This window comes from Mytilus californianus, unplaced genomic scaffold (genome assembly GCF_021869535.1).
Source record: "Mytilus californianus isolate M0D057914Y unplaced genomic scaffold, xbMytCali1.0.p SCAF_11, whole genome shotgun sequence".
Classification (NCBI taxonomy): domain Eukaryota; kingdom Metazoa; phylum Mollusca; class Bivalvia; order Mytilida; family Mytilidae; genus Mytilus; species Mytilus californianus.
Genome location: NW_026262593.1, coordinates 72,126,260 through 72,198,348, shown reverse-complemented (window position 1 = coordinate 72,198,348; position 72,089 = coordinate 72,126,260). Strand labels below are relative to the sequence as shown.

Genomic DNA, 72,089 nt, shown 5'->3' with positions numbered 1-72,089 from the left:
ATTTCCAGCAAGCAGAAACAGACGTTTTCAGTGCTCAGTTTTCTCAAATACCTCTCCCTTATCTTCCGTGTTGCAGGTTTTGAGGCTTCATAAGCAAGTTTCAGGATAAATACCACTTTTAACGATATATTTACGTATGACTTATATAGACATGATTTTTATTATGTAATTTAACCGAATGCCAGCTTCTTAGTAAAACATTATTGGTTTTAGAAATAATTTTTCATCAAAATATAGTACGTCGCTCGGGATGTCATATTTTGCGTCTAAGGGGGTAGGGCATATATTAAAAATAGAATAGATTTGCATATAATTCGGCCTTTATCTGATACTTTGTGATTCAAACATATCTACACTGTTATGATGACAACTTACCAACTGAAGTATCCGCCAAAATATTTAATAAGGAAATAAGAATCCGCTTAAATAAAATCCACCAAGTTTGTTCGTATTCACGAAATTCAACGCCCGCTAAAGAATCATGCAATACGGAAATAAAAAAGTTTTTCAAATGAGACATATATTTTACAAATGTTTTATCCGTTACATCTAGTATGTCATAGTTGCAGATAATAAACAAATGCATTTTTCGCTGAAGAATTTTACAGGGTATCATTTACGCTTCGTCATGGAAGTGCTTATTTAAAAAGATAACACAATGTCACTTATAAAAAAATTGGTATTCATAACAAATCTGTTTTCATTTCTAAGTTTGAAAATATCTAATGTTTTTTTTCATATTTCAAAAAGAGTCAATTTGAAGCACAACTTCTTAAGATTTTTTTTTTGGCATAAATTCCCAGTGAAAACTTTACTATTTATGGTAAATAAAATAGACGGCAAAAGAGATGATTTCAGCTTCCCAATAGTGAACTTTCCATTTCTATGAAGCAACATTCAAGCAGAGTCTGCATACGAAGTATGTATCTCCCAATTGATCCGATATTCCCGGGCTTGTATTTCCCACCATGATTTCCTTGATAAAGGGTTATATATTCCTAATGTCGTAACTACAATCCCGTTACCTTTCCACGAATTGAAACCTACCGAATTAGACTATTGACCGGGTTTGTAATAACATGAGTAACACGGCGGGTGCCACATGTGGAGCAGGATCTGCGTACCCTTCCGGAGCACCTGAGATCACCCCCAGTTTTTGGTGGGGTTCTGTTCCTTAGTCTTTAGTTTTCTATGTTGTGTCTTGTGTACTATTGTGTTTCTGTTTGTCTTTTTCTTTTTTAGCCATGGCGTTGTCAGTTTATTTTAATCTATGAGTTTGAATGTCCCTTTTGTGTCTTTCGTCCCTCTTTTGATGCTGTCAAGGAAACTACTAAACCTGGAGTTCCAAATGGTGAAGCTGAAATTATCCCTTCGTTAATTTTACGGACACCATCACGAGTTGGTTGACAGTTATGCATGTCCGTTTCACAGATGATAGCGGATATGTTCCTTATGTCGTAACTACAATCCCATCCCCTTTTCATAAATATGACCTACCGAATTAGACTTGTTACTTGGTTTGTGCTAACATGAACAATACGACAGGTGCCACACGTAGAGCAGGATCTGCTTACCCTTTTAAATTGAGTTGACCGAAAACAGGCACATGAACTCTATGTAGGTCAGGAACATCTGAATAAAAATAGTTTTCATGATTTTGATTTCTATTGATAATAAAAGATTGTAATACTACTCTATCAAATTTTGTATTCAAACCAAGTTAACTTAATCCTCGTACGCACATGTTATATCTTATATATCCTCTTTTATTTTTCTTTGCATCATTTAATAGTAAATTCTATTAAAAATTACCTTTTTTCTCTAATCTTGTTTTTTTCCATGTTTGAGTATTTTCGTCTTTTCCGATATCAGTATATTAATCTCGTCTATAATGAGTTTTATGTATTCTGTTCAAATGAAAGAAAGAAAAAAATGGAATGCATTTATAAAAATAATTTAGTTATACATTTCGATACAACAAACAAACATGTAGTGGTTTTTTTACAAGTCAAATACAAAGTAATAGTTATTAGTGTACACATATCACAATTCTATTATGTTTTCATTTCAAAACGTTGCCAATGTCAGTGAAAGATGGGATCATAATCAGGATCAAGAAATCAGTACTTAAAATGTTACAACAAAGTTTGTTATATGATTAAACAGTCTAAAACCCTCTAAACATTATTGGCTGAATGCTCTTCTTATATTGACTCCGACAATTGAGATATGTTTGTCAGTATTACTACAAAGTTAGTGGTAACCTATTGTATGTTTTAGAATGACAAGAACTCCATAGCTGCAAAAAATATGGCTTTAACTGATTTTAACTCCGTGCATATGTCAGTGAAGTTATTTAATCTGTAAAGGCATTTCGTAACTTTTTCCATTGACTTTGATTTGGAGTTAGTTTAGTGTCTACAACGTTAGTAATATATGATCCTGTTAATGTTTAAATTATACTCCATTTACACCCTCTCCCCAAAAATATTTTTTAAACAATATAAATATAAATTTATGTAGTCCAAATTGTGGTCGACTCTAATAAAAATGATGGTTCCAAGTTTAACAAAAGAATTTGAAATGCTTTTTCTATCTCAAACTATTGGTCATATGTCAAAACATGACCTGTGGGGATTAAAATGAATTCAAGATTAATTTATTCAATTGTTTCTAACTCTAACTCATAGATGTGTAAAGTTGGTAATAGACAGGAATCTACTTCATTACCCAATTAGTTAATGGTGTATGCAACACGTCTTCTGATTGGCTGAAAGTGGTTTGTCTATCAGCTCATAGACATAATTTTGTCATATGACTGTGACGTCATCAACCTTGTTTTCATGATTTACTCCTTAAAAATGGAATAGAGAATTTAGTTATAAGGAATGACTGTAATATTTTTTTTCTGTCTATTCGAAATAACATAAAAAATGTGGTGCACCCTTTTAAAAAACACTCTTCGCGTGTTATTCAGTGTTATTCAGTGTGCGTCACATTTTTTATGTTATTTCCTCATAGACAGAAAAAAAGTATCACAGTCATTTCTTAAATATGCTACTACGATAAAACATATCATGCTATAAAATCAACCAACATAATGTTGTAATGTAATCAATTGTATGAATGGCGAATTGCCATATGAGTAATTGCAACCGTTCTTTAAGATATAAGAAACTTTCTGAATTACACAAACTCTTAATCAAATAATTCTCCATATTTACTTATTTCTTTTATGGTTTTCTGACAAGTCTCTTGCATTGATTTACTGTAGAATTGAGAAAAATGCTTTGTAAAGAGTCTTTGTTTTCAATTCGATTTCTCTAATCTGTGCTCTCTTCGTAAAATATGAATAACATAGACTACATTTTACTTTTCATAATAAGTATTTAAATACCGTATATGAATGCGTGCGCAATTAACTAAATAAGTTCAAATGACTTGCTGTTTACAAGTATCATCAGATTTATATTTATATCTATCATGTCTATTCTCACATTTAACAAGTTTATAGATTGATATGAGCCTCAACCGTTTCTTATAACAGTGACAATAATGTTAACAAGTAAATGGGAAATTTTGTTGAATGAAGTAAGAATTCTAGATGTTTTTTGGGTTTTTTTTTTTTAAGGTGGACGTTTTTTTTGGTTTTTTTTGTTGAATGCTGTTTTCATATTTTTAAAAAAATATTGGGGCTTGAACACGTTCACAACTCGTTTATTTCAAATATTTATAAATAAAAGTGTTAGTCACGCAAACATTTTACTCTTTGTAATAGAAACTTGTATGTTTGCTATATGTACTACTTTTTGACCTAACCAAAAAAGAGTTCTTTACCATAACCATTCATATTCTGTCACAACGAAAGCAGAACGGTTTAGATTTATATGACACGTTGCCATATTTTGTTATTGTTTAAACTTTTATCAATAAAATGATGGACCATGATTTCAACATGTTCGATGGTATGTAATGTATCCAGCTGACTGATTAAGAAGGCTTATTGATCATATTTTATGAAATTAGAGTTAGGACAAAATACAACTATTTGCCCAATCGAGTTTCTTATTTTGCTTAAACTATATTTAATGTATCTACTCGGGAATATGTGTTCTTCTAAGATATACCGGTAAACCATTACGCTTTACATTAATTGTCTTGTGGGAATTAGAATGGAGACGTAACAGCTGTCAAACGAACGGAGTTTAAGGCTAAAAGGCATTGATTCAAAGACATACAGATCTCATTGCTGAATATCTGCCTCGGATATGTTGCATGTTTATTGTACATTTTTTTTATTTCATTTTAGCAGAACCAATATAGCTTCTCCCGCAGAACAATGTATACGAAATTGAAACATCTTTGTACATAAGTACATAATATGATTATTTTTGTTGTCTTATTATTCCCGAATATTCTATTGTTCAGTACAAAAAGGCATTTAAAAGTTCATGCAAATTGCATTTGCAAAAAATGCGAGATCAATATGTCGATTTAAATTGTATCTCCTTAAATGTTTTCCTTAAAAGAGTGCCGAAAGATACCAGCGTGACATTCAAACTCATAGATCGAAAACAAACTGACAACGCCATGGCTAAAAAAGAAAAAAGACAAACAGACAAATAATACTACACAAGACACAACATATAAAACTAAAGACTAAGCAACACGAACCCCACCAAAACCTGGGGGTGATCTCAGGTGCTCTGGAAGGGTACGCAGATCCTGCTCCACATGTGGCAACCGTCGTGTTGCTCATGTAATTACAAACCCGGTAAATAGTCTAATTCGGTAGGTCATATTAACAATTTGGCAAATTCGTTTCTAAGTTTTATACTGTAGTTAAATTGAACAATAAAGATAAATTAATCATTACATTGTTTCGCATCACCGACATATGAAAATTGTCGTCTTACCTCAAATTCAGCGCATTTAGGTCTCCAATAGTCACGGCACAGTACTTCATACGTTAACCTGTAATAAGGAATTAATGCACGTTTGTTTTGTCTGCAAGATTTTCACTCGGTTTCCACAACATATGCACTATCTATCAATTCAACTTATCCTAAAATTGATTCTTGTAGTTGTATCAATTTTCTGTTGCATTTGTCATCTGTTATTTCTTTTGTGTCTAAAAAATTGAATATTTCATTTTGCACGTCTTTAATTTTAGTCATCCAATTATCTAATCCTAATTCGTGTTTTCCACACGTTTGAATGATATAATTAGCAATTGTGATATCAATGACATTGACATCTATGTTTGATCTTGCAGAATATTTACAAATACAAATCTTGGTCAATTTTCTGCTGATGTGTTTTGTGTGACCACGAATGATGTTATTATCATAAGTTCATATAATATGAGTAACTGCTTTTTTTTAAATAAGTTTCTGTCCACTTATCTTGCCAATATTACATTCACAGCATTCGAATGTTTCCAACATATGCACCAACTTATGTTTTTCTTTTTTTAGGAATGTTCCAAAACTATCAGGTCCTTGAACCTTTTCTCTTATGTACTTCCATATGAACTGGCAAGCTACATTAACAATGAGGGCCACTAATTTAAAGTAATTGTTTCTATCTAATGGTGCCATATTTGCAGTACTCTAAAAACAGTTACAAAACATTTCCAATTGATGTTTGTAATTTTAAGTATGTTTGATTGAAGTATTATTTCTTTCTGCCCGTCGTAAATATATTCTGTCTATTTATCTATCCTACATCGATTAGAATAGAAGCTGATAATGATTAAGTCTCATTCGTGAAAAGTTTAATGGGAAGTAACGTAGCCTTCAGTTTGAAGAATGTTGACTAAAAATTAGTTTAATAAAGCAATTAAATCCATAAAAGTTGGAACTATCTTGGTAATATCTTCAATGTCTGAAATGAAATGAAATATTTAATTATTTTTGGAAATGAAGCAAAACAACACAAGGGAAGGAAAGAAGAAAAATGTATGTACATCACAAAGATTTAAGCGTCTAACAAAACAAATGTTGGTTTTAATGTGGTATTAGATTAAACAATATATGCCGTGCATCGACGTGAAGCCGACATAACTATACGGTTAAACCAATTGTGCCCTCTTCTTTCCGACTTGTTTCCTTATTATTATGAGGCTGACTTCATACAGGAACTGCTTAGTAAGAAAGATAGGAAGTTAGCAATATCCTTTAACTTTACGTTCCGCTATATAGATGATGTTCTCTCACTAAATAATACAAAATTTGGTGACTATGTTGAACGAATCTATCCCATCGAACTAGAGATAAAGGATACTACAGATACAGTTAAGTCTGCCTCATATTTTGACTTACATCTAGAAATTGACAATGAGGGTCAGTTGAAAACAAAACTTTACGACAAAAGAGATGATTTCAGCTTTCCAATTGTGAACTTTCCATTTCTATGTAGCAACATTCCAGCAGCGCCTGCATACGGAGTATATATCTCCCAATTGATACGATATTCCATGGCTTGTATTTCCTATCATGATTTTCTTGATAGAGGATTGCTGCTCACAAGGAAGCTATTAAATCAAGAGTTCCAAATGGTGAAGTTGAAATCAACCCTTCGTAAATTTTACGGACGCCATCACGAGTTGGTTGACCGTTATGGAATAACCGTTTCACAGATGATATCGGATATTTTCCTTATGTCGTAACTACAATACCCTTCCCTTTTATGTGACCTATCGAATTAGACTATTTACCGGATTTGTAATAACATAAGCAACACGACGGGTGCCACATGTGGAGCAGGATCTGCCTACCTTTCCGAAGCACCTGAGATCACCCCAGTGTTTGGTGGGGTTCGTGTTGCTTAGTCTTCAGTTTTCTATGTTGTGTCATCTGTTCTATTATTTGTTTGTTTGTCTTTTTATTTCGGCCATGGCGTTGTCAGTTTGTTTTCGATCTATGAGTTTGAATGTCCCTCTGGTATCTTTCGTCCCTCTTTTAAACATCGCATCTATGTTTTACTTCAGCTTTTTAAAATAAAATATATTAACAGATTGCCTTCAACCCATCTATTCAATAGATTCAGTACTTAAAAAGATCACTGACAAAACCAAGATGAAGTTGGCTATTAAGGTAAGTATATAAAAACAAACGTGTTGAACGAACAAAATGTATAAAGTGTTATTGTTATCCACTGGTTCTGAATCTATAAAACTGCTGCATGTGCTGGTTGAATATTATTACCGAGGGTATCATCATCTCGTACAATACCAATGTTGTAAGTCCCAGATGATATAATCAGCTCAGTAGTCAGTGCTTCCATAGTGCAATGAATTGTAACACATTTTATTAACGTTTCTACTTATCAATACATTTTTGGTGTTCACATGTTTACGTTTGAACATTCTCGATAAAAGTAAATCCATAAACTTAGGTGGTTCGAAATTTATACTGTTTTTTTTTTTTTTTTCATTGAACAACTCATTTTGCGATAAATATTACGATGCCTTTTTCCCGTGTTTCTATAATATAATATCATATTTAAGGTCTGGGGTGACCTTAATTTTAATGGGAAAAATCCAGTTAGACGGTCATTTGCCACATATACTATAACAGGGACACTAAACATGGACAAGGACCATTATTCGGCATAAGTGCATCAACCACGTAATTACCTACGCATATTAAGTACATCTGATATAAAATAGGCTATTCAGAATCATTAATAATGATAACGTGATGCTATAAAGTCTTGTCAATTTACTGATGAGGATAATGTGTCAAATCAGTAGCTTTTTCAGTTATTCAATTCTATGAGGTTATACAATTAATATTGGTAATAAAGTAAAAAGGAAAAACAATCGTCGTATTCAATGTTTCTTTGTATACATGTATCCTATCATAGACACTTTATAGTGGAAATCATGTTGCTTATTCTTTGGATTTCAATGTTGTGTTATGTTCTCTATACCGTAGTTTGTCTTTTGGTCATTTTTTTGTTTTTTTGTCATGACGTTGTCAGCTTTTTTTCTTTCGACTTTTGAATTTGAACGTCTCTTTTATATCATTCGCCTCTTTGTCTTATTAACCTAGTTTGTCTGTTTGGTATGCTGACTTAATTTTGTAGGTATAACGGAACTATAAACAATTGTTATAAAACTTGGAGGTTGAGCTAGCTATAAAACCAGGTTTAATCCACAATTTTTTGCGGAAAATGCCTGTACCAAGACAGGGATATGGCAGTTGTTTTGCAATTGTTTCGTATGTTGATAGCGTCTGATTTCGTCAGTTTTCCCCTTGGACTTCCCCTTTTTGAATTTGCCGTTGAGTTCTGTATTTATGTTATATTGTTTTCATGTAGTCATGGCGTTTCTTCATTTAAGAACGATATAAATGTTCATAAAGAAGATCAGAGTCTATTCGTGTGGAATGTAATGTATTAAGTCGACAGTAGTTTATCGATGCTTAAATATCGTAAATCGATTAGTAAGAGACATATCAAGGTGACAAGGAAACCCTAAGGGAATCGAAGAAACTTCAAGAAGTAGCGAGACTGGATGCGTCGAAATGACAAATACAGTAGAAGGTTGCATTTTCAATTTTCTATTCTTTACTAGTGAACATCATATTTAACGAGTTCCTTTTCTTTATTCCTCTGAAAACTGTTATGTACGTACGGTACCTTTCTATCCAAAATTCATGTATCTAGTTTTGATGTTATATTTGTTATTCTCATCGGATTTTGTCAAATGTCTTATCGTTTGTAGTTGTAAATCTTTTTTTTTTATTTTGTTGTATTCGTGTGTTATGGTAAAGATTATGAATCACCCTGTTCGTTAATTAGATTTTAGTTTGGGTCAACTAAATTTATACGATACATTTGGTTTACAGTTTGATTTAGAAGAAACACCGACATAGCTAGATAATACTATTAGTTATCTTATTACTACCACTTTTCATATTCATTAGTATTGTAATTTTCATTGTTATTGATAAATGTTATATGAGTATTATAAACCAAATCTTGAACTCCCTCCTAATTCTATCCTATGTTGGGGAAATTTCAGAAATTCAAATGTGACGTCACCCCCTTTTTTAGCGTTGATCTCTTTGGCTAACTCGGCTGTGAATTTTTATGTGCTGGTTTATGTTGTTTTATGTATCCGTTTTTATTCTGTAGTTAGTCACCACTTCGGTGTTTTCATGTATATCTATTATATAGTCATTTTTATAAATTTACTGTTTACAAAAATATGAATTATTCTAAATACTAAGGATTTTCTTATCCCAGACATATAACCTTAGCCGTATTTGGCACAACTTTTTGAAACTGTTGGTCCTCAATGCTTTTCAACTTTGTACTTGTTTTGGCTTTCGTACTTTTCTGATCTGAGCGTCACTAGTTTGTTTTGTGTGGACGAAACGCGCGTCTTGCGTATTATATTTTAAACCTGGTACCTTTTGTGAGCTATTATTCGTATGTTTCTCTGTCCTATATGTTCTCCCATTTATTTGTATTGTAGTCCTGTCATGTAATGTTGTCATTTTAATGTTATATCTAACATTGCCATAAAAGCGGGAGGTGTGGCTAGCCACAAAACCAGGTTCAACCCACCATTTTTTTCTTAAAATGTCCTGTACCAAGTCAGGAAAATGGCCATTGTTATATTATATTTCGTTTCTGTGTGTGTTACATTTTAATGTTGTGTTTCTGTTGTGTCGTAGTTCTCCTCTTATATTTGATGTGTTTCCCTCAGTTTTAGTTTGTAACCCAGATTTGTTATTTTCTCAATCGATTTATGAATTTCGAACAGCGGTATACTACTGTTGCCTTTATTTATGTCATTCATTCAACTTTTCATTAGCAATAAAAGATAATTTTGTTCCGAAGCGCTTACAGCTTAATTCTATATTTTTCAACAATGTATGGATAGTATTTGTCTTGTATCCTGTACTTAACAGTGACGTTGAATTGTTTTCAAATTTCTCATGTGATTAACAAATCGACATTTTTTTAATTGGGAATGCAAAGAGGACACCGACGAGATCCGCTACGTAACCAGTGATTTGCATATTACCGTTCGCTCACAACGGAAGGAAGAACACATGAGACTGTACATATTTACCGTATGTCACTCCGTTTTATCTGAAAATGTGAAGTATGTGTATCAGTTTAATGGTCAACAGCATGATCAAATACATAAAAATTACGATCGCGTAAAAAAATATATATTAGAAATAATATGATGTTTCAGTACTAATGTTAGCGAAAGTTTTACTTTTTTCTCTGTACAATTGTTTTTTTTTTTTTTTTTTTCTTAATGTAGCGTCTCTTTCTGACACGGTCCTTTGTTGATTAATTTACAATTTGATCATAGTCTTTAAACCAACACAGACAAAAATGGTCTGAATGTTATTTGCTTTAACCTTGGTCAAATACATTGTAAAGAGGGATGATTGGATGTGAACCAATCCCACCGTGAGATATTGTCTGTCATGCGTGTAACAATTAATAAAATTTCCAGTACTCGGGCATTTAGTGTTCTCCAATTGTTTCCCATGTTTTTATCCATAACCTTTTGTAGCTTACTACACTATGCTTGATTTTCTACCGATGGCAAAGATAACCTTAGCCGTATTTGGCAAATAGTTTTGGAATATTGGGTTCACAATGCTTTTGTACTTCCTACTTGCTTTGTTCATTAACCTATTTTGATTTGAGCGGCACTGACGAGTCTTGTGAAGGCAATGGTATATCATTCGTACAATATTATGAGCCCGTTATCTTTGATTTGTTTGTCCTGACTTTCTTTTATATCCTTATGTCGTAACTACAATACCCTCCCTTTTCAGGAATGTGACCTACAGAATTAAACTATTTTACCGGATTTGTAATAACATAAGCAACACGACGGGTGCCACATGTGGAGCAGGATCTGCTTACCCTTCCGAAGCACCTGAGATCACCCCCAGTTTTTTTGTGGGGTTCGTGTTGCTTAGTCTTTAGTTTTCTATGTTGTGTCATCTGTACTTTTATTTGTCTGTTGGTCTTTTTATTTTTGGCCATGGCGTTGTCAGTTTGTTTTCGATCTATGAGTTTGACTTTCCCTCTGGTATCTTTCGTCCCTCTTTTACATCTATGTAATTTGCAATAATACGGCATATTCTTATTTTGAAATAAATTAGTTTGATGTTCGAACATGGCCTTGTTGAATGCGTTTTGGACTTAAGCATAAAATTGTCAGGCTCTGCAGAAAAATTAAATAAAATCCATTTTTCGTTTAAGTTTCGAACGTTATTAAAAGTGTTGGTATAATGTACATTGTTATATAATAAATTGAATTACATGTTTTGGAAAAGTATATTCGTAACTGATATACAAATGTGGTCTTCCTATTCTCTCCAGCATTGTTCTTGCCTATTTCCGCCAACCGTTAATAAAGACAACAGTAGTATACCGCTGTTCAAATGTCATAAATCGATTGAGAGAAAACAAATCCGGGTTACAAACTAAAACCGAGGGAAACACATCAACTATAAGAGGAAAACAACGAAACAACAGAACACTGAAGTGCAACAAAAAACAAACGAAAACGCAACATACATAGAAACAAACTATTAGATCATCACATTTTAAAACACAAATGTTGATGCCTCTACTGTACGTGAATAATGTCTTTATGATAAAGGATAAAAACGATCCTGTTCTTGTGGTGAGTAATATTACATCTAAACTAAATGTTCGATGGAGCATGTATTGCTTACCTTTCTAAAGCGGAAAAAGGGGGTGATACGCGCCATTAGTTGGCCCCTGATAATTCAAAATAGGTAAATTAATTTTTGAATGTATTGAGTGTATAAAAAACAAAGTAATGTTATCTGGAAACTTAAGTACAAAAGAGTCACTTGTAATGTCACAAACATCACTGTCAAATTATTTTTAGTCAAAACATCTTATTAAGCTTGCTCGTACCTTAATTTTAATGATAAGATATAAAACTAAACTAATGCCTCCGCTCAATCTTTGCATTTTTTAAGTTAAAATGTGCATAACTCGAGAACGGTAAATAACTCACAACCCAAATACAAACTCTGTCTGTGTTGTGTTGTGTTTTTAAGCATTGTGTATGAATTCCATAAAATTTGGATGAGAAAAACTTAAGTTAACGTGCGGAAATTTTCAAAGTTATAAAGGGTCCTAACTGTAGAACGGTTAGTCACTGACTGCCCACATTTGCACTCTGTCTGCCAGTTTTGGTTCATAGCATTGTTTATGAGTTTCATGAACATTTTGGATGAGGCAAACTGAGGTAGGAATACAGAAACTAAAATGGGACGGATTGAAGGACGAACGGAAGGACGGTCAAGGGTAACACTTAATGAGCCCGTTGCGTTAAAAAATGTAATTTGACACTTGTTGATGTTATGTAATATCTAAAGGATTCTGTACATGGTCGTAAATTCAAAATAAAAATAATCTCAGTTATGGACTTGGTATATCTTTACCTATATATGCATATAAAATTGATATGCAACAAAACATATATACTTACGGCAACACATTCCTTCTGTAATGCCCGTCAATGAAAAATGAATATTGCGATTTAATGTAACCAGTCAGAGGTTTTTTCTTTATTATTTTTGAAAAATCAAATCAAAAATGGATATTATTTTATAAGAAATAGGAGTATACTTATTATTACAGTACAATTTTCTTACCATTCAGATACTTCTATTCTCGTTGGACGTGTTGTCAAATAGGTTGTAAGTATTCGGACAGTCTACTTTTTGACGATTTTGATAAAAGATAAAGTATAACCATGTAGTGTAATGGGATATCATTTATACTACATGATAATCAAAGATTAACTGTACGCTATATATACAATAAATGATAAAACTATCTGGTAATTCATCTATAATTGTCCTGTTATGTATTTTATCTTTTTGATACAGATGTACGTTTTGCACTTAATATATTCACCGTTAATTATGATGTTCTTTTGAATTTAATATTTGAACCGGAGTGTTCCGGACGACGTAAGATATTGGTGTGTGTTCATATGACAAGTGGTTCTGCATTTATTTTATTTTATGCAAATAGTAAAATTACAAAAATACAGGAAATTTAAACGGAAAGGCCCTACGCAAAAGGCAAAATCAAAAGCTCAAACACATCAAACGAATGGATACCAACTGTCATATTCCTGACTTGGTACAAGCACTTTCCTATGTAGAGAATGGTGGATTAAAACTGGTTTTATAGCTAGCTTAACCTCTCACTTGTATAACAGTCGCATAAAATTCCATTATATTGACAACGATGTGTGAACAAAACAAACAGACATAATAGGTAAAAATGTCAAAAATAGGGGTACAGCAGTCAACATTGTGTTATAATCTTAATAACTATAAAAACACACAAATATGTCGACAAAGAAAAACAAAAAGGCATATAGACAAAGCACCTTAGCAATACGAAAGACAAGAATACAAAAAGCACAATAACACAATGACGGGATGTATAATTACCGAACCACGTCAAATGTATATCACCAAAAATAGACTAAACAGTAAAAGAAATAGTTTACAAAGACAAATGTAGGAATACTATAACACGTTATTAAGATGATTAACAATGTCAGTACCTAGAATTTATATTTCAAGATTATCGTGTATTATTTGTAATGTTGATACGGAATATTTATCAATAAGGTCTTGGTTTCTTCCGATGAACTTTTTTAGAAAAAGGGCGAGACGTTCTTTGACATACCCCTGGTTCATCAAATTTCAACTCACACACTGGTGACGTTTTACAAAGTATGGTGTATCAGCTACTAGCTCTTGAATACCGAATGAGTTGGGTAATGTATATCTTATATGCAGAGGAATATTTATACTAAGGTAGGGGAAATTTTTAATTTCAAAATTAAAATCGTCTCGTTTGTCATACATTCTGGTACTGAGATGACCGCTGGTGTCAAATTCAAGGTATAAGTCTAAAAATGAGGCAGAGGAAGCCGTATTTGTTGTTTCTTTAATTTCTAGTTCTGGAGGATATATTAATATTTCTATTTCGTTCACTATTAACAAATTATGCCGTATTGTTTCTCAAAGTAATAAATTTATAGCGTATGATACCATTTTTATGTTGAAAGCATTGTAGATTATTTCTTTTAGACGATTTTTTAATTTCACATGGGGAATGGTGGTATACAGGGCTGAAAAATCTAAGTTTTGATAGAACTAATTTCAGAGAAAGATCGAGATTTAAAATTATCCAGAAGTTCTTAAGGGTTTTTAAGAATCCACATATGGTTAATACCACTACGCGAGTAAACAGTTTCACAGTATTGCTGAAAATCCTCTTTCACTGCGGACAGAATCTTCGTCAATCTAATGGACAATTGTTTCGTCGAACATGCAGATGAGCCGGCAATGTACGGTATTTTGTTAAGCTTAGATATCCAATAAAAACAATGTAAGTCCTCCGATTTGTTGTTCAATGTAATGTTCATTGAAGCCATAAAGGACTTATGATTCGCCAAAATCTCATCACTGTCAAATGATATAGTTTTGTATGTGGGATTACTTGGGTGCTCATTTATTCCTAATTCTTTTACAAGACACTCGTAGTTGTAAGATTTATATACAAAGACAATATTATTTGAAACTTTGTCCGCCGGAACAACAACATACTTTTCGTGAAGAGATGATAAACATTTCACAGCCTTTTTGTCTCTGAAAACGGACTTTGGTCGATCATTCACACAGTTTGTCAACTTACATGTATGAATGCGACGTTTAATCACAAACCTGATTGTTTTGATCCATTTAAAAGTGTCCAGTTCAACTTCTTCTCGTTTAGCCCATGCTTTAGCGTAGTCCTCAATGGAATCGATAATTATTTTTGAAGTTATGGTTCCAATTGATGTGTTGGGGTTCTCTTACTTAGGACCATGAGATGTCACCTTTCAAAGATGTTCATGTTGAATAATGTTTAGATCCCCAGTAATAACATCGCCAGAGGGGTTGTAAATACAAGGCGAGTGGGAACAGTCACATGTCAGAGGGTTTTTTATCTATTGTTCTAAATCAAGGTCCTGCAATGCTTGCTTATAGTTAAATACTTTAGGTGCAATGGTTTTGGTATAACTGTAGGATACAATAGGAACAGACTGATTTTGAAAAAAAAGGGGAATTTAAGATGTTACCTCCTTGTGATGTAGAGCGTTGCTGATGTTGATTGCATCAATTCCTTTATTGGTTAACTGAACAGGAAGGAATTTCATCTTTTCCTTATGTAAAGGTTCCAATCTTACAGGTTTAAAAAGACGGAAAAGAGCAAATTATTCTGACCAGTCTATATATTGGAGAAAATGTATGTATGCATTCTTTGTCAAGTGCATTATCTCTCAAACATTTCAGAAAATTAACAGGCATTGAAAAAAGAATAGTTCTAATGTAATGTGACCCAAGCGGATGATGAAGATGTGAAAGAAGGTCATCAAAGCTCCTAGAGGGCGATCTAGATATAGAAGACTTTTCTACAGTAGACCGATAGTAATGTGTTTGCCCATGACTACGTTTGTGTCTTAAAGTAGTATTGAATAATCTCGTTACAATATGAGCTTATCAACAGAAACAGCTTAACATCAATTTTGACGGAGATAATACCAACCGTAGTTAAACAAAAACACTTGGAATATGTATAAACTAATAAAAGGGGAATTAGTATCCATTATCAGCAGCACCGACAGAAGGGTCATATTTTAAAAGTGTTTTTTAAAGTTTCTGCGAAAAGACCTCATCATATTAACTTTCGGTGAAAACTTAAGTACACAATTCTTGGTGCAAATCAGAATGCAAAACAATTTGACATTAACGTGTACGCTCGAAGAGGTAAACATGAATTATCAAAATCACTTGACAAACAAAAACTTTCTCCCGAATTCCATGAAATAGAGGTTAAAAGACAAACGACTATAATGAACTCATGGCCATAAATAAATTGGACAAATAACTCATTAAGGATACCATGATTATCATTCTGTACGACAGACGCTCGTTTCGTCTTCACAAATCTCATCGTTCACGCTCATATCACAAACTTTAAAAGACCAAACAAATGCATGGTTTAAGACTAACCACAGCACATTGTTTATAAAGCTAAAAAATCAAAAACAGGAAATTATGAAAAAAATATTATAAAATAAGAACATCTTATTTGAAAAAAAAAATTTTTTTTGTAGGAATAATATAAAAGGAAACATTCAACTGCTTCAATGTAAAACGACATATATTATCTTAATAATATTATACAGGTGTAATACCACCAAATCATAGTACGTCACATCCGGTTGCATACGAAAAAGGGTCGAAAAAAGTTTTCCCTCGAATTTGTCAGTTGTAGAAAATTAATCCTACATTTCATTGCAGTACAAAATTTCTGGGTCATAAACATATATCTTGGGTGTTTCAAAGCACCTTTATTTTTTATTTGGTGTTTCTATAGAAAATTTCGGAAACGTAAGGTTACATGTTTACTAAAGCTTGTACACAGGTAAAAAAAGAGGTGAAATTTGATTGGTTAACCTCCAGTGATGGTTATTTTCTTATATGCAATGAAATGTTATGTGAAATTTTGTCTATGGTATAGGACAGGATAAAACTTTACTCATGCCAAGTATTTCTTTATTTGAAACAAAGATAGATTCTGCACATTTTTTTAAAAGTGCAAATTTAACAAAGACTAATAGGGTAAAACCAATGGTGGTATTACATTCTTGTTCAAATAAGGTATAAATATTTATGACATACACAATTTGAAGATAATATAACACATTAAATATTCAATGGAAGCAATGTACATTGCCTTTCAATATTGTAACAGTGCAGACTTAATACACTTCATTGCCCTTTGGGAGAATGTTTTATATCATATAGAAATGCATTAATACTCAATATTGTAAACAGTGCAGACTTAACAAACTTTATTGTCATTTGATATAATGCTTTATATCATGAATAAATGCATTACTATTCTATATTGTAACACGCAGACTTTACAGACTTGGTTGACCTGGTTGACCTTTCGTATAGAAAAGAAGATGTAGTATGATTGCCAAAGAGACAACTCTCAACAAGAGACCAAATGACACAGAAATTAACAACTATAGATCATCGTACGGCCTTCAACAATGAGCAAAGCCCATACCGCATAGTCAGCTTTAAAAGGCCCCGAAATCACAAATGTATAACAATTCAAACAAGAAAAATAACAGCCTAATTAATGTACAGAAAAATGAACGACAAACAAATATGTAACACAGCAAAAAACCACTGAATTACAGGCACATACATACATAAAATGGCTGGGATAAACATGTTAGTGAGATTCCAACCCTCATCTAACCTGGAACAGTGGTGTAACAGTACAACGAACTATTAAAATCAGTTGGAAAAAGGCTTGACTCATCCGATGGATACAAATAATAAAAAACACAAATAGCAAAAACACAGTGTGGACGTAGAATGTTTCTTTAATTTTACTTTCCGATATATTGATGATGTTCTATCATTGAATAACCCATATTTCAGCCAATACTTACATCTCATATATCCCAATGAACTTGAAATTAAGGATACTACTGATACTAGAAAGACTGCTTCATACCTTGATCTTTTCCTCAATATTGACACAGATGGACGACTTCACACGAAAATCTATGATAAACGGGACGATTTCAACTTCCCAATTATCAATTTCCCATTTCTCAGCAGTAACATACCCTCTGCCCCTTCGTATGGTGTTTACATATCTCAATTGATACGTTATTCTCGTGCTTGTTCACACTATACGGACTTCATATACAGGAGTGTGCTCCTTACGCAGAAACTGCTCCAACAAAGTTATGAGGAGGACAGATTAAAAATGACACTCCGTAAATTTTACGGACACCATCACCAATTGGTTGATCCATACGATGTGTCTTTGTCAAAACTAACTAAGGACATTTTTACCACGTGTTAGATTGTGGTTTGTCATTACGTCGTCTGATCTTTTAATTACCGAACGTGACTTATTCCCGATTGTGACTGTTTTGCTGAGTGTGAAACCGCATTGCTATAAGACGTGTCACGGTACCTTTCTATCCCAAATTCATATATTTAATTTTGATGTTATATTTGTTGTTCTCGTCGGATTTTGTCAAATGTCTCAACGTATTTTCTGTTATATTCGTGTGTTATGGTATAGATAATTAACCACCCCCTTCATTTATTAGATTTTAGTTTGGTTCAACGATATTTGTACGATATATTTGGTTTACAGTTTGATTCAGAAGAAACACCGACATAGCTAGATAATACAATTAATTATCTAATTACTACCACAATTTGATATTAATAAGTATTGTAATTTTCATTGTTATTAATAAATGTAATGGCAGTATTATAATTCTATCTTGAATCAATCCTAATCCTATCTTATTTTTGGGAAATATTTTTACAAATTCATATGTGACGTCACTTTGTGTGTTTTTTTTAGAACTTCAAATGTGACGTCACTTTGTGCGTTGAGGCTTTATCTAACTCGGCTGTGTATTTTTATATGTTGGATTAAGTTGTTTTATGTAATATATCCGTTTTTATTCTGTAGTTAGTCCCCACTTTGGTTTTATCATGTATATCTATTATATAGTCATTTTATAATATTTACTGTTTGCAAAATTATAAATTATTCTAAATAATAAGGATGTTCTTGTCCCAGGCAGAAAATCCTGGCCGTGTTAGGCGAAACTTTTTGGAAGTTTTGGTCCTCGGTGCTCTTCAACTTTGTACTTGTTTTGGCTTTCAAACTTTTTTTATCTGAACGTCACTGGTTAGTCTTGTGTGGACGAGACGCACGTCTGGCGTATTGAATTTTAAGCCTAGTACCTTCTGCTAGCTATTATTCGTGTGTTTCTTTGTCCTATATGTTCTCCTATTTATTTGTATTGTGGTCCTGTCATGTGATGTTGTCGTTTTGGTGTTGTGTTTGACGTTGCCATTAAAGCGGGAGGTTTGGCATGCCACAAAACCAGGTTCAACCCACCATTTTTTTCTTAAAATGTCCTGTACCAAGTCAGGAAAATGGCCATTGTTATATTATAGTTCGTTTCTGTGTGTGTTACATTCTAATGTTGTGTTTTTGTTGTGTCGTTGTTCTCCTCTTATATTTGATGCGTTTCCCTCAGTGTTAGTTTGTAACCCGGATTTGTTTTTATCTCTATCGATTAATGAGTTTCGAACAGCGGTATACTACTGTTGCCTTTATTTATTCATATCGTAAATAAATGCATTACTATTCTATATTGTAAACAGTGCAGACTTGACAAATTATATTGTCCTTTGGTAGAATGTTTTATACCATAAAGAAATGCATTACTTTTCTATATTGTAACAAGCAGACTTTACAAACTTGATTGTCCTTTGTTAGAATGCTTTATATCATAAATAAATGTATTACTATTCTATATTGTAAACAGTGCAGACTTAACAAATGTTATTGTCTTTTGATAGAATGTTTTATATCATAAAGAAATGCATAACTTTTCTATATTGTAACAAGCAGACTTTACAAACTTAATTGTCCTTTGTTAGAATGTTTTATATCATAAATAAATGCATTACTATTCTATATTGTAAACAGTGCAGACTTAACAAATGTTATTGTCTTTTGATAGAATGTTTTATATCATAAAGAAATGCATTACTTTTCTATATTGTAACAAGCAGACTTTACAAACTTAATTGTCCTTTGTTAGAATGTTTTATATCATGAATAAATGCATTACTATTCTATATTGTAAACAGTGCAGACTTAACAAATGTTATTGTCCTTTTGGCACAATGGTTTATATCATAAAGACATGCATTACTTTTCTATATTGTTACAAGCAAGATTTACAAACTTGATTAACCTTTCATAGAATGTTTTATATCATAAAGAAATGCATTATTATTTACCCCATTACTAACTAACAGGCAGTCGTTTAATTTGTCGTAATAAATGCCTTTAGCGTACCCAAACATATTTTCATTTTTCCACGAAAGTAGTTCTATATGATGAATACCATCAGGTAATACAACTATAACATTGCTTGAAAGTTGACAAGTCACATACACATTACCGTTACCATCAGTTGTAATTCCTCTCGGCAATTGCATTTGATCATTTGTAAACGTCCATATGAATTGTCCATACAAGTCACAGCAGTATAGTTCATTTTTAGAGGGATTAGTAAGAAATAGTCTGTCTTTAACAGTTGCAATGCACCATACGTACTCTGATGGACAAGGAAATGATCGGATTAGTTCGCCTGCAAGATTAATTACATCAACCTTCTTCTTTTCAATAACAACGAACAATAATCCGTCTTGATATGACATTCCAGTGGTGTCCCCACTGATTTCAAATCTATTCTTAACTTGACCTGTTTTGATATTGATTATCTCTATATTATCTCTATATTGTGGGATATTGACAGCAATAGCAAATTCGGTGTCGTTTATTACTGATATACCCCATGAATTTTTAGGGAGTTTGAGTTCTTTTTTGTACTTTCCTTCTTTGTTGTGGACGATTAACTTTTCTCTGTGTTCTTCAAGAAAAACAATCAGTTTACCTATGATAGCACAATGAAAGATTATAAAGCCTCCACTTGTCCTCATACGCCTTCTAATAAAATTTCCGTAAATTTCTATTGTACGAAGGAAAGTAGCTGTAATTTGAAGAGGCTCGCCATCTAATACTAGGCCTTGCGACAATGTCAGCGGAGCTGAAAATAACTGACGAATATATTCGAATGTTTATGAAAGAGTTACCATTTGATAATACTGCCGTATATACGTGATTAAATAAAGATACATGACACAATTATTAAGTATCGATCATAATTATAAGGCAAATTTGATATTGCATGCATTTGATAATTAAGAAGACAGGACATGAGCCTTTGTTAGCAAAACATTAAGCATTCAAATTATTTTGTAAGAAAAAAAAATGGAAAACTAGTTTTGCATAGAAAAAACCTAATACGCATAAACGTTTAAAGTGTTAATCTGTTACAAAAATAAATTAGCATTGCATTTTTTTTGTTACTTTGCTTTTCTGAAAAAAGCGATACCTAGGTTAATAACTACTCATTTGCTATTCAAGATTAATGACAAAGTTACTTGTTTATGTATATGAAGATATAGAGATTGCTCTTGTCAAATGTTTGATTGTTCTTTTTTGAGTGTGTTTTGTTTTGACTTACCATCGAATTCAGTATTTGTCACATGGTCATCAGCTATTTTATTACGCATCAAACTATACGGTTCTGAAAATATAAAAAAAAGACTTTTGTGAGCTTGAAGTACGTAGGAATTACTTTCAAGGAAAATAAAAATATTTTCTAAACTTGCAATGGTTAACTTATAAGATTTGAGTGAAAAAAAAGCTTGAAATTATTTTTTCCAGATTTTCTAAAAAATATTTGCCGTTTGATGTTTGGAAGGTGGGTATATATTTGAAAATGTTTGTAAGTTTTAGACGTTTTGAGACATACAATTTATGGTGTTGAGGATATTTGTATATGCATAATTTTCTTTGTTGTGTCTGGTTTTGCTTACCTTTAAATTCAGTAAAAGGCATCATCTGGTCATCACCTATTGCTGAGAGATATGTTTGCTCTCTTTCACTTTCAATACTCTTCGAACAATAATTTTCTGAAGCATTAAAAAAAAATACTTACATACGCTTGATTTGAGAAAGAGGGCAATACTATATAGCCTAGCCTTGCAATGATGAAAGTGTTTTTTTCATGAATCTGTGCTTGACACGATAAGTAACTTAGTTGCTTAACAATTTTCTCTGAATGTATATTGTCTAATGGTTTTAGTTGGAGGTGTGAACTACCGAATTAGATTTATCAGCGCTTATGGACTTAAACGAGGAACACGACAGATGTCACATGTGAAGCAGAATATGATTACCCTCCCGGAGCAACTGATACCTCTCCCCGGTTTTCGTGTTGCTAAATTTTTATATGTAGTGTTTTGTTTACTGGTGTTTGTCTTGTGGTCTTTTTTCTTCATCTTGTGTTGTTGCATCGCCAGTTTACTTTCGATTTATGAGTTTGAATGCCCCGTTGGTATCTTTTGCATCTCTTTCAGGATATACAATTGATTGGTTGTATATGTTAATTATATTTTTTTATTATTCTTACCATGAATCCCAGTATTTGATGTCTTCCTGTCGTTAGCTTTTTCTGTAAGATGTGTTTGCTCTTTTTCCTCTTCATTACTCTTTGAACTATGTTTTTCTGAAAGAAAAAAATAGGAACTGATAAACGCTTGTAATAGAAATCAGGCATAAATATAATTATTTCCCAATTTCCTAACTATGCAAACAGATCCACTTAATGAGTAAATATTATGTTCTTCTCTTCAGGATTTACCGTCACAGGGTCTTCAGCATAAACTCTATGATTTGTTAGCTCTTTTTCACTTTTGAGTGGGAGACACACAGTTTAATTTTTTCGATCATGTTTTTATATATTTGTCTTTTTTTAACAATCAAATTCATTATTTGTCATCATCTGGTCATCGGCTATCGCTAAGCGACGTGTTTTTCTTTCTCAATTTAAATACTCATGGAAGTACAGTTTTCCGAAATTATCAAAGAACTCTATAAGCTTATTATTGAATTAAAGGGAAATATAAATATGTCCTTACTTTGCAGTGATGTAATCTATCTGAGATGTTTGTATGAATCCGTGCCAAAAGATGTTTAGTGGGAATATTATTTTGGAAGAAGGTCCAATCATATATATTTCAATATTTTTAGGCGTCATGGGACATACCATTGTTCCGTTGTATGATGTTTTATATTTTTATTTAATGTTTCTATATTATTTACCCAAAAATTCAGTATTTGTCATCGTCCGATCATCACATTCTGCTAAACAATGTGCTTGTTTTCGCTTTCACTATTTACCGATGTAGGTTTTATTGAAAATTAAATAAAATATGACACTTCGCTTTAATTTGTTTAAAAGGCAAATATGAATTCATAAACAAGCAATGATGCAATTTATACATTTTGTTGTTATGTCCAATAACGCCTCAAACGTAACCAACCGTAAAAGCATACTTTTCCTGTAAATATTTTATACTCATAAAAAACAACACACACTTTGAGAAAAATCTTTAGATCAATCAAGTTACGAATCGAGTCGACCTTTTTGTACACTTTTGAATTCTGCGATAAGCTAAATCATTGCTAGTCTATCTTTTTTGTTCTGTTCTTTGTTTTCCCTTACCATTAAATTCAGTATCTGTCCGTATCTTGCTATCAGCAAAAGTTGAACTATAAGTTTGGTATTCCTCACTTTTCCTATTCTTCGAACTATAATTTACTGAAAAATGAAAGAAAAAATTACCTCTGTTACCTATAATTTATTAAATGGCAAATATATGTTTATAAAAAAAGCAATACATTTTTCTATAATTTTACGTGGGTACGCCCATTTTCATTGTTTCGGTTAATTCCCCTTTCAAATAGATATTACAATGTATTATTTACTATTTCGACAACTTTGTCCCCAATCATGTTCCAAAATTTTAAATAGAATGTTTTACCTAAGCCATCTTTACCTGGAGATTTATTGTTTACGAAATCTTTAATATTATCTAGACATTCTTTTTTTGCTATAATAAATTGGCTTAACATTTATTTATTATTTTTTGTATTTTAGATAACCTTTTGCTAAACTATGTCTCAAATCTAGCACAATATAGTACTAAAAATAAATATATATTAATTAGCAAAATATCATAGAATAACCTTTGTTCCTCTCTCAAACCCAATTGTGGTGCATAAAGGTCTAGAATGTTTATGACAATAGCATTATTTACGTAACTATTGTGCATGAGTCTACCTTTTAGAGGTGTTGGAACCCAATGTGATTAAAAAAGTTTTATAACACCTGTAGATCTACTCTCACCATTTGTCTTTTTTTTTTATTAAATTTCGGTGTTATATTATGTGTAATATCTGGTGAAATATAACCCGTTTCTTGTAAACAGATAATGTCTATGTTTCTATAATCATCCAATATCTCGTACACTTTATTGTCAAAGCAATTCCTAATGTTCAATGTCAAGAAAAACATGTAATTAAATCTCTAAAAATAGATTAAACAAACTATCAATATATCATGTGTATATGGAGATGATTGTTACAGTTAGACATTTTGATAATTATAAAGGAGGTGGTTAAGGGTTAGCTGGACTAATATTACTGCTTTTAATGGTCTGAATATTTGCAAATTTTTGTTCTTTCCCGTTTTGTGCCGAACTTTCAGTACTAAATATATTTCGGTTTCTCTTTTTCTTCCTGGTCCCTCTCTATCTTTGGTTTGTCAGAATTTTTTGCTTTAAAAAAGTACTACACTTATAGTTTATATTAGATTATCAAATTATGTAAACATGTTGACTTACTCGGTAACATTTTTGCTCTATGAAATGTATGTCATTTAGGGCTCGGAGTTTGATGGATTTCAATTTGTCCAAAATGCGAAGAAAAATATTGCTATCGTTTTTGTTGTTATCTTAGTTGTTTTTATTAATCTATGCAAAAAGGTCGACATTGTAAGTAACTTAGATACTTTACAATTGTCTCTGAAATGTGTGCATCTCATGTTTTGATGAAAGACATTAATTGCAAGACAGGTCCTATCATATATGTTTCAATATGTGTTATAGGTTGGGGACATAACATTGAACTTTTGAATGATGTTTTATATGTTTGTTTTTTTTTAATTATTTACTATCAAATTTAGAAGTTGTCGTCATCTGGTCATCATTTAAAGTTGAAAGATGTGTTTGCTCTTCATCACTTTTAAATTTCATAGAATGTTATTGTTTATAATTGATGTGTGTTAAAGTAATTGTTTAATGTTTGTTGATCGAAATACGTTTGCTTGATTTGATTTAGAATGAACAAAGACATTATTTAAGAATTGTGCAGGTTACTATTATTTATTAATACAACAAACAACAACAACTTGATTAGTTTTTGGCTGCTTTTTTGTCATAGCAATTTAATGTTCTAACATTTTTTTTACAATAAATTGTCAACAATTCACAACAAGCTGACCACCAGACACTGACGGATGTACAGTCATTGTATAACCATTATCACTGTAGAGTCATACAAGGCAGGTAATTTCGATGAATGCGCCATCACAATAATCAATCAAATTCATGAACATTCTGCCATGACTATTTTTTATTATCTTCTTATAATGTATATGGATGGAATGTCCAAAATCGTAATGAAAACTGTAACCTGTAAGATAATAGCAGAAACAGAAGAAATATGTTTCAAGGGAGGGATTGATTTTTTTTTTTTTGCTTAGGGTGTAGCCATATACAGCCGTCTACTAAAAACTCTTCTTGGTGGCATTGCTCTAGTGGAAAAGGCAAAACAACCTGCATAATGACTGCAATTATTTTAAAGTTACCTTTTTATTTTGAAAATACAATTGCTTTATTTGCAATAATAACTCTTTTAACTTATTTTCAGGAATCTGAGTAGTCATTTCTATTGTATAAATTATCAAGCCAAAGGACTTCAATATACAACTGTAACATTCAGTCGTTTCAAATTTTAAATAGGCCTGTAATCAAATGGTCCAGCTATTTTCCATCTATTATTTTGTCTTCAACTTTTTCACTAGATGTCCTAAGATTTACAATAACCGATTTTATTTCTTTGGTTTCGAAAGGAAGTCTGACTTTCAAATTGCAGCTTATAATTTTAATTCAGCAGTGCATATAGGCGAGTAACCAAGCATTTAAACGTCATATCTATGAATGTTATTGTCTGAAGATATTAGTAACATATATGGTGAAGATACGAAGCATTGGCCTAAATTGTACTCTTGGCTGTCGGAAAAATGATTTTAATTGATTTAGTATGGTTAGCCTATAAGTGCCCTGCCGTCTTATTCTTTGACCTCTAGGCATCTTATATGATTTTTTTTTTTTTTATGATTTCCCAACAAAAAACAATATGGTACATTTAAACTACTTTTTTTATGTCTGTTCGAATTAAAAAGCACGAAACTCGTTTGAAATTAAGAGCAAAACTTAACGGCATAGTGTAAATTTGTTTGTATAATTTCTACCTGAATATAATCAATGATAGCAATGTATAAAACATAGACTGGCTGAGTTTTGACAAGTTATACAATAAATGATTAAAATGCATTATTTTTCTGAAAATTGAAATAATACTGTTGTCAGCTTTAATTTGTTTAATGGCAAATATTTGTTCCTTAAACAGTAATACAGTTATTCATTATAGATTTTTAAATTATGCAAACTTGTCGACTCAATTAGTAACTGTGGATCTATGAAATGAATGCCGGTTAAGATTCTGAGTTTGATGGATTTCTTAGAATTCTGTTTTTAATTCTTTTTGATACGTTTAAAAATGTTTTAATGATATTTTATATGTCAACTTTTGTTTTGTATCCACGTTTTGTTTTTTTATTTATCACCATGAAATTCAGTATTTGTCATCGACTGGTCATTATCTCATTTTTTTCAATTTTTACACTCATTCAAATAGTTTTTTTTCTGAAATAATAAAAAAAAAAATTACATAGGCTTGATTTGAAATCAAGATAAATGTATAAATTTCATAACACTGGAAATAGTATAATTTATCTATATTTTTTTCATTAATCTATGCCAAAAAGATGACATTAGATATTACTTAGATACTTTATAATTTGTTACCCTCTGAAATGGATGCGTCTCATGTTTTGAGTGGAAGGCATTCATTGGAAGAGAAGTCCGATCATAAATGTTTCAATATGTTTTTAGGTGTTTTGGACATAACTTTTGTGTGATGTTTTTATATTATTCTTTTGGTTATTTACCATCAAATTCAGTATTGTTCGTCATCTGGTCATCAGTTAAGGATGAAAGATGTGTTTGCTCTTCTTCAGTTTTACTATTCATCGAACTGTAACTTTCTTCAAAAAAGAAAAAAAAAACTGTTGTTAGCGTGTCTTTGTTAAACGGAATACGTTTGTTCCTAAAAAATGTAATATTGTAATTTAAAACAGAGTTCTAAAATATGCAAATATGTCGACTAATCTAGCAACTTTGTTGCTCTATGAAATGGTTGTTGTTCATGGTTCTGAGTTTGGTTTGGTTTGGTGAAAAAATGTAATTATTTATATGTTCGTTTGAAACAAAAATGAGGGTGTGGGGAGAGATTTTTCAATGATAGTTTGCAGTTTTATCTTAGTAGACCTGTTAATTTTAGAAATTAACCATGAATAAGCAAGTACCGTTTACATGCACATAACTTGAACATTGAAACTAGAAAAACTCCTAAGACAATTCAAAACGGAAAGTCCCTAATCAAATGGCAAAATCAAAAGCTCAAACACATCAAACGAATGTATAACAACTGTCATATTCCTGACTTGGTACAGGCATTTTCTTATGTAGAAAATGGTGGATTAAACCTGCTTTTATAGCTAGATAAACCTCTCACTTGTATGACAGTCGCATAAAATTCCGTTATTTTGATAACGATGTGTGAACAGAACAAACAGACATAATAGGTAAAAATGTCAAAATAGGGGTACAAAAGTCAACATTGTTTATACTCTTAATCACTATAAAACATACAAACAAACATTTTAACAAAGAAAAACAAAATAGCATATATACAAAACACATGATCAAAAATGAAAAGAAAGAATACAAAAAAAGACCACAGCACAATAACAAAATGGCGGGATGTATAAGTACCGTACAATGCCAAAGGGATATATCAAAAATGGACTCAACAGTAAATGTAAATAATTTCTAAAGACAAACAAAAAAACACTAAAACAAGTAATTAAGATGACAAACAACGCTATTTCATAGATCTATACTCCGAAATGGATATACGTATCCCGGATCTTTTCAATATAAATGGTATGTTCAGAAGAATATGTGCCACATTTGTAAAACACTAACTACGTTAGAATTATCAGCTATTAAAAATAGCTATTTGAACATAATGTATTGGTGATATACAAACATTTTCAAGAACAGCAAAATATATAGTCCTTAATCATTCATTAGATGTAAAACATTTGTCATAAATTGCTTTAACATGAATGATAGCGTTTAGTGCATTTTTAAAATGTAATTTCTAATAGATTAAAAATGATTCTGCTTTAATAGATCAGTTTTTCTGTTTTACTTACCAACAAATTCAGTTTTGGTTCTTGTTTTGCTATCATGAATAGCTGAACGACTCTCTGGCTTTTCTGCTTCATCTTCACTATCAATCTCACTGTTTTCTCCTAAAACTATTACAGAAATTACCGTAATAATGTATGGTATCCAATGCAGATACTGTTATTTACACAGACCCTTATATGTATAAAAATCCCTACCATTCGATTATTTATGAGTTACCGTGCAACGTGAAATGGATATCAACAAACATAGACTAAGCAGTAACAGTGATATTCAAACAGACACATAAAAGGATACTATAACACGTTATTAAGATGATAAACAACGTCAGTACCCAGAATCTAAACATCAAGACCATCGTGTATTATTTGTGAAGATGATCCGGAATATTTATCAACAAGGTCTTGTTACCTTCTGATGAACCTTTTTAAGAAAAAGAACGAGACGTTCTTTGACATACACCTGGTTCATCAACATTTTACTCAGACACTGGTGACGTTTTACAAAGTCTGAGTAGCAGCTGCAAGCTCTTGAATACCGAATAAGTTGGGAAATGTTTATCCCATATGCAGGTGAAGTTGGTATATTGCTACTAAGGTGGAGGGGGGACTGAAAGATAAGAACAAGTATCGATAATTCAGAATTTAGACCGCAGATGTATTTTATTTCAATTAACCTGGTTCATGTTGTGGCTAGTTTTTAGGTTATTCAAATCTAATAATACTTAAATGCAGGAATAATTTACATCGAACCATCACGAAAAGCTAAAGAATGTCAACCTATTCTATGCTATCTTCATAAGTAGTCTGACAACACGCTTTTGGATAATAAATAAACAAAAACATAAATGAAATTTTAGTTTGATCTCCTTCTTTAAACAAATTGAAAATGATGTATTCGTTTCTAAGCGGTTCCATTTGACTCATATGATCGTGTTAATGTATGATGACAATGACATGTTCCTTGGAAAGACTTAACTTGACCTGATTCCTAATGTCATGCATGTTGGGTTTTTTCTTTTGTTCAGAATCAATATGTTAACAATATGAATCGTTACACTGACCTGTCTTTGTAAACATTTTATATTTGCTTAGAACGTTGAACATCACATTACACGAAAATTTCTATTTTCAATTTAGAAAAAAAAAATCATCCAATAACTTATGCATGCTCTGATTACCTCTAAATAAAAAACCCAGTAGAAAAACGATTAACAATTTAGTTCGGAAAAATATAAATGAGTATCTTAAAGATATTTTGAATAACAATTATTACCGTCAGGTTTAGGTTAAATACAAATATATGCTTTTCTTTTTTTAAACATAGTTTTAGGTTAATTGACATGATATTTTCCTTATATATTTCTTTCTCTTTCTCTCTCCAGACTTTTGGTCGTTTTTCACTTTGTGTAATGTCGTTGTCACTTTGTCTTTGATTTTGATGTCCAGTCATGGTCAGAATTTTGTCTAGTCATTGCTAACTAAGCTTACTATGTTTTATAACCTGAATTACACGTATGTTAATTTAAACACGCCAGTACATTTCGCTGACAATTAGATTGTAATTCGTAAAAAATAACACTCAGCCACAGCCTTTGCGTGTCTTTAAACATAGGTTCTTGGATATAAAAAAGATACGGGAAATGTGCCTGACATTGCTCTGATATAAATACCAGTATAATCCTATAGTTTATACATGACCAACTGAAATACTGATTGCAATAGTTCGAAGTATTGTGTGCAATTCATTCAAAATTATTCTGTTACAAACTAACTCTTTGTTCGTTTTACTTACCATCGAATTTAGTTTTTGGTCTGATCTGGTCATCATGAATAGATAAAGGATTGTGTACCGTTTTTTCTACTTCCTCGCTCTTCATCGCACTATTCACTTCTAAAAACACTTAAATAAACTTGCATATTTATGCATACTTTTAAGACAAATATTTATAACATAATGTATTTATCTTAATTTATCTGAACACGTTGTATGGCATTAGCTACAATGAAGTAGTTTCCTTGTTGAGATACAAGCAACGTTTCCTGTTTATATTAATTATCACTTGAGGATTCAAATTGAGTAATTATTACACATAAAGGTTGAGAATAATAAATATATGGAGAAAAATAAAATCACAACTATACCGAACTCCGCGGAAAATTCAAAACGGAGAGTCCCTAATCAAATGGCAAAACCAAAGTTCAAACACATCAAACGAATGGATTACAACTGTTATATTCCTACTTGATACATGCATTTTCTTATGTGCAAAATGGTGGCTTAACCCTGGTTTTATAGCTAGCTTAACCTCTCATTTGTATGACAGTCGCATCAAAAATTACATTTGTTTTATTGACATTTTTTTTTTTTTAATTTAGAGCTATCATTAGTAAAAACTATAACAGATTTAATGCGCTTGAAGGATTTTGCAGTTCCGTTTAAAAACTCAATATATGAATGAATGTATAAGTAGAATATTTAATCTATATCCCTTTTAATTTAGAAATAAATTGATCAATTAACTTCCGTGTGCCTCTATTACCAGATAATCGAAATGCAGTGATAAACTATTTACAATTAAGATTGAAAATTACAAAAAAGAAGTATCATAGAGATAAATGGAAAAATAAATATTACCGTCAGGTGCACGTCGTGAAATACTCGACTGACCGCCACTTATGTTTTCTCGTTTGTTCCATTTCTTAACTATCTCTTTTACTGGAGATGTAGGTAACACTTCTGTAATGATAAGAAGTTCAATTTCGTTCTTAAATTATGACACAGAAATATAAATATGCTGATATTTATTAATCGTTTAAGCTTAGTCATTATGATTAACATAAAATGCTTCTTTTTTATGTATTTCTCTCTCTCTCTCTCTCTCTCTTATTACCATTATTAGAAAATGTCTGCAATATACAATTATTAGTGTTAGTCTAAAACTGACAAAAATATATTAAAAAAAAATAATACTCCTACAAAACAAACATAAAAACGATCAGGATAGGTATAGACTTATACTCTCGTCTGGTCATCTCAGGTATAAATTTAAATTGTCTGTCATGTGGTTATTTCTAAACACTACAAACCAGTAAAAGTCTGAAATGGCCCATATCTGTACTCGACTGTACTGATTTTTACTCGACCAGTCTGAATTGGTCTGAAATTTACTTGATAATACTCGACTGTAGTTTGAACCATACTAAACAGCCTGAACTTGTACTCGACCCTTACTCGACCAGTACTTAACCATTGTATATGCGTCTGAACCATGCTCGACCTAGTCTGAACCATGCTCGACCTAGTCTGAACCATACTCGACCTAGTCTGAACTATACTCGACCAAGTCTTAACCAACCTAGACCTATTTTTTGTATCTATCTATTGTATTTCATCAATTTAGGAACTGTTTTTAACAACAGCTATTTCCCTTGGCTAGAAATTTGAACAACAATTTGAAATTAAAAATGTATTCAATATAGCAATGAAACCAAAATTTCACAATAAACATAATATAACTTCATCACCATATTCATCAACACTTATAAACATACATATATATCACCTTTAAAATAAAAATAAAATAAGCTGATCAAATAATCTCAAAACTGAATTGTGACTAATATGTTCAATGTTATTCAAAATTTTTTGAATGTTTCAGATATATTTTATGGTTACTGGACAATTTTCACCATTAACTTAAGCCTCGTATAGATTTATGGTGTCAGTTGAGTTTAGTTAATAATGCAGTGAACATTTTTTTTTTATTAAAATATATATAAAATAGCATATAAAGCAACTTAATAAATTTAAAAAATGACACCTTGAAACCAAGAATTTAAATTTAATCATGATAATAGAACTTTCATAGTAATCCTGTGATAAACTTTTAAAAAAGGAAATGTGTTCCAAAGTTACAGTAAAAATTTATTTCAATTAAATTTAAATAATTTTTGTCAAAATTAAAGACATGGCATACAAGATGCACTTTAATAAGGTTTAATTACCTCAGTACATGTGTATTTTACAGGTAAAAAGAAAGCCCTATTTTTCTTAAACTCGTGTATTACTTATCTAGTGAATTCAAAAGGCCTTGCGATTTAATTTTCACAGGATGTTGCAATTTTGAATGAATGTTATTTAGAATTTAATACTCTCTGACCAGGTGTGATCTTTTTCATGAGTTTGCCCCAAGCAGGAGGTATTACTTTATACTTCACCACTAATCAGAAGAACAATTTTATCAATTTCTTTAATTTTTATCCCTTTTTGATATATATTGTATATAATATATCCCAAATTATAATAATCAAGGATTTGTATAGTGAAATCCTTGTAATAATAGATATATTTCTAAAATAAGGTTAAACAATTTCAGTGATTTTGTTGGCTGTTGTTACCTCATTAAAAAGATAATTATATAACTATTGTACATTTTTTGTACGTAACAATGAAACCTATGTTGTTTTTATTTAGGAATTTAGAAAAATTAATTTTAAAAAAAAACACATGCCAAACAAGAAGCACCTTAATAAGGTTTAATTACCCTCAGTATAGGTGTGGTTTTTAGGTAAAAGAAAATCTTTTTTTAACAAAACTCTAAAACTTTAAAATGCATGAATATAATTAAATTATTATCTAAGATAATTTGATTTAACTATCTCTATTCGATAAATCTGACAATCATGTAAGAATGTAAAAATTTGTTTTTATAATATATCTTTATTTTATTGTGGCTGTTAAAAAGACATTTATTTTAACAGTTAAAATTTAGAAAAAGTAGAGGTTATTTGGTCAAGTATGGTTCAGACTGGTCGAGTATTGTTCAGACCTTTGGTCGAGTATGGTTTAGACTGAAAAAAATAGGTCGAGTACAGGTCGGGAATGGGTTAAGACTGTTTCAGACTGGTCGAGTAATAGTTCAGACTATTTTCAATGGCAAAGATAAGAGTCAAGTACAAATCAGTACAGTCGAGTATGGTTAAGACTGGGGTCGAGTAATGTCGAGTAAAATTCAGACCAATTCAGACTGGTCGAGTAAAAATCAGTACAGTCGAGTACAGATATAGGCCATTTCAGACTTTTACTGGTTTGTAGTGAAAGCAATTAATAATGTTTGGTAAAAATATTAAAGCAAAAATTGAAAAGGTCATTGATTTATTTTTTAATGTAAAATGACGAGTTTTACAATTCCATATAATTCAGAGTTTAGTAGTTATCTACATCTGTACAGGTGAATACACGAAGCATGATATAGCTAACACACGAATTGAAATCAAAGCAAATTGCCAGTTAACTGGATAAGGGAACCAAAAATGTCACACATAAAATACCAATAAAACTTAAAGTACCTAATAACTATGCGCATGAACAATTAGGTAAAACACAATTGTCATATTTGTATTATCTATTTATAGACATAAGAAGACGTTGTATGATTGCATATGAGGCATCTCTTTATCCAAGACCCCCAAGGGTGACTGGGGAATAGAAGTATGGTCACCATTGGTCTTCCCCCGACCGGCAGTAAAACCCGTGCTAAAGTGGGGCGTCCGTTTGGCTGTGCGGGATGTACAAATTTGCAGCCACGTCCGGTCAGAATGGGGACGTTAAATCCGATGCCTCGTGTAAAGAGAGTGCCACGCTCTTTGCACGTTAAGAACCCTTGCAACAACTCTTTGAGGGGTCCGTAGGTGACCTGTTGCCAGGCTAAATTTCTGTCCCTATCTAATATACCCTCATTTCCCGTGGCAGTCTAAATTTCTCCATCCATAATCCCTTAATCTATTACAGAACCTACCTATTGTATTTATTGTGAACTTGTTCTCGTCCTGAATATGCACGAAATATTTGCCACTGGACGATAAGCAACCAACAATCAATCAATCAATCTTTATCCAAGTCTTTTTTTGTAAAATGTCAACAATTATAGGTCAACACGGAGCAGTGGCTTACACCGAACAGCAAGCTATACTGTATGTATACTGTTGGTCGTTTTTAGTTTTGAGTCATGTCGTTGTCACTTTGTCGTTGACTTGGATGTCTACTCATGCTTGTTAAGTAGCTTTAGTAGTTTCGTCATCATTATTTGAAATATTGTCTTTCAGTAAACTTGTTCTGTATCATAGCTGCAGAAAAAACTATAAAAAATACATACAGAAAACTTTAGTCATTGCTAACTTGTCTTACTACCTATTGTACCTTGAATTTCAAGTCTGTATTTATACATACAAGTACATTTCGTATATAGCTAGATTGTATTTGGTAATAAACTACACTTAGACACAGCTGTCGGATATCTTTAAATAAACAGTGCTGTATTATAAATAAATACAGGAAATGTCGGTGATATTGCTCTGATATAAATACCAGTATAACCCTACAGAAGTAGTTTATACATACAATTATCATATGAAGGACTGAGTGTTAAGTTTTGAAAATATTGTGTTCAATTGGTGTAGGATTCTGTTACGAATCAGCTGTGTGTGTGTTTTACTTACCATCGAGTTCAGTGTTTGATCTCGTCTGGTCATCAACAATAGATAAAGGATTGTCAGACGTTTCGTCTGCATCCTTACTCTTCATCGCACTATTTTTTTCTAAAAACAAAATATAACTATCGTACTAAGGTAAAGCTTTTTAGGCAAATACCTATTATATTATATATATGTCCTACTTTATCTTCGAGCATTGTATAGGATTAGCTGCCATGAAGTAGTTGATTGTTAAAATAAGAGCAACGTTTCATGCTTATTTTAATTTTTACTTAAGGATTGATGCACATAAAATTTGGGCATTATTTATACATACAGATTATCTATTTTTTTAGTTTGGAGCTTTCATTAGTACAAACTATTAAAGAATTAATGCGTTTGAAGACAAATGCAGCTCTGTTTATAATCTCAATTTATAGATAAATTCATCAATAGCTTATACGTGTTCCGTTTACCACTAAATCAAATCCATTAGTGACACGATTCACAGTTTTATTGTGAAAAAGAATAACTACCCTCAGATTCATTTCGATTGATCGACATACATACATTATGAAAAAAAATATAAAGCTAAGGAACGTTTGTTTAATTCACGGAGAAGTTGGTTCAATACTTCTGCTATGATAAAAGTTCAAAATCGTTCTCAAAATGTAACAAACGGATATTTTGAATTAATCTAGCTTTATCTAAATGTTTGATTCGTTCATCTCCCTCTCTCTATGCTCATATTTAGTGTACTCATAAATACTCTCTTTTGGTGATCTCAGATATGAAATAAACTTGTCTTATGTGTTAATTTCTAATGCCACTAAATTCATTTTTGATTAAAAATCGAAAGCAAAATGGAAAAAAAAGTTATAAATATTTTTTTTTAAGAAAAGCTAGTATAAGTTTTGCGTTAATTTTACAGATGTAATTGATTACATTGCGATCAGAAATTCTTCAAAAAGTTGCAATAAAATTTAAACACCTTATTGAAGGAAAACAATCAATACATTGGCCATACAGAAATCGTTATAGTAACAGAAGTCATGAATAGTGAAAAAGAAATGCAGTCATTAAAGGCCTTTTTGTTATGTTTTATCGAATATATTTGACCCTTCCATAAGGAACCCATTTCAAATGTTTGTAAAAAGACATCAATAGTAAAAAGACTATTGGGTCTTTTGCAATGACTTCGTGGATTGAAATGTTGTAATAAGCGTAGGATTGTTGTCAGTAGATGATGTCATTATAATTGTATGGCCAGATTTTTTAAATAAAGGACTATATTTCGTACCGGCCTAGGTGTATTTCGAAACTCAATTGTGTATTGCAGTGCAAAAAGGGGCATAGTGCACTGCCTTTGTAAATAACTTTATAGACATGTATTGTGCTATCTTTCAAATCACCGTGTTCATAATATATTGTAACGTTTATGAGTCATGTACATTCCCTTTTTCTTTATTTAGATTTTCTTAACGAAGGTTGGTGGTTTTCTCCGGCTTTCTCCACCAATAGAAACTGACCGCCACAAGATAGCACAATAGTATTGAAAGTGGCGTTAAACACCAATCAATAAGTCAATCAATATTTATCTAGCTGTAATATTAAACGTCCTTAAAGTTTTCTCGACGATCGTTTTTTTCGTGCTATATTCCAGACCAGGATAAGATTTTTAAACCTATTCTGATCAATATTTCTTTAGACGGGGGACCTTTGTACTGGTAAGTTGGAAGATAATGTTCAATGTTTGACTTTAACTGTAATTTTTAAAATCTATATGTGTTTGGTTTTCAGATTCAAACATCAACCGTTTATGATTCCGTTTAAAAAAAAAATAAAAAATGGAATGTACACTAGCAGGTCATTTTATGATTATCGGGATAAAACGGGCTGGTGTACATTTGGATAGCGATTTCGGAATATAATTAACCCGATAGAGATATTTTAGAAACATGGTCGTCAATCTTCGGGATTTTGCGAGCCATATTTTGGAAATAAAACATTGCATTATCGCTTGGTTTTTAAGGTCTTGAAGTAGTCAATGAGTGTGAACGATAAGTTTCAGACATTTCTCTGACAAGACGATGATACGCAGGAATTTATAGAACTAAAATCAAGCGGAAAGAAAATAACCACCTGTAGTATCTGGTACTGTTAAACTAACAACAACTTCAGCACTTTGTTTTGTGTCAATAGACGCTCTTGAAAGCATTCCAGACATGATCATTTGGACTTCGTCTTGCAGTAAATCAATTTGTCTAAGAACTGTCTTTGCGATCTTTGAATAAATGTTTAGGTCATCAGGTGAAATTGCCATAATTTTTATATTCATATCTGACTTTCTGTTCAACCTCAATTCGTCGAGATATTCTAAAATGTTTGTTCTGTTCCATAAAGCCGGTACGTCAAGTTGTAAGAAAACAGGTACATGAACTCTCTGGCAGTCTGGAAAATCAGAATACACTGTGGTTTGATATGATTTATACTACCATTCATTAATTTTAGTTTTGAAAAATACAGTTTTTCAAAATATATGGATTATACACCGATGAGACATCAAAACATTAAACTGAATGCAAGCTCAAAGTATTTTCCTTCGCTTCACATTTTTAAATTAAGATAAAAGCAATCAATTTTCAGTGAAATACTATACCTTCTACCACTGATCCTGTATTGTTCGACGTTTTCATATACTCATCCTCTCCAAAAACTTTGATCAGTATATCTATATTGTCAATCCTAGTTTTAAGATTTTCTGTCCAAATATAAGGAAAGACAGATGTAATAATCATACCTTGAAATTCATTGCAAGACAGACATAGACGTTGTAATGAAACAGTCGAATTCACAAAAAGGATGTTTTTATAGCTCAAATTGGGCAAAAGACAAATGAGCTTTTCTCGTTAATAAAATCAAGAAAATTCCCTTCTTGTATCTCTCTTTCTATTTAGTATCTTGTTTTTTTACGATTTTTCGTTATTCTTAATAGCAATTATACTTCGGCCACGCACCCGAATATCAATCTGAAATGGCCGAAAAATTTCACAGTAGACAATGTTTATTTGTCCACGAACAGAAGGCAAAAATACGTACAATTCATCTATATATATGCCAACAAATTGATTCGAGTTAGGAATTGGCATATTTGCATTTTTTGTTTCAGGGGCATGTATTATCCTATTGTAACGGCTGACGTCATGATAAGGCAATATGGCCGCTATGTAAATTAATAAAGTATACCAACTTTTGCCCTATGCTTAAATTTTATGTATAATTTTAATTGTTTTTTGTTGATATTTTTTCATTATCCTCTTTGTGTCTTCTTTTCTATCGTTTGTGGCTGAGTAGTTTAAGTAGTTGAACTACTGTATCACTGCATATTTACGTATTTGCTTCGTGTGTTTTTGGCAATCACTTCCCATGGATTCTCTGCAATCTTCAGAAAATTGTAAGTTAAAAGCCATTGCTTTCTTTTCGAATTCTTCAACTTGAGCTCTCTTCAAAATATATAACATATTAATCAAAACTGTATATAAATAAACTCATCATAGATACCAGGATTGAAATTTTGTATTAACACATTGCATTACAGTTGGACATCGTTTTAAAATGAGAATATAATTCAAGTCATTCAAAGAGTGGCAACAAATTCTTTAAAAAAACAAATGTAGTGATGCTTTAACGTATTATAAAAACAAAAGAGGTAAATTTGAATTAAACATAACCTTTTATATAAAATATAAAATATAGAAGCTACTAATACATTTTTTTTTAAATGCAGGCAATCTCTTTTGAATATTTGCATATTGCAATAAATATCAAGCTTGAACATGTAAAATACTCTTAAAATTATTAGTAAATTAGTATTAGTAATTAAAGTTTTTACTACAGCTTATTACTCTAGATTTATCTTTTTATCTAACTAAGAAAGGACACATGAAATCTTACCTCAAACTCAGCACATTTGTTCTTCCAGTAGTCACGACACATTTTTTCATATTTATCCATATAAGCAGGAATAACTGTAAGCTTTTTAGTTTGAAGAATTTGTTTCTCAGTTTCCTCAGCAAATGTACGGTTTATGAGATTAGCTATTCCCATGATGGATCCATTTATTTTTTCCCATTTCCTTTTAAATATGTCATCTGTCATTTTTTGTGTATCTGATATATGGAATATTTTGTTTCGCTCTTCTCTTATCTGCGACGTCCAGTTATCTACTCCTAATTCCTGTTTTCCACATTTATTTATTATATAGTATGCAAGTGTTATATCAAGGATTTTGACATCGATGTTTTCTATTGCAGTATATTTACAGATACAGATTTGGGCCACTTTGTTACCGGCAAATTTTCTATGATTTCGATTTTTTTTAGTTTCGTCTGATTTATACAATAGGAGTAGCTGCTTTCTTGATATTAATGTTTCTCCTTTTATCGGTTCTGATATACATTCACAACATTTAGCTGTTTCATACAGGTGAATTAGTTTGTGCTTTTCCTTTTTCAGATTCAGAAATAACTCAAAACAAGGCGACGAATCAAGTATAATTTCTCTTATATATGTGTAGAGAACATGGCATGCAATATCGAATAGCAGTGCCACTAGCTTGAAGTAATTCGTTCTTTCCCGTGGTTCCATATCTATAAAGAAATTCAACGTATATTTTAACATATACTGACCGACGGTAGAAACGCAACACTAAATTATTCTTTGAAATTCCCATTTTCAAATATGCAATTTTGTTAAACTAATATATGAACATCCATTTCATTCTTCATTGTCAAAAAAAGTTTAGTTTGAAATTTGAATGTTCAAATCACGTGGTATGCACTGAAACCCTGGTTTTCTACTTATCAATGGATGTGTTACCGTAGAAGGCAATGACTCCCTGTAATAAAAGCAAAAAAAGATTAGCAGAAAGGTTAACCAATTCTGTTGGGCATATTTTGATTTCTGTTTTGTACCTTCTGATTTTGCCTTTGTCCCACCCATTACAGTCTGTTTTGGCATTTATCTTACTACCATCGCATTCGGCGATTTGGTTAGCAGTGGACGTTTTCGTCGATAAAAATGTCTCACAAATGACATTGCGTAATTCAATTCTATTGACGTGGCGATGTCACTACCTATTGATCTGGTCATTGATGGTCATCAACAAATCCCGTCTTCCTGTATCGTTGTTTGAAAACAAGGTGTTGATGTACAATTCCAAAATATTAACCAAATACAAAATCTAAAGTTGAAAAGTCAAGGAAATCAAGGAAGATAGATAAAGGAGTATTTTTCAGCCGATCAACAATTAAATCGGAGCTGCGCAAGAGGGAGAATCAAACTCGAAGTGTCGAAGTTTTGTGCTTGAAATACCACATGGCACCTACCTCAATGAGCAAAGGTACTAAATAAGTGGTATACATAACAATATAGTATCTTTTATGGTGCACCTTATGGACATTTCGACAAGTAATATCTCCTCAGTTATTATTGATGTCAAAATATTTTAAAATCCAAACATTATAAAGATGTTGAAAGCTTTTAAAAAACAAAACAGAACAATGTATTCCTAGATCTGAATAAGAACAACTATTTTAATAAAGAGAACAAATCCTTTAGTAACAAAAACATGGTTCTGATCTTCCTTTCGTTAAACTTTTCAATTGTAGTAAATATATCTTCTGACCTTTAATTTTTGAAATATGAAACTATTTTAAATTGAGTTAAAATTCACTTACAGTATGGAGACCACAATTTCATATTACAGTATTATTTCGGAAATTAACGACAGATTTTTTACTCTTAAGTTTCTGAAGTGTCCATTCAGAAAAGATTATATTACATTGATAAATTCATTTTTCAAAAATTGTAATTCAATTATTAAATTGCAAGTACTGTCATTTAAAAGAAAAAGACAAATATATTATAGTTTTATATTTATTTCCTGAAGTGCACCTAAGTTATATGTTTAGATCCCTTTTAATCATATATCTCTTCACGTGTTTTAAAACTTTATATATTTGGCTTTCAAATGTTTGACTTTGTGTGAGTTCATAATGAAGCTAACAAGGAAACTGCTTCGGACTGACACATAAAAAAATGTTGTTTTTTTTTATTTTTGTCCCGAAACAGTATATAAGTCATTATTTTTGTAAAGAAAATCGTTGTATATGTAATAAAAATAGTTATGTCTTCAAATCAAGATATTAGTTATAGAAGATAAACAGGTAAAAGGAACGGGTTCCATAAGGCCCTTTTTTATAGCTTAAATTTCAAATAAGTATGGGTTGACCATTATAATGACAAATCAATGGTTACATAATGACTAGGTAGGAAATCAGTACCTTTGTTGTAATGTTTAAGCGGCGTTTGTTCCATGACGCTATGAAAAACACAAGTTTACATTTTCCTTGAAATTAATTAATTATGGCATATATAATAGATGTGATGTTGGCCAATATAGTAAAAATCTTTATGTAGATTCTGTATACAACAGCAAAAAATAACATAACGTTAATCTTACATTTGATAACATTTGCGAAGCTGGTTGTGCAATGATATCGTTAGTCATACGTATTGCCGTAATAAAATTTGAGCTGCGTCGGATAGAAATCGACCTTATGCAAGTGCACGTATACATCACTACAAACCAGTAAAAGTCTGAAATGGCCTATATCTGTACTCGACTGTACTGATTTTTACTCGACCAGTCTGAATTGGTCTGAATTTTACTTGACATAACTAGACCCAGTCTTAACCATACTCGACTGTACTGATTTGTACTTGACCCTTATCTTTGCCATTGAAAATAGTCTGAACCATACTCAACCAGTCTGAAACAGTCTTAACTCATTCTCGACCTGTACTCGACCTATTTTTTTCAGTCTAAACCATACTCGACCAAAGGTCTGAACAATACTCGACCAGTCTGAACCATACTTGACCAAATAACCTCTACTTTTTCTAAATTTTAACTGTAAAAATAAATTTCTTTTTAACTGACATGACAACTGCCACAATAAAATAAAGATATATTATAAAAACAGTTTTTTTACATTCTTACATGATTCTCAGATTTATCGAAGAGATAGTTAAATCAAATTATCTTATATAATAATTTAATTATATTAATTTTAAAGTTTTAGAGTTTTTTTAAAAAAAGATTTTCTTTTACCTAAAAACCACACCTATACTGAGGGTAATTAAACCTTATTAAGGTGCTTCTTGTTTGGCATGTGTTTTTTTTAAATTAATTTTCCTAAATTCTTAAATAAAAACTACATAGGTTTCATGGTTACATACAAAAAATGTACAATAGTTATCTAATTATCTTTTTAATGAGATAACAACAGCCAACAAAATCACTGTAATTGTTTATTAGAAATATATCTAGTATTATAATTTGGGATATATTATATACAATATAAAGCAAAAAGGGATAAAAATTAAAGAAATTAAAAAAAAATTGTTCTTCTGATTAGTGGTGAAGTATAAAGTAATACCTCCTGCTTTTGGAAAACTCATGAAAAAGATCACACCTGGTCAGAGAGTATTAAATTCTAAATAACATTCATTCAAAATTGCAACATCCTGTGAAACTTAAATCGCAAGGCCTTTTGAATTCACTAGATAAGTAATACACGAGTTTAAGAAAAATAGGGCTTTCTTTTTACCTGTAAAACACACATGTACTGAGGTAATTAAACCTTATTAAAGTGCTTCTTGTATGCCATGTCTTTAATTTTGACAAAAATTATTTAAATTTAATTGAAATAAATTTTTACTTTAACTTTGGAACACATTTCCTTTTTTAAAAGTTTATCACAGGATTACTATGGAAGTTCTATTATCATGATTACATTAAATTCTTGGTTTAACAAAACAAAGGTGTCATTTTATAAATTTACTAAGTTGCTTTATATGCTATTTTATATATATTTTAATAAAAAAAAATGTTCACTGCATTACTAACTAAACTCAAGTGACACCATAAATCTATACGAGGCTTAAGTTAATGGTGAAAATTGTCCAGTAACCATAAAATATATCTGAAACATTCAAAAAATGTTGAATAACATTGAAAATATTAGTCACAATTCAGTTTTGAGATTATTTGATCAGCTTGTTATATTTTTATTTTAAAGGTGATATATATATATGTATGTATATAAGATTAGTGTTGATGAAAATGGTGATGAAGTTATATTATGTTTATTGTGAAATTTTGGTTTCAATGCTATATTGAATACATTTTTAATTTCAAATTGTTGTTCAAATTTCTAGCCAGGGGGAATAGCTGTTGTTAAAAACAGTTCCTAAATTGATGAAATACAAAAGATATATACAAAAAATAGGTCTAGGTTGGTTAAGACTTGGTCGAGTATGGTTCAGGCTAGGTCGAGTATGGTTCAGACTAGGTCGAGTATGGTTCAGACTAGGTCGAGCATGGTTCAGACTAGGTCGAGCATGGTTCAGACGCGTATAAAATGGTTAAGTACTGGTCGAGTAAGGGTCGAGTACAAGTTCAGACTGTTAAGTATGGTTCAGACTACAGTCGAGTATTATCAAGTAAATTTCAGACTAATTCAGACTGGTGGAGTAAAAATCAGTACAGTCGAGTACAGATATAGGCCATTTCAGACTTTTACTGGTTTGTAGTGCATGTACATATATTTATAAGACTTTGATTGGTTTTGGAACATTCAAATACGAAATAAAAGATGAATTTTGGTCTGTTTTGTAGGGTTCTTATAACAACTCAATTTTCAAACAGTTTTGGTCTTTTTACTTTTTTTTTATTCGAGCGTCACTGATGAGTCTTTTGTAGACGAAACGCGCGTCTGGCGCCAATAAAAAATTTCTATCATGGTATCTATGATGAGTTTATTACAGACTTTCCGTAGGTCTCTTTTCAACCCGAAATAGGTTTACAGATGTATTGATATTCATTTGCATAAGGTCGATTATTACCCGACGCAGCTCATTTTATTATTAAAATGATTAATTATATTCAAATACATTATAATCGAAAACTGCAATATCATATCTTTATAAAGTTTATTGTTGCAATTTTCATTGTTGCAAATGTAGTTCCGTTCTGGAAATTTGGAGCAGGTTCTTGGCGTCAAAGATAAAGGGGAAAAACAAAATCATTCATAATAATCGAAAATGACAGATGACGATCTTCATTTTGGTAGCGTATGAAACAGTTTTGCGGTGTCTTATACCAGAAAAAGTCAGGCAAATATACAAAAGATGGATATAATCAAAAGAGGAAATACTGTAGATTAAGTATTTTCAATCGTCTCCTAATGATTTCGTCCCTCGTACAGTCGTCACATGGATCAGTCTACATGAACCAACTACATCAACTGAATTACAGGCTCTTGAATTGGGACAGGTACATACAGGATGTTGCTGGGTGAAACATGTGATCGCCCAAATATCCCCTTATCCTAGGAGAGTGGTGTTACAACATTGAATATGGACAAGTTGTAAAACTGTAAAACTCATTTACAACGCATACATATGTACAAAGAATAAAAAAACACCAATAATTTTCAAGTGTGAACATTTAATTACTTAAGCAACATCCCTTCTCCCCTATTAGTGTTGGCAACAAAAGTGATATTTGATGACTCTTGAGAGCAGCTTAAAATGTTTTCTATCTATTCAACTGTGAGAGAAACTTCCTTAATGCAGAAAATGGAGAGTTTAATATGGTTTAGTCAGATGTATGATTTTCCACGAAAACATATATTGAGGCATGAAAATTCCTGATAATTCATACCGAAAAAGGCTCCCTGTAACAAAGTTCTTAGTTGAAAATATTCCGTTCGTGAACAGCTTTGTGATTTTACTATCAAAACTTATTCAATGCAAATGACAAATATCTAAATAAGATGACCTCTTTTCACATATATGTACACATATAGAACATTATTTATGTATATTTCATTATATCTAATCCATGTCTCGTTGCGTTGAAGGCCCATTGGTGGCCTTTGACTGTTTTCTGCTCTTTCGTCGGATTGGTGTCTCTTTGACATATTCCCCATTTCCTTTCTCAATTTTAATTATTAGTTTCTTGTTAATTCATATTTTGTGACAAAAAGGTCAAATTAAATCTTTAAAAAAAGAACTTAAAGAACTTAAACATCCTTGATTTGATTGCTTAACTGATTTGATTAAAGCTAAACTGACGAAATGTCTTTCCTTTGAAGAATCAACTCAGACGATACCAAGTTTTAAAGAAATGTGCATTAAAATATAAATATAATGACATGTGTAAGGTCCATTTATCTGATTAAAAAGCAAACGACAGTTTGTTGAAACATTTAATTAATTTATAGAAGTTATAACAAAAATCCCGATCTCCAGAGCAAATTCAAAAGTGGGAACGCAATAAAAACGGTCAAACTCTAACAGTATCAATCAACGGAAGAAGTGAAAAACAAATTCCTGACTTTGCACGGTCTTTTGTCGAAAGAGAATGGTGGGCTGGTCACCTAGTTTTATAACTATCAAAACCACCTTCGTTTATGACTGTTGTTTATAGTTCCGTTATAATTACAAACTTAGGTGAGCAACCCAAAAAATATATAGAAAAAAAAGTAATCGGCTATTGTGACAATAATTGGGACCCAGCAGCCAAAACTGTGTAAACATACATCACAGACATACTTGTACAACACAACTGACTAAAAAAATCAAACAATAATACAAATAAATATGACAAAGACGCGAGCAAAAAAAGTTTGTTTTTGTAGTTGATAGTACATACTGTATATAGTAAACACTTTCTCGATAAAATAGAATATAAGTAAATATAAATACAAGATTAAAAAATGAAACAGCACTGTAAAAATAGTTTGTATTCTAATCGTTCCACAGAACCAATCTGCACTAGAAATGCCGAAAAATTAAAAGTAAAAATCAAATGGCGGGATGACAAATTACCGAATAACGTCAAAAGGAATACGACCAAAAGAAAGATAATAATATTATCGAATAGACAAATAACGAGGAAACTAAAGTAATAGTAGTCGTATCTAATTTACTTTTAATTTTCCTTTTCTAATAAGGTTTAGGCAAAACATAATTCGTTCCTTCTCTCTAATACTGAAATACTAGAAAACGTGAAGGTTTTGACACGGTTTGTTACTTTGGTATGCAGGTTACATAAAACGAAAATCTGGTATTTATGATGTTTTTCAGTACTGTAATGCCTGGGTCACACATTCACGGATTTGATGCCGGATTAGCTACGGATACGATCCGTCATCATTCGTGGCAATCTGTTTTAGTCCGTAAATTTCCGTATTGTAGCCGTAGTCATACGTAGTAGAACTTGTATATCCTTGACAATTTCTGAACATGCGCAAAATTTGACCACGGATCAAATAACCGTAATTATCCTTACTAAAACGTATAAGAACGTTCTGATCCGTTTTAGTCCCTATCAAAACCATTTTAGTCCGTACTTATTCGTAGGCCCGAATTATTTCTATGGTTAGTTACGGGGAACTACGTACTAGTACGGTTACGCCACGTTTTTGTTAAAGATACAATACGATTTGTCACGAATTTGTCAGGGAACGGCACTTTTTCATTACGTTGCAATACGGATAGATAAGGATTAGCCAGGGTTCTGAAAGTCTGTTACGGTTTACTACGTAACAACACGACAAAAAATGGAATATATATATATATATATATATATATATATGTCTGCCTATGTGTAGTGACAACTGTAAATTATACCTTGTCCATCGGATTTCTTATGATTAAGAAATGCCAGGCTTTAGAATATTTATAAAGTGCCTAGAAAATCAACCTAACAATGTTAGAGTAGATTTGATTCTTTACTTCCTCCCCAAGCGGGGCTGGAACCTGTACTTTTCACTTCATACTTCTACGGCAACACCGCCTAGCATTGCGCAGACGCCTTATCCCCTCCTCTAACTATAGCTGATAAAAATCAGCTTTCGTTTCGGGAGGTGTTACCTTCTCGTAGGAATTAAACAAGGACATCTAGACGCAATACACAAAGTATTTTAAGTGTACAGAAATGATCATCTACTCATCTCTTTAGTATAATTACAGAATTTACAGTGATTGTATGCTTCTAACAATAGAACAGCATCCTGTAATTATACTAAAGAGATGAGTAGATGATCATTTCTGTACACTTAAAATACTTTGTGTATTGCGTCTAGATGTCCTTGTTTAATTCCTACGAGAAGGTAACACCTCCCGAAACGAAAGCTGATTTTTATCAGCTATAGTTAGAGGAGGGGATAAGGCGTCTGCGCAATGCTAGGCGGTGTTGCCGTAGAAGTATGAAGTGAAAAGTACAGGTTCCAGCCCCGCTTGGGGAGGAAGTAAAGAATCAACTCTACTCTAACATTGTTAGGTTGATTTTCTAGGCACTTTATATATATATATATATATATATATATATATATATATATGTATATACAGCACAACAACATTTTCCAAAAGACCAAAAAGTGAAAAAGTATATTTTAACAAAACGCATTTGACTAGCAGGTCGAACAACGGATGTTCTTAAACCCTGCTGACTGCCATGGCGATTGCCAAATAAACGGATCACAGATGTAACAAAATGGATCTTAATTTTAATCTAATACCAAATACAAAACAAAAAACTTGCGGAAAAGATGGTATACCGCAAACATGAGGTGCAAAAATTTGTACACCATATCCGGATTTCGACAATTAATGTCTCTTCAGTGATGTTAGGAATCGAAACGGTATTTGGAAGGCCATATAATTTACCTCAATTTGGGATTGACTCTTGAATTTTGAAGAGTCGAAATAGGATGAACGGATCATATAAACCCGAAGGCAAATATAATACAAGCCCAAACGAAAAAATATAAACAAGTCTAAATTGAAAACAACGTTCAAACCTATCAAATGCGTTTTGTTAAAATATACTTTTTCACTTTTTGGTCTTTTGGAAAATGTTGTTGTGCTGTATTTAGACCCCTCTACCACAAAATTTGTTTTGCATGCACACGTATAAAAATTGCGGCTTTTATCCAACGCAATCATAGGTTTGAACGTTGTTTTCAATTTAGACTTGTTTATATTTTTTCGTTTGGGCTTGTATTATATTTGCCTTCGGGTTTATATGATCCGTTCATCCTATTTCGACTCTTCAAAATTCAAGAGTCAATCCCAAATTGAGGTAAATTATATGGCCTTCCAAATACCGTTTCGATTCCTAACATCACTGAAGAGACATTAATTGTCGAAATCCGGATATGGTGTACAAATTTTTGCACCTCATGTTTGCGGTATACCATCTTTTCCGCTAGTTTTTTGTTTTGTATTTGGTATGAGATCAAAATTAAGATCCATTTTGTTACATCTGTGATCCGTTTATTTGGCAATCGCCATGGCAGTCAGCAGGGTTTAAGAACATTCGTTGTTCGACCTGCTAGTCAAATGCTATTTGTTAAAATATACTTTTTCACTTTTTGGTCTTTTGGAAAATGTTGTTGTGCTGTATTTAGACCCCTCTACCAAGAAATTTGTTTTGCATGCACACGTATAAAAATTGCGGTTTTTATCCAACGCAATCATAGGTTTGAACGTTGTTTTCAATTTAAACTTGTTTATATTTTTTCGTTTGGGCTTGTATTATATTTGCCTTCGGGTTTATATGATCCGTTCATCCTATTTCGAATCTTCAAAATTCAAGAGTCAATCCCAAATTGAGGTAAATTATATGGCCTTCCAAATACCGTTTCGATTCCTAACATCACTGAAGAGACATTAATTGTCGAAATCCGGATATGGTGTACAAATTTTGCACCTCATGTTTGCGGTATACCATCTTTTTCGCAAGTTTTTTGTTTTGTATTTGGTATTAGATTAAAATTAAGATCCATTTTGTTAAATCTGTGATTCGTTTATTTGGCAATCGCCATGGCAGTCAGCAGGGTTTAAGAACATCCGTTGTTCGACCTGCGAGTCAAATGCATTTTGTTAAAATATACTTTTTCACTTTTTGGTCTTTTGGAAAATGTTGTTGTGCTGTATTTAGACCCCTCTACCAAGAAATTTGTTTTGCATGCACACGTATAAAAATTGCGGTTTTTATCCGACGCAATCATAGGTTTGAACGTTGTTTTCAATTTAGACTTGTTTATATTTTTTCGTTTGGGCTTGTATTATATTTGCCTTCGGGTTTATATGATCCGTTCATCCTATTTCGACTCTTCAAAATTCAAGAGTCAATCCCAAATTGAGGTAAATTATATGGCCTTCCAAATACCGTTTCGATTCCTAACATCACTGAAGAGACATTAATTGTCGAAATCCGGATATGGTGTACAAATTTTTGCACCTCATGTTTGCGGTATACCATCTTTTCCGCAAGTTTTTTGTTTTGTATTTGGTATTAGATTAAAATTAAGATCCATTTTGTTACATCTGTGATCCGTTTATTTGGCAATCGCCATGGCAGTCAGCAGGGTTTAAGAACATCCGTTGTTCGACCTACTAGTCAAAGCGTTTTGTTAAAATATACTTTTTCACTTTTTGGTCTTTTGGAAAATGTTGTTGTGCTGTATTTAGACCCCTCTACCAAGAAATTTGTTTTGCATGCACACGTATAAAGATTGCGGTTTTTATCCAACGCAATCATAGGTTTGAACGTTGTTTTCAATTTAGACTTGTTTATTTTTTTTCGTTTGGGCTTGTATTATATTTGCCTTCGTGTTTATATGATCCGTTCATCCTATTTCGACTCTTCAAAATTCAAGAGTCAATCCCAAATTGAGGTAAATTATATGGCCTACCAAATACCGTTTCGATTCCTAACATCACTGAAGAGACATTAATTGTCGAAATCCGGATATGGTGTACAAATTTTTGCACCTCATGTTTGCGGTATACCATCTTTTCCGCAAGTTTTTTGTTTTGTATTTGGTATTAGATTAAAATTAGGATCCATTTTGTTACATCTGTGATCCGTTTATTTGGCAATCGCCATGGCAGTCAGCAGGGTTTAAGAACATCCGTTGTTCGACCTGCTAGTTAAATGCGTTTTGTTAAAATATACTTTTTCACTTTTTGGTCTTTTGGAAAATGTTGTTGTGCTGTATTTAGACCCCTCTACCAAGAAATTTGTTTTGCATGCACACGTATAAACATTGCGGTTTTTATCCAACGCAATCATAGGTTTGAACGTTGTTTTCAATTTAGACTTGTTTATATTTTTTCGTTTGGGCTTGTATTATATTTGCCTTCGTGTTTATATGATCCGTTCATCCTATTTCGACTCTTCAAAATTCAACAGTCAATCCCAAATTGAGGTAAATTATATGGCCTTCCAAATACCGTTTCGATTCCTAACATCACTGAAGAGACATTAATTGTCGAAATCCGGATATGGTGTACAAATTTTTGCACCTCATGTTTGCGGTATACCATCTTTTCCGCAAGTTTTTTGTTTTGTATTTGGTATTAGATTAAAATTAAGATCCATTTTGTTACATCTGTGATCCGTTTATTTGGCAATCGCCATGGCAGTCAGCAGGGTTTAAGAACATCCGTTGTTCGACCTGCTAGTCAAATGCGTTTTGTTAAAATATACTTTTTCACTTTTTGGTCTTTTGGAAAATGTTGTTGTGCTGTATATATATATATATATATTTATATAGATATATATATATATATATATATATATATATTCCATTTTTTGTCGTGTTGTTACGTAGTAAACCGTAACAGACTTTCAGAACCCTGGCTAATCCCTATCTATCCGTATTGCAACGTAATGAAAAAGTGCCGTTCCCTGACAAATTCGTGACAAATCGTATTGTATCTTTAACAAAAACGTGGCGTAACCGTACTAGTACGTAGTTCTCCGTAACTAACCATAGAAATAATTCGGGCCTACGAATAAGTACGGACTAAAATGGTTTTGATAGGGACTAAAACGGATTGCGGTTTTTATCCAACGCAATCATAGGTTTGAACGTTGGTTTCAATTTAGACTTGTATATATATATATATATATAATGTCTCTTCAGTGATGTTAGGGATCGAAACGGTATTTGGAAGGCCATATAATTTACCTCAATTTAGGAAAGACTCTTGAATTTTAAAGAGTCGAAATAGGATGAACGGATCATATAAACCCGAAGGAAAATATAATACAAGCCCAAACGAAAAAATATATAAAAGTCTAAATTGAAAACAACGTTCAAACCTATGATTGCGTTGGATAAAAATCGCATTTTTTATACGTGTGCATGTAAAACAAATTTCTTGGTAGAGGGGTCTAAATACAGCACAAACAACAATTTCCAAAAGACCAAAAAAAGTGAAAAAGTCTATTTTAACAAAATGCATTTGACTAACAGGTCGAACAACTGATGTTCTTAAACCCTGCTGACTGCCAATGGCGATTGCCAAATAAATTGATCACCAGATCTAACAACATGGATCTTAATATTAATTTAATACCAAACATAAAACAATAAACTTGTGGAAAAGATGGTATACCACAAACATGAGGTGCAAAAATTTGTACACCATATCCGGATTTCGACAATTAATGTGTCTTCAGTGATGTAAGGGATCGAAACGGTATTTGGAAGGCCATATAATTTACCTCAATTTAGGAAAGACTCTTGAATTTTAAAGAGTCGAAATAGGATGAACGGATCATATAAACCCGAAGGAAAATATAATACAAGCCCAAACGAAAAAATATATAAAAGTCTAAATTGAAAACAACGTTCAAACCTATGATTGCGTTGGATAAAAATCGCATTTTTTATACGTGTGCATGTAAAACAAATTTCTTGGTAGAGGGGTCTAAATACAACACAAACAACATTTTCCAAAAGACCAAAAAAAGTGAAAAAGTCTATTTTAACAAAACGCATTTGACTAACAGGTCGAACAACTGATGTTCTTAAACCCTGCTGACTGCCATTGGCGATTGCCAAATAAATTGATCACCAGATCTAACAAAATGGATCTTAATATTAATTTAATACCAAACAGAAAACAATAAACTTGTGGAAAAGATGGTATACCACAAACATGAGGTGCAAAAATTTGTACACCATATCCGGATTTCGACAATTAATGTGTCTTCAGTGATGTAAGGGATCGAAACGGTATTTGGAAGGCCATATAATTTACCTCAAATTTGGGAAAGACTCTTGAATTTTAAAGAGTCGAAATAGGATGAACGGATCATATAAACCCGAAGGAAAATATAATACAAGCCCAAACGAAAAAATATATAAAAGTCTAAATTGAAAACAACGTTCAAACCTATGATTGCGTTGGATAAAAATCGCAATTTTTATACGTGTGCATGTAAAACAAATTTCTTGGTAGAGGGGTCTAAATACAGCACAAACAACATTTTCCAAAAGACCAAAAAAAGTGAAAAAGTCTATTTTAACAAAACGCATTTGACTAACAGGTCGAACAACTGATGTTCTTAAACCCTGCTGACTGCCATTGGCGATTGCCAAATAAATTGATCACCAGATCTAACAAAATGGATCTTAATATTAATTTAATACCAAACAGAAAACAATAAACTTGTGGAAAAGATGGTATACCACAAACATGAGGTGCAAAAATTTGTACACCATATCCGGATTTCGACAATTAATGTCTCTTCAGTGATGTTAGGGATCGAAACGGTATTTGGAAGGCCATATAATTTACCTCAATTTAGGAAAGACTCTTGAATATTAAAGAGTCGAAATAGGATGAACGGATCATATAAACCCGAAGGAAAATATAATACAAGCCCAAACGAAAAAATATATAAAAGTCTAAATTGAAAACAACGTTCCAACCTATGATTGCGTTGGATAAAAATCGCAATTTTTATACGTGTGCATGTAAAACAAATTTCTTGGTAGAGGGGTCTAAATACAGCACAAACAACAATTTCCAAAAGACCAAAAAAAGTGAAAAAGTCTATTTTAACATATATATATATATACTCCCTACTTACAGGACCCAACGTATTTTGTGTCTTGCCGTTGAGCTAAACATAATATTATCCAACATGAATAATCAACAACTGCTGTTTGCAATTTTAATTAATTGGCTGGAATTAGATATTGATATGGCACAAATGTCAGGGCAGTGGTCGAGCTACTTGATGATAGACGTACATGTAGAGGTGACCGGAGGCAGAGTAGATTGTGAACTAGAGACTGACTTTCCCATCCATGGCCAGTATGAGCCCCTCATGACTGAATTTTGTGAAGAAAATCCAGCTACATTTAAGAACTTTGTAGTCCCAAATATGTTTCAAGAACTACAACATGTCGTTGGTCCGAGGATTACGAAGAAAAACACATGGTACAGACAGAAAGATAAATAATTTATTAAACAAAACAAAACAAAATCTACGATTCACTGCCATAAAGAAATGATAAATCACAAGCTTAATTATATAAATGATTAACGGCTTTTAGAAAATTTGGCGGTTCGTACTATTCCGTTTCAGACCGTTCTCATTTGTATTAACCCTTACTTACACCGTAGCAAACCACTGTTGATCCGCAGTACATACGCCCCGACATGTGTCGTTGCGTACTAAACCGTGTCATTTCCGTATTAAACCGTGTCTTACCGTAAAAACCCGTATCAGTCATGTCGCCAAATGACCCCTGTCCTTCATTATCCGTGGAAGTAACGTCAAAACCCGTAGTCACACCGTTGTGCATCCGTATCGGATCCGTATCGCACTACGGAAACAGCATTTCCGGGATCATCCGTTAGATTTAATCCGTAGTGGATCCGTCGGGGTGATTCGTGAATGTGTGACCTAGGCATAATTGAAGAGTTGCCACCGTGAATTGGCAATTTTAAGGCCGTAAATGCAGTTTTACTGGCGACGCGTAGCGGAGACGGTACAACGGAAATTTGCGACTGTTAAATCAAAATTGACGATGGGAGCTCTTCAACTACAGTACTGTTATTTCTATTCTAATGCATTTCAAAAAGAAATAATACGTTAGAGCTTGAAAAAATGTATAAATTTGATATAAAATTAAATTCCGCGAAACTTCAAAAATTATTTTGGCGCAAAAACGTCATGGCTGAACGTGACGTCTTACAATCTTACAAATTAAAGGTTATTACGTCATTTCTACAGTTCAGATTTGGATAAAATCACACGAAAACGTCGCTTTTGAGGTAGGTGTTATTTTATTGTCGATAGTATTGTAGTAATCGAACATTTATAGATCCAAGAAAGTCAAAATGGTAGGTCCCTCCTAAGTTACGAGATATCAACTGTGGATTTCATGGTAACTTTTAGCCGATGGAAAAAAATGTTACATAAATATTGCGTTAGAATTAGGAAGTTATTGAACCAATGCAGCATATTTATATAGATATATTATATGCAACGTAGCCCTTTGTGTACGTTTGTTTACACTTAATACGAATTCATATAGTGGAGTGTTGATCTAAACATTTGACCTCTTAATAATAATCAGAATTTTGGTTTCCAAGTTTTCAATCGTGGCTTTGATGAACCTCTCAACACAGAATCACGGAGCATATGTAAAATCATCTGAGTTCATATATAAATGTTGATTTGTTTTTCCTTTTGCTAAGACATTTATAGAAGTTGTCAGATGACTTGGTGTATTACATTTTTTTCTTTCTGGATCGGTTAATAAGGTCTTTCTTTTTTCCATGACAGGTTCCATTCTTTCCTTGACGAATTCCTAGCGAAAGGTGCCAAGGTTAATAATGTAACTATAAACTGAAAAGCTGTCGTCTAAATAGAGCTCGGACAGACAATAATTAAATAGCACTACATTTCTAGATTTGAAAAAAACAACGGATTTTCTTTTCATAGAAAGTCTATGTATAAGTGAAAAAGGTGATTTTTTAAAGTTTATTCAACAAATGTATAACGTATAAAATTGAGAATGAAAATGGGGAATATGTCAAAGAGACAACAACCGGACCAAAGAGCAGATAACAGCCGAAGGCCACCAATGGGTCTTCAATGGAACGAGAAAATCCCGCACCCGGAGAGGGGCCTCCGCTGGCCCCTAAATAAAAATGTGTACTAGTTCAGTGAAAATGGACGTCATACTAAACTCCAAAACATATAAATGAACTAAACTTAAAAAAACATACAAGACAAAGGCCGGAAGCTCCTGACTTGGGCCAAGCGGGGTTAAACATGTTTTGTGAGATCTCAATCCTCCCACTATACCTCTAGCCAATGCAGAATAAAGAAACGCACAGTTATACGCACAGTAACACTCAATTTAAAAGAAGTCCGAGTACGTAAATTAACAAAGGACTAATAGCAGTTACTGACATGCCAGGTCCAGACTTCAATTAAACTCATTGAAAGATTATGTCTTCATCATACAAAAATCAAGCACAATCCTTTCCGTTAGGGGTTTAGTTTCATATCATCATAAAATATATGCAATGACCCTATGATTGAATCAATATTAATACCAAAATATGACATTCTTAATGACCTGACAACAGTATCGTAACTATATCCCTTCTGAATAAGTTTGTGGAAAGGTTTGGTTAGCTTTTGAGGTGAATACCGACAATTTTGTGCTTTGTAAAGAATGATACCATAACAGATTGGATGTTAATTACCTGAATGTATAAGATGTCTGCATGTTGATTTATGTTTACGAATGATGACAAAATTAAGTAAATGTTTTGACTAGTTTGTGATATTGGAAACCCTGGTGTAATAATTTTTCAGTAATACAGAGATTTCTCTCGCTAAAATCAAATAAGTTATCACATACACGACCGAATCGAACAAGTTGAGATATATAAACACCATGAGATGGTGACAAGGGAACGTCACCATATAAAGATGGATAATAAACAATAGGAAATGAAAAATCATCTCTTTTATAATTTTGGTATTAAGCTTCCCGTTAAAGATATACATATCAAAATCCAGGAAAGGGCAGTTTTCATTGTTAGTATTAGCTTTATTTAAAGTCAGTTCGGAAGGATAAATCTTTTTAGTGTACATACTGAAGTCGTCATTATTGAGAGCCAATATACCATTCAATTATGTAAAAGTGTTATTTGATTTTTTAATCAGATGTTGTTTCGATTGGTCTTTGCTGATTTTAGTCCTAAATTATAACTCATAACAATACAGAAGCAGGTCCGCAATAAGTGGTGCACAGTTAGTCCCCATGAGTATGCATCTTTTTTGTGAAAGGAATGTTTGACTAAAGTAGGTCTGACTGTGCATCATTCTAATTGCTTCTCGTCTCGTTGCCTCCCTGTCGTCCTAGTATTTCTATCAAATGAATCGGATAACACGAACTAAAAGATTTTAATAAACCAAGACTAAAAACAAGTCTGAAATATTTAAATGGTGTTATTTATGTGATATTGAATATGAGAATTGTTAGGCATAGTGACAATTGAAAACAAGTTTTCATATACTATAATGAATATGGTGTTACACTTAATTTCAACAAAAACAGTATTTATATGTGCATTCCGTCATGATAATGGTTAACCCAGAAAAGCGCCTCGAACGCATGAATTTTATAATGTGTTTTTTCATCTTCTTGTTAATCGTTGGATTTCATTTGTTTTGAGCGTTCCTTTTGGAAGTATAATTTTCATTATTTGAAACATGACTATTTTGTTTTAATTATAAGCGAAGACGGGTGATTTTCAAAATAAGTAATATGATGCTCTCATGTAATATATCAGGTATTTATTGTTATTTGAAGAATTTTGTCTCGATGGGAGATTTCAAATGGTTATGGTATATGTTTTCTTCAATTTTTTTTGAATGACTGACATTGAAATATATCTCAAACAATCAATAAAGTACAGCAAAACATTTGTAATAGTTTGAGTTCTTAATGTTGACTTTAAGATCAGATGTCTTTTATCTGTTCTAACTGTTTTGATTCTGTCCATCAGTGTGTACATCTCTAGTCATTGCATATAAAAAGTCATTTTCATCTTAAATTAACCTTAATGTTTATAAATCATGCAGTGTTGATGATTTATTTTCAATCATATATTAGTTCTTCTTACACGTTTAAAACATTTTCTGACCGAAGCTACTCTAAAGAATATTCTAGAAGTTCTATCCTAGTATAGTTTTTGGCAATTTTACTTTTAAACAGATTCTGATAGTTCTCTACGAGTCTGGCGTATCAAAAATATAAGGCCGGTTTTTGTGACAAGCTTAACAAACACTGAGACGTTGGCACTACTATTAGTCGTTATTGCATGTAATCACCAGTCCTGTAGGCTCTTTTCTTGTGCTGACAAAAAATTGTTACTCAGATACTAACAAGGAGTCTTATGAAACGATATGCGCGTTTGCAATACAAAACTATAATCCTAATGTCTCTTAAGATATCTAAGAACCAAGTTGGAAAGTTCTTTCTTACAATTAAGTCCAAAAGCTCACTAGCTAGAACAGTTTTAGACAGCGTCATGTATCAAATCATTGATTGATATACTGTTTTATTTATGTACCTTTTGCTTTATAACTATTTAAATAACACGTTTATCATTTCAAACAAAATATTCTGTTTTGAAGAACATAACATCTAAAGTGTTTCTTTTTTAAATATTCATCAATATTTGAAAAAAAAGTGTTGTATTGTTCAAGGATAACATTTTTTCCGTAACTACTAAAATGACGACGTATTGCCTTTTTTATTAGTACTTACCTATAACTAGCAACCAACCCTTCCAAATTTTAATGATCTTACCTTACTAACTTTTAAAATAAAATGCACATAGGTAACAGATTTGTTGACCCAAGTAGTTTGTTAAACTTACGTTTGATCACACAAAAAAATGAAGATTCATTTTCATATATAAAAAGGCGGAATATACCAATAAATGTTCAGAATCATAAGTCTAAGAAAAACTGTAGAAACCATAAAGAGAAACGAAACACCACATAGAAAAGTTATAAATGAGCACGTTAAATAAATATTGTTAGATCGATAAAAACACTGTGTTAATGGCTTGATGTCTTCCTCTTATGTATGTGGTTTGATGGCTTTTAGATTTCCTTGTAACTATCTGATGTAAGTAATATTCTAAGTGTATGACTGGAACACTAAAAAGGGATTTTGTATATAACACATAGTGTCCTTAAAAATCAATTAAATGAAAATTATGAGTTTATGGAAGATGAATGCTCAAACTATCAAACGCATTTGCAATATGTACAAATGGACTCACATCAAAATGTACCTATCTGCAATTACACTTTCAAATGAATCGTCGATGTTTAAAAACATTCATGAATTAGTTTTAGACAGGATAGGCGAAAGATACCAACATGACCAAAGGGACATTCAAACTCATAAGTTGAAAATAAGGTGCTCCGGAAGGATAAGCATATCCTTCTTCACATGTGGAACCCGTTGTGTTTCTCGTGTTAGTATAAACTCCGTAATAAGTCTAATTCTGTATGTCACATTCGTGAGAAGGGGACAGGAGTGTAGCTACGACATTTGGAACATATCCGCTGTCATCTGTGAAACAGCTAATCCATAATGGTCAACCAACTCGTGATGGCGTCTGTAAAACTTACGAAGGAATGTTTTAAGTTCACCACTCTTGGTTTAATAGCTTCCTTGTGAGTAGCAACCCTCTATCAAAGAAATCATGATAGGAGAGACAAAGCCCTGAAATATCGTATGAACTGGGATATATTTACTCCGTATACAGACGCTGCTTGAATGTTGGTACACAGAAATGGAAAGTTCACAATTGGGAAGCTGAAATCATCTCTTTTGTCGTTAAGTTTTGTTTTCAACCGACTCTCATTGTCAATTTCTAGATGCAAGTCAAGATATGAGGCAGACTTAACTTAATCTAGTATGCAAAGGAGACACTCATAGTTTAATCAACACTTATGATACATAATAACAATTATATACACGATTAGATCTTTCAGAACTTGGCTATTCTCTTAATTACGAATTTGGCTATATAACTGCTCACGTATGCATGCTCTATATACCCTTGTCTTTTAAAGTTTGGGTTTAAACGTTCCTGGTGGAATTAAATCCAGAATGTGGTTCAGTCGCATGAAATTATAACTACCTATTTTCGTCACGTGATGTGGTACTTAAGTAACCGTTTCAAATCACGAGATAAACGTTTGAGAAATCACTTATAGTATTGACACAAGATATATTAATGTAAATGGATTAGAACAAAATGAAAGTTCTCTTTTACTTTGCCAGCAACAAATATATTCCATCAATATGAACTTCATCAAACAAGCCATAAACAAATTCAAATCGTTTTTTTGTGACTTTTGTTTTAATTTTGTTCTGTAAATTTCTACTACGAGTATTAAAAACTAAGGATCTGAAATCTTAAACATTTCCACAATGCACGCAATCTAAACGCGATTTAAACGGCAATATGATATCAACACAATCTATCATAATGCTATGCATACTAATCTCAAAATATTTTTATTTTATATTGAAAAAAAAAATAAAAAACCCGAGGTTTATTTTTAAATTCTAAAAGGCATTTAAAATGAAATCCGATACATGCTACAAAAATCACAATGTCGTAAATATATGAATTTGCATAGACGGGGTAGATGTGTTGACCTTTGTTTAGCGGTTTATCAAAAATAAACAGAACAAATGAGCGTAGCTATCATTTGAAATAGAGCGAACGAATATTTCATATGGGTGTTTGTTTTATTGATGGCCACACAAGGGAGCGAATATAAAACGTCCAACTACAAGGATTATATTTTTAAAATCATAACTTACCTGTATAAAACTTTGTTCACTTAACGGTCAACCAACTGGTAATTGCGTCCATAAAATGCAATTTTTGGCGACTTCAAATTGTTACAAATATGGAAAAATCGCAGTTATCGAATGATTTAAACATTAGATTGAAAACGATTTTATGGACCCTTTCTTTTTCAAAATAACTTTCGGCTTGATTATGTATGAAGATTACTTGTAGAAATTTTATAAACAAAACTACCTAGTATATTTTTTTTTTCAAGTGAGATACATGTAAAGATACAGCAAAAAAAATGCCGATATTTTTTTCTCTGAAGTTTTGGAAATTTGATAAAAGCAATTATTTCAAAAGAATTGTTACACAAATTTAGAACAAACTTATGAATAGAATATATTCTAAATGTTTTTACAGAAATACCTGAGTGTTTCTCTTTTGAAACTAAAATGGAAGTTTGTCTATCCAATGAATAGAAATGTTCAGGAAATTTTCGTACATGTCTAAGATTTCGACATCATTTATATCTAAAAATAGTATATTAGGGTATATTTTACTTACTTATTTTGACTAGATTAAAAAAAAAACAATGGATGCACATTTCGTTAATAAATCATCATAGGATCAAAACTGTATGGTATGTCTTTCAACATACATTAAGCAAACCATTCATCGACATATGGAATATGATCCCAGTTACAGGATACCAGTCCAGTACCCACGAATGAAGACCCTTAATAAATCTACCATCTTTTAGATGGGATATTGTACTGAGATAAAAATTATGTAAAGATGCTTAAATTTGTAGTATATCTAAAGGGTATTCATTAAACTTTCAACTTCTTCTAAATTTGAAGTGATTCTGAAATGTATAGGGTGGATGATTGTCTGAGTAAATGTTCATTTTATTTTCGATTTTAACCAGGAAGTTAATAAAATGACCATATTAATACTCAAAACAGTATTGCTCTCATAAATGCCGGCCTTGACCCTCCAAAAAATCTCCTAAAAAACCATGAAGGGGCTACTACTATGAGAAAGTAACTGAAATTTTGCAATCTTATATAAGGAATAAAATATCTGCCCCTCAATTTGAATAAAAATGCATTAAAGTAATTGGGGAAATAATTGGATCCCCGTTCCATATGACGATAAAACTGATTGCTTGTTAATTCATTAAATGAAAAAAATAAAAGATATCCCTTACCTTGATCTTGATAATCCATGGAAGCGTTTAATGTAAATCATAAAAAAAGCTCTTCTTGCTTGTAGGACAACATCGTTAAATTGGAGATTATTTTCATTCAATTGAATAATAATATCATCCTCATACCTTAAAAGGAACAGGTAAAATGTGTATAAAATAGCAGAAATGTGAAACTATTGAGCAGAGTCACGTGGTGTTTTTGATATTTTTTGCATGTATGACAAGCAATTGATACCACTTTAAAAATAATGATAAAATTGATTCCCAATAGCCTGTAAATGTGTAACATGTGTGAAAACGGACAACAGCATGTCAGAAAGCGAGAAAGCGATGCAAGGAAAACAAACACTGGATGTAGAATTGATGATTCTAAACTGTACATTTACAGTTTCAATTTAAATGTAAAAAAGACATCTTGGTTTTAGCGGTACTAAAACAAAAATGATAAAAGAGTATTTTACATGTCCGGAAATATAATCAATTTTTTATTTTAATCATTCAATATGAAATAAGTAAACCAGGGTGCCTACATACACCTTTGTCAAATAAACTTTGCAAATTTTCAATACATTGTTTACTTTTTTTTTTGTTGGTTATTTTGGGGGCATTGTGTGTATAAATTTGTGTGTGTGTTCTTGTGTTTGTTTTTCAATTCAACGTCTGCTTCAAATGTAATACGTAATTCCCATTATGTGGGAGCTTTAAAACTTAAGTAAAGAGTATCACGATGTTTTATGCCTTTTTGCATAGTTTTGTCTTCAATGTGTGTCTCACTTTTTGTTTGTATAGCATCGTTTAAAAACATTAAAATCTTTCTAATGTTTTCATATGCATACAAACATAAAAATGTCAAAATTTATTGGTAATGGTTTATTTTGTCAATTTGATTTTCTATCTACTATATTTTTTTTTTGCTATCAATCAAACTAATAAAAAACATTTACGTAATTTGTTAAATGTAACTCTATTGTATTTTGAAAGATATACAGTATCTGTACAACTACTCTTGATGTAAATTGGTTGCAGATGTGTTCTTGAATCCGTGTCTTTATGCGACAAAGATTACTTCTCAATGTAGAGTATCATTCAACATTCATCTTAATTTTTTTTTAAATATGTATCATATGTTTGCAAATTACCTGTCCCCTTGCTAACTTGTAATGTGTAGCTGGGTTTAGTTTTTTGTGTTAAGTGTTAAGTTTACATCGCTTTGTTGTCAATGCTTTTGAAAAACTGCGTCGTTCATGTTTCTGAAAACCATCGTGTACAATGTCTTTAAAATATGTGTGTGTGTTGAGGGTCAAACGAGAGAAAAAACAAGATTTTCAAACCTACAGACATGATATTAAAGGGTAGAGAGAAAAAAAGGATTTTTATTACGCTTTCGTAACACAAAGGTTGTTTAAAGAAGATTGAAAAATAGCTGCTCGTAATATGTCAGCCCTTAAAACACTGTTGAACTTAACGGTCTTGTTAGATATAGTTTGTTGTTGAAAAATAACACAACGACATAGATAACGCTGATACATTAATTTCAAATTAAATCATACAGTCACGTTTATGACCACGTTTTTCTTTAAATAGTATTGTAGTACTTCTGCATTTTTAATTTGAAATTCAGCCCTAAACTTAATTATGATCATAATTTTGTCATACTAATGAAAATCAATACTGCCAGCAAATGCAGCACTGTGAGTCAAATTTGTAGATACAAATTTTGGTCAATTAACTTAGGCAGTTTTCTGAATAGGACCTTTTATTGTATCTGCTATTTGTATTAACTAGTTATAATTTGTACAAACGACTGTTTTTTCCCCATATGTGATTACAATTTTGTTTTTGATTTTTTCCAAAGAAAATCTAAGAATAATGGTGGATACATTATTAATTGAAAACGTGTCTTTGTATGTATGTGTTACTTAGCTTATTTGCGAACTTAAATTTAGATCTGCGGGAGGTTTGGCATGCCACAAAACCAGGTTCAACCCACCATTTTTTTCTTAAAATGTCCTGTACCAAGTCAGGAAAATGGCCATTGTTATATTATAGTTCGTTTCTGTGTGTGTTACATTTTAATGTTGTGTTTTTGTTGTGTCGTTGTTCTCCTCTTATATTTGATGCGTTTCCCTTAGTTTTAGTTTGTAACCCGGATTTGTTTTTATCTCTATCGATTTATGAGTTTCGAACAGCGGTATATTACTGTTGCCTTTATTTCTAACGTCAAATAGGTTGACCCGGACATATCACCGATATCTTGATATATGAACAGACATTGATTGGCCTGACCCGAACTTATCAAGTCATCTTCTGTTTTGCTGGTGAAACAAAGAGAACACTAATTTCTATTAGCATAATGAGCAAATACAACCCGATAAATCGATTATCTATGTGTGTGTGTGTTTATATTAAAAACTACCAGCTGCTCGACATACTATAAGGCCTGTTTGAACTCGTGAGCTTTATACTGTGATTCGCAGTACAATATCAATATGCAAAAAAATCCGATAATTGGTACGTATCTATCTTCAACTTTATTCCATAAATTCTCTGTAGTGATATGTTAATTAGATATACCAAAAGACATGTGTTGACTGTATAGGTATTTAATAATTTTTATGGTGTATACACAGCTGCATATATTTGCATGAATAATGACCTCAAATCGTTTTAATGTGTTTCGAATTATATTTAACTGATTTTTAAATTTCAAATTAAATTTCTCTAGTCAAGTTTATGACCACGTTTTATTATTATTTTTAGATAGTATTGTAATATGTCTGCATATTGAATTTTTTTATTTGACCTAAACTAAGCTATGATCAACATTTTTTTTAAAGTATGTACCTATATATCAGATGACTTTCAATAAGTTATCACGGAATATCTACTAAACTAAATTACTGTGAATTGAATTTGTAGATACAAGATCAGGGTTGGCAAAGTATAACTCGTGTGGGAAAGTCCGGGTGGAAAAACCCAGGTTTTCCCGGGCTTGGCTATACTCACTGAAACGGGTAATACTGAACAATACTGGGCAATATGATTTTTAAAGCTTATTTTTACACAAAATAGTAAAGACTTGTTGTAGTTTCATAGTATAATAGCTAAATATATCCTTTTCATACAGATAACCATTGTGAGTCATTGTAGAGGATTGAAAGTAGATTTTTTTCCTTTTCTCCACTTATTCAATGTAGGCGGAATACAAGATTTGCAAATTTTAGGATACCTTGTTAATTACCAAGCTTTGTTTCAATATTCCAAATCTGTGTTCTAATATGAATAATTACTTATCAATTAGTGATGTGCATATGAATAATTTGGCAGAAACTTAGTAAGCATTTTAAGCAATAAACAGAAATTGTTTAAAAGTAATTTCCCTTACATTGCATAATTGTTAATTATAAATATTCAAAGAATTCAATTTGTTTGTTTCAAATATATTATGAGAAACAAACAAATTGAATTCTTAGGCTTTATGTTAACAGTTTGACCAATCTAGACAGAATGGTAATATAATAGATTTATAGGTGGATTATTGAGAAAAGCTTTTCCCATTTGTCCTATGTGTCTTCGTGTACACTTGTCTCAGATTTGCTAGAACAATACTTTCTTAGATTTATACACTGGTATTACATGTCTTATTTATAAATTAAAATCCTATGTCTTATTTCTATGAATATCTTTAAAATTCTGGCCAGTATTTCATATTACCCAGTATTGCCCAGTATTACCCGCTTAAACCCAGTAAAACCCGGATTTTCCCAGTATTTTCCACTGGGCTATGCAATACTCATAAAACCCGGGTTTTTGTCAACCCTGTACAAGATACAAACTGTGATGGTTTAACCTAGCAGTAATCTAGACAGTACATTCAATTGTTTCAGTGATGTCTATAAACTGCTTGCAATTTGACGAACATAAAAAAACGGCTTTTTGTCATAGGAAATTACAATCTTCATTTTAAATATTTCCACAAAATATCTAAAAAGAATGGTAGACAATTAGAAAACTTACTTGTGTACTTTTGTGTAATAAAGACAGATACCAAAGGGACATTCAAAGTCCAAAATAAACTGAAAATGCCATGGCAAAAAAAAAAGACAAAAAACAAAAGACACACATTTCAACATAGAAAATTTAATTCTGAGCAATAGGAACCCTACCTCGAACCGGCGATGATCTCAGGTGCTCTAGAAAAGTAAGCAGATCCTTGAGACACATTTGGCACCTGTCATGTTGCTAATATAAGCATAAATCCGGTGGTATGTCAAAAATGTAGGTTATATTCGGGGAATATTCGAGGACGGGATTGTAGCCACGACGATTGGAAAAAATTGAAACAACAAAAAACTGAACTCTAAGGAAAATTAAAATCGGAAGGTTCCTTATCAAATGTCAAAATCAAAAGCACAAACACATCAAACGAACGGAAAACAACTATCATATTCCTGACTTTGTACAGACATTTCTGTATGTTTAAATTGGTGGATTAAACCTTGTTTTAGAGCTAGCTAAATCTCTCATATCCATGAAACAGATATTCCATTTTGGTTTACCAACTCGTGCTGGTGTCCTTAGAATTTCGAAGAGATTATTTTAACTTCGCCGTTTTAAGCTCTTAGTTTTATAGCTTCGATGTGAGCAGCAACCCTCCATCAAAGAAATTATAATAAGAAAGTCAATCCCGGGAATATTGTATCAATTGGGGTTTATGTATACTTAATATGCAGTCGCTGCCGGACTGTTGCTACATAGAAATGGAAAGTTCACAATTGGGAAGCTAAGATCATCTCTTTTGTCGTGGAGTTTTATTCTCAACCAACCTTTTTTTCGTGTTTCTTAGTCTTTGGTTTTCTATGTTGTGTCACCTGTACTATTATTTGTCTGTTTGTCTTTTTATTTTTGGCCATGGCGTTGTCAGTTTGTTTTCGATCTATGAGTTTGACTGTCCTTCTGGTATCTTTCGTCCCTCTTTTATTGTTAATTTCTATATGTAAGTCAAGACATGAGGCAGAGTTAATTGTATCTGTTGTATCCTTTATTTCAATTTCGATGGAAAAGATGCGTTCAACATAGTAACCAAACGTTGAATTGTTTAGTGATATGACATCATCTATATGGCGGAAAGTGACGTTATAGCATATGCTAGATCATTTTCGTTCTTTCTCAAACGCTCCTGTATGAAGTCAGTCTCATATGAATAAAGTACCAAGTCAGCAAGACTGGGAAGCACAATTGGTTCCCATTGGGAATGCCGATTGTTTGTTGAAAAACACGTCTTCCAAACGTAACAAATATGTTGTCAATTAAGAAATCAAGCATCTTAATAATGTCAGATTCAGAGAAGTTTTTGTTTGACTCAGATAGATTTTTACAAAGTAAAAGACAAAAGTCATTAGACAACGTACTTGTATATACGTCGGCCGTTCTTTTTTTACGTAACAAATTAGGGCAAACTGTTTCAATTTTCAAGTTGGATTGGGGAATACTTGTGTAAATTGTAGGAAAGTCAAATGTTTTGATAACATTACAAGATGAAAGAGTCTTCCACTTTAGCATCTACGGCATTTTCATTCACGCCACCTTTAAAACAGGTAGTTTAACAGTAACTTTGATGACCGTCTTTGATTGTTGATAAGATTGTTGTTTAAAATTAGGAAAGAGGTTTCGTGAAGCACTTGAAAGACTCAGCAACATAAAGTTGTTTGTAAGGAAACTTATGTAATTCAGGTATCCAATACAGTTAAATGTAAAGAAGATCCAGTCAATCATCGTTTGTTGAAATTTCTACGGAATAAAAAAACAGACTTATGATAATCAGTAATGTTCTCCTTGATGAAGGTATATTTTGAGTTTCAAAAGATATTTTCAATTACATATTCGTCGTGGAGGTAGAACAGATGCTTTGCAACACTTTGGTCTTTAAAGTTTGATGTAGCATGCGTATTTATAGCCCATTTAGTTTTTGTATCAACGACATCACAGCCTTATTCCATTCGGAAAATTATCTGAGTCTTCTTTGTCATCACCCTTTGCCTTGCATCACCCTCAACTGATTTTATTAGTATTTTGAAGTTGTGTTTCGAATTAATAGATTGAGGCTCACGATATTTCGGCCCATTATAAAATACATTAGCAAAGAAGTGTAATTGACAATGTTTAGTTCACCAAAAATAATGGGGCCATTCGGATTATATATAAATTGGGTACCAGCACTAGTTTTGACAAGTTATTAAAGAAACTCCGACTCATATGAAACTAAGAAGAGGTCGGCAAGGAGAGACGCAAAGTTCGTTCCCATAGGAATGCCGACAAATTGTTGAAAAAGTCTACCTCCATATTCAACAAAGATGTTGTGAAGGAGAAACTCCAGCAAACTGATCACTTGTTCAGAATAATTTTTTGCAAAGCACAAGCTATCTCTCCCTAAAACATGATACTTGTATATATGTTGGCCATTATGTAGTAGAGAATTGATAAGAAGTAGTGGATTCGTAAACGATAATGAACGAGCGACTTTAGTCGCAAGTTGATTATCGTTTCCGAATCCACTACTTCTTATCAATTCTCTAGCTTAACCCATTTCTAGTAAAACGACTGTCTGTTTTATGTTTTGACAATGAATCAACGGAATTTCATAAAAATAATTTCGTATTTTGTCTTTTTTATTCTATAATAGCTGGAAATGATTATATCCACACGGTTCACGTCTATATTTAAGTTAACATAAGTTTAATATAACTTAAATGGGTTGTTAGCTCCCTTTTTTATTACCAGATTTCATACTTGTATATTTATATTTCATTTAATGCTTTATCATTACAAAGTATTTAAATTATATAGATTTTGGTATTTATGATTTATTCAAAAAGACATATATAAATATACAGAATTTATTTACCTTTTTTTTGAATAGTTAAAAAATTGTAATTACCAAAGTTTAGAAACCTTTGAAATTTACATATATAGTTTTTAGCAATCTGCTAATGTTTACAGCTGATTAAATATTGTCTACAATTTAACCGTACTAAGTCAAATACATATATTAAGCGTAGTTGCCATAATACCACAATTTCATGATGTTCCAGTTAATGATGCTTTCCGAAATAAATAAAATAATTGCTTAAGGTCTTTTTTGAACAATTATACATGAATTTTGTTTAAACTGTTTCCCTTTCATTAAGTTTAGATTATTTGTAACGTTATTACATTTGGCATCCATCGTAAACCAGTCAATAAACTAGTATTATCTGTGGTACGCATTCTGAATCTCCAGCAGAATTGCTCTTGCTACAGATGTACAATGTATAATTATATCATTTTTTTTTACTTTTACATTCAAGCTGTTCATAGCCGTGATCGTCTAGTCGTTGGTACCGAAAACATAACTGTGACATTAAAAGTGCCAAGTTCAAACCTTGTACCCGAATTGAAATTTTTTCATTGTAATTTTTTTCTCGACAAAAATATTGTTTTAATCTTAGAGGTATTATATACTTCTTTTTCATTTAAAGGCGATGATTTTGTTTCTGGTTTTACAATCAAAGAAGTAGTTTTACGGTCGTAGCTTATATATTACACTTTATTCAAATTAGAGTACGTTCAATGTTGACGTGATGTATATTTGGACCATTTATTATCAAACAAAGAAAAAATTATTGATAGTACGATATCATTATAAGACTAAAACCATAAGTAAGTATTTGCCATGATGAAAAGGAAAAGTCCTTGTACGTTAAAAATGACAAGTTTAATGGGCATATGAATGTTTATTCTATCAAGGAATTGCACTAATATATACAATTCCTTGATTCTCTAGTGTTTACAACTAGTGTGTAATAGCCACAATCGTATAAAGACCCATCGGTTCATTATAACGATGTTGAAAATCGACCAATGTTCAAACCTTACATCGTGAATAAACCCTTTTTTAAGATAGTTCATACTGCTATATAACTATAATCATGAACGTTCAAATGTAGAACATAATCTTCCTTAAAAAATAACGCCCAAAATAAAACAATTTAAATAAATTTGAAAAGAACATAAACAAATCCAGACATAGTATATATATCTTATTAGATAACAAAAGCGAATTATCTCTGAGACAGACATACAGTTTATTGACATGAATTGACAGTTGTGCGCTTTAAGAGTGTTATTTAAATATTGATTTATGTCAGCACTCGTGGTATAGTTGTATCATGCATAGACTGAAGACTCTACTGGTTGTGAAGAAAATACGCGCGAGTTCGAACCCTTCATATGCCACTCGTTTTTGAGAGGATAAAAAATCGTAAGTTAAAAGTTTAAAGTTATAAAATAAGTTATCTTAAGTTAACGAAGTAGTCAGTCGATTTTTGAAAAATAATCTACTGTAAGAACAATAGACTGACGTCAGAGAAATGGGTTAATTTTCATGAAACACAAAAGGAACAATTTTTTTCAAATTTTTTCATTAAGTTTGGAATCGATAATATTTGGATAAATGCCTCGAGTTTATTAATTATTAAATTTTGAACATTTTTTCGCTGATATTGTCTTTTTTTTAATGCGAACTCGGTTGATAGTTTAAACATATTTTATATAGAAACATAAGTATAAAAGGAAAATGGAGAAATAGAAAACATTACCCCGAAGGTCGTATGTTATAGAAGAGTTACGGAAATCATCGAATAATGATAGGAGAAAATGTGTTAAATATCTTCTTCACGGTAACAATTACAATAAAAGAAACGTCCTGGTTAGAAGAGAGTGGTTATTTTAAAGTGTTTTAGTACCCACGGTATAATAGACAGTGAAGTATCTATTCTTTTCTTGGAAATTGTTATATTCAAAACTGTTTTTGTTATAGGAAAAATATTTAACTATTACCAAAATATGTCTAGTGAGAAAATAGTATGAATACTTCGAAATAAACTCTTAACCATTACTTGAAGATGAAAACATTTCAAGTTAAAAAGATTGATGACAGCATAAAATGTAATAATATGCAAGACTGATAGCGTGCAGATGAGCCCTTGGATGCTTTTAATTGCATATTTTTATGTTGGTTTTATTCGTGGTTGAAGGCAATACGCTGTTGTTTACATCGCTGTCCTTTGGTTTCTTCATTGACAGTCGTGCAAAATGCCACTATTTCAATATTCTTTTTTTAATGTATTACATCATGCTTTTATTTTTGTCTTTTCAAAATTGTATATGAAATATTTACAAACCAGTCTTTATTTCTGACCGTTTTTCATTTTTTGGTGAAAGTTTTGTATCGCTTGTTGACATCGGAAAAGGTGCTCTCAGACACGTCCGGTTTACAACTTCTCCAAAATCATTTTGAGAAGACCTCTCAAATCGATCGTTTTCCAGACATAGAGCACGCGTTCTTGGTTAGAAACATGCGTTAAAACTGCGGACTGGTAAAGGGCCGAGTCATCTTAAAGTATATTTAAATAAAATATCTTTATAAAATGTATAATGAATACATAAGAAACTTGATATACATAGAGATGATTGATAACAGTATTTAAAGTAGATATTTTACAACTACATTGCATGAGAAGAGAATACCTAGATTGAGGATCATCATTACATTGCATTACATAATATGTGTATATAAATAAGAAGAAATAGAGTGCTTTACCCCGATCAACTTCCTTCTTATCTCAGTTGAGATACTGCGGACAATACAAAAAATTATAAATTGAAAAAATATAACTTTCATTGCAGAAATTTTTAAAACTAGAGTTGCACTTTAAAGGATAAGTAATTCTTTCCGCTGATTTTGACGTAAACGTGTTTATTTAAAATTATTTTTAGATTGTTGCTTACAGCAATTTTACGAAGGGATAGTTTCTTTCCTCATGTAATAACATAATAAATATTTAACAGTTCTACCAATCAGTTCTCATTTCGTTCTTCCGATGCCTTTAAAAGGGGTCTTTATTTTTGGTCATCGTAAAAAATAACTTAAAGAAAATTGCAATAATTTTGATCTTGTGTAATTGACGATAACGTCAATTTTTAAAGCGAAAAGGGAAAATACGATTTAGGGCCAAATTGGCTGTAAAATCAAATGTTTGTCAATTCGCGTAATTAAATGCTGAATCAATATTTAATTTAATACAACATAAAGGTTTTGGTTTAAATAATTGCAGGTCATTGGTTAATCATCCATGACAAGACAAAACATTCTGTAAGAGTTCAAATTAGTATAAACTCTACGAACAGAAGCTGAGCAATAATATAGAGCGCAAGCCTCGCCAAAAAAGATATTTACACAGGGGGTGTATTTTATTATAACCTACTTGCTATAATAAATGACGCGACGCTTGTATTCTATTCTAACTAATCGAAACATTCTTGAAATTAGCTAATTGTTTGCTGAAATTAGCTAATAAGCTATTATGAAGTTACTTAAATGACAATACATTTAAATTGCGTCATCAAGATTAACCTAATTGTTTTGCTCATTGCGTCGGTTAAAAATTACTATAAATAATGGTATCATCAAACCGTGTTGTTTAGACATTTAACAACATGAACAAGGCATAATCAACCCCAAATCGTACTTTGAGAAATAATTTTGATGTTCACATTGGGAAAGCGGATACTGAAACATAAACCAATTTCCTCGTTTGATAACGTTTTTAACGTTTCAGTCATCAAATTGATATTAAATATAGCAATCCAATACGGCATATTTTGTTAATAGTGAACAAAAAGGTAAAACATGCTACACAGAGGAACAAGTGATCACTATGCTGGAGTTTCTTATTGACAACATATATGTTAAATTTGGAGGTAAACTGTTTCAACAAATTGTCGGCATTCTTATGGGAACAAACTGAGCGCCTCTCCTTGCCGACCTCTTCTTATTTTCATATGAGTCGGAGTTCCTTCAGATATTTGTCAAAAACAAGAAGATCAAAGAAGCTAAATCATTTAATTTCACATTGAGATATATTAATGATGTTCTTTCCATTAACAATCCAAACTTTTCTGATTGGATTCCATTAATATATCACCGAGAACTAGAAATTAAAGAAACAACAGACTCGGCTTCCTCCGCCCCATTTTTAGACTTATACCTCGAATTTGACATACGCGGTCATCTCAGTACCAGAATCTATGACAAACGAGATGATTTTAATTTAGAAATTATCAATTTCCCCCACCTTAGTAGCAATATACCAAATTCACCTGCATATGGGATATATATTTCCCAACTTTTTCGGTATTCAAGAGCTTGCAGCTGCTACTCAAGACTTTGTTAATCGTCACCAGTGTCTGAGTAGAAAGTTGATGAAACAGGGGTATGTCAAAGAACGTCTCGTTCTT

At 31.9% G+C, this 72,089-nt stretch overlaps 1 protein-coding gene across 1 annotated transcript; it reads right to left on the bottom strand.

The window, feature by feature from the left end:
• Positions 1-19,716: 19,716 nt before the first annotated feature.
• LOC127720644 (uncharacterized) lies at positions 19,717-60,883 on the bottom strand. Its single transcript, XM_052227356.1, has 16 exons — positions 60,753-60,883; positions 38,696-39,390; positions 38,133-38,244; positions 37,401-37,502; positions 36,884-37,192; positions 34,769-34,867; positions 30,906-31,007; positions 30,063-30,161; positions 28,274-28,378; positions 26,942-27,037; positions 23,312-23,407; positions 22,217-22,312; positions 21,621-21,716; positions 21,266-21,328; positions 19,928-20,785; positions 19,717-19,845 (listed from the first exon to the last, which is right to left on the bottom strand). The coding sequence occupies exons 1-16, from the start codon at positions 60,769-60,771 to the stop codon at positions 19,838-19,840; spliced, it is 2,955 nt and encodes a 984-aa protein (XP_052083316.1). The 5' UTR covers positions 60,772-60,883; the 3' UTR covers positions 19,717-19,837.
• Positions 60,884-72,089: the final 11,206 nt, after the last annotated feature.

What these genes read in the sequence shown, in the direction of transcription:
- LOC127720644 (XM_052227356.1), bottom strand. An exon ending in AAAACACACGAAGCAAATAC is followed by an intron (nt 37,503 to 38,132) that starts GTAAATATGCAG and finishes ATATTTGGACAG; the next exon opens with AAAATCTTAAAACTAGGATT. An exon ending in AACCAAAACTGAATTTGTTG is followed by an intron (nt 27,038 to 28,273) that starts GTAAGTAAAACA and finishes TCTTTTTTGAAG; the next exon opens with AAAGTTACAGTTCGATGAAT.